General features: G+C 55.6%; 2 gene segments (V, D, J or C); both read right to left on the bottom strand.

The window, feature by feature from the left end:
- Positions 1-3,071: 3,071 nt before the first annotated feature.
- On the bottom strand, positions 3,072-7,277 carry LOC144255280 (immunoglobulin heavy constant gamma 1-like). The segment is given in 5 exon segments: positions 3,072-3,155; positions 5,012-5,142; positions 6,409-6,723; positions 6,835-7,164; positions 7,267-7,277. Coding segments are annotated over 4 exon segments (798 nt in total).
- Positions 7,278-38,136: 30,859 nt separating this feature from the next.
- Positions 38,137-42,856, bottom strand: LOC144255368 (immunoglobulin heavy constant gamma 1-like). The segment is given in 6 exon segments: positions 38,137-38,220; positions 40,077-40,207; positions 41,474-41,788; positions 41,900-42,229; positions 42,332-42,376; positions 42,671-42,856. Coding segments are annotated over 6 exon segments (999 nt in total).
- Between the last annotated feature and the right edge of the window lie 26,826 nt (positions 42,857-69,682).

Here is a 69,682-nt window from a genome sequence, read left to right as displayed (position 1 = left end):
AATGCCTGTCTTGGCCTCCAGGTCCCTGTGAGGCTCCCACGGCAGCAGTGGCCCTCAAGTGGGGTCAGCCCCACCCTGGGCAGGACGTGTCTCTTGCCCACTGAAGCAAAGACCCAAATAAACACTTTCTAACAGCTTGAGGCCTGGCCCCTAAATGCCCACCTAGGAAGCCAGGCCGCCCCTGCTCCTGCACCCACGGGGCGCTCGCTCCCGAAGCACGGGCTGGAAAGTCCCCCAGCTAGGTCTCTGTCTTCCAATGTCCAGCAGCATCTTCCAGGACCAGCGCGGTCCCCTCTGCAGCATATCCTGGGGAGGGAGGACAGAGCCTGATGTTGACACAGTGCTGTCCACAGACACAGCTGGCCTCCTATGGGAAGCTGAGTGGCCCCTGGCAATTATTTGCCTCCTGGACTCTACATAGCCCCTTCACCCTCCCCACTGCCTGTATGTCTCAGAGGGAAGTTGAGCTGGGCTGGCCGTGGTCTCTCCGTGTTCCACTGGGCTGCCCTCGCATGCCAGGCTGTGTTCCCTGGTCTCTGCAAACGCCCCCACCCTGTGCCACTGCCTGCTGCTCTTGGCACCTGGGCACCCTGGGGGCTGAGTGGCCTTAGAATGGGTAGCACCTGCCCTGGAGGAGGGTGTGTGGGACTTGGGACTTGGAGCTGATGCTGGGGACATCAGGGTGGGACGGCGCATTTGCAAGAGAGGAGGCAGGGTGGTTGTGGGCTGAGTTGTGCCTCCACACCCACATGGTGAGGTTGTGAACCAGGACCTCAGGATGAGCCACACTGGGATGGGCTCACCAGGGTGGGCCTGAGGCCCTAGGACTGTGTCTGCGGAAGAGGAGACCAGGACTCCCACAGGCACAGGGGACAGCCTGTGTGGACACAAGGAGAAGACCGTGAGTGCAAGCCAGGGAGAGAGGCCCAGGCCTGCCCTGCCTCTACGCAGGAGCCCTGGCCTCTTTGACACTGTGGATAGCGTCTGTTGCTGTAGTGTCCAGCCTTCGTCCGATCACTGCTTCCAGAGCTGACTGTGCAGCACGCACACCTCCTGCCTGGTGTGGCCAGCTGTGGAGACCCTGCTTGGCCACCTGCTTCTCAGGTCTCCCCGGAGTGACCTGGACAGGCACAGGCAGCATCCAGCTGGGAGGAGGGTGCCTCCATGGAGGAAAGGCCTTGGGAGGAGGGCTGGCGGGCAATCAGGGAGAGGCTGCAGGAGGGAGGGCCAGACAGGCCTGGCCTGGCCTTGTGGCCTCCCCTCCTGCATGATGGCGGTGCTGGTGGACACAGCAGAGCACAGAGGCACAGGGTGTATTAAGGATGTTTAATGTCACTCTGAAAAAACCTGAAAAGATATTATGGGGTTGCTGTAAACTAGAAGGAGAAAGCTACCAAAGCCAGAAGTGTGCAGGTCCTGGGCCACTGCCCTGAGCCCCCCTGGGAGGCCCCTCTGTTCTCTCCTATTAAAGCCAGAAGTGTGCAGGTCCTGGGCCACTGTCCTGTGCCCCCCCTGGGAGGCCCCTCTGTTCTCTCCCATTAAAGCCAGAAGTGTGCAGGTCCTGGGCCACTGTCCTGAGCCCCCCTGGGAGGCCCCTCTGTTCTCTCCTATTAAATCCAGAAGTGTGCAGGTCCTGGGCCACTGTCCTGAGTCCCCCTGGGAGGCCCCTCTGTTTTCTCCTATTAAATCCAGAAGTGTGCAGGTCCTGGGCCACTGCCCTGAGCCCCCTGGGAGGCCCCTCTGTTCTCCCCTATTAAATCCAGAAGTGTGCAGGTCCTAGGCCACTGTCCTGAGCCCCCCTGGGAGGCCCCTCTGTTCTCTCCTATTAAATCCAGAAGTGTGCAGGTCCTGGGCCACTGTCCTGAGTCCCCCTGGGAGGCCCCTCTGTTCTCCCCTATTAAATCCAGAAGTGTGCAGGTCCTGGGCCACTGTCCTGAGCCCCCTGGGGAGGCCTCTCTGCTCTTTGTTGTGTTTTCCTCTTTGGAAACTCTGACTTGGTGTTTGCTCCTGAGTAGTGATGGCACAAACAGATCCTGGGGGCCTCTGTCCGTCATCACTGTCCACCAGCCGTGGCTCCCCAGGCCCTGGGCTCTCTGGAGGGGCTTCTCTTCCAACTGCCGTCTGTGGCCTGGCTGTGTCCTGGCCTCCTGTGGCCCACTCTCTGCCTGGTGCTCTCAGCAGCCTCAGTCCATGCCTGGCCTGCCTGGGCACTGTCCAGCCGCTCTCCTAGACGGACACCTGGCTGATGCCCATCCTCTCAGGTGGTCTCTGCCCTAGCACTCGCCAGGCCTCCAGGAATGGCCACACGTGCCCAGGTCCTTCTGAGTGGTCTCCCTGGTGTGGAGCTGGGTCCCACTGTGGGAAGTGGCATCCTGGACCCACCCCTAGTTGCCCCCATGCAGAGAGGGTCCGAGGTGCTGTGCCTGTGGGTAGAACCCACCTCTGAAGTGGGTGGGCCAAGAGGAGGGGCCAGTGCACAGAGACCCCATCACACAGGAGGCTGCTTCCCAGGAGCCAGAGAGACTCGGGGTTTGCAGAATAACCCAAGATGGGGCTTGGCGCGGCACGGGCGGGAGTGAAGGCCATCTGAGTGACCACAGAAGCCTTCCCGAGGCTCCCCTGTTGGGGAGTGTTGGCCCAGAGCCTCCCAGCTCAGGTGAGAGGTCCCCACTCAGTGTTCTGAGGACTTCACCTTCTCTCTCAAGAACCCTGCAGTGGGGAGGCTGGAGTGGGCAGTGCGAAGTTGTCTCTGCCTGGTGGACATCAGCAAGCCGACCTCGGCCTCCTCCCGGCCCCTGAGGGCAGCGATGTCCTGGTGAGGTGTTATTGTCCCCTGCTGGCCCTGGCCAGTGTCTCGGGCCAGGGGTGGGCTGTGTCCAGGCTGCTGAGGTCTGGGGTAGAGCCTGCTCTCCAGAGGTCCTCAAAGGGCAGGAGCAGGGCTGCAGGGTCAGTGAGTCGCAGGGTCAGAGGGCGATGAGGTCCAAGGGCAGGCGTGGCTGGGGAGCCAGGCTGTTGGCCATGATGGATGTCCTCCAGGGTCTGGGAGGCCCTGGCCCCTTGCAGGAGGTGGCCTAGGCCCCCTGCCCGATCATGTTCCTGTAGTCAGGGGCGATGGTCGGCTTCAGCTCCACCACCGAGGAGAAGATCCAGTTCACCTGGAGAACAGCACAGGTGAGCCCACAGTCACCTGAGGGAGAGCTGGGGACAGTGAGGGGACAGGGTGGGGACATGGGGGACAAGGTGGAGACAATGAGGGACAAGATGGGGATAGTGGGGGATAAAGTGAGGACAGGGTGAGGATGGTGGGGGACAGGGTGGGAGAGTGTGGGGACAGGGTGGGGAGTATAGGGGACAGGGTGGGGACAATGGAGGACAGGATGGAGATGTGGGGGATGAGGTGGGGCACAGGGTGGGTACAGGGTGGGGACAGGGGTGGACTGTGGGGGAAATGTGGGGACTGTCTGTGGACATGGTTGGGACGGTGGGGGACAAGGTGGAAACAATGAGGGACAAGATGGGGATAGTGGGGGATAAGGTGAGGACAGGATGAGGATGGTGGGGGACAGGGTGGGAGAGTGTGGGGACAGCGTGGGGACTATAGGGGACAGGGTGGGGAAAATGGAGGACAGGATGGAGATGGTGGGGGACGAGGTGAGGTACAGGGTGTGGATGGTGGGGGACAGGGTTGGACAATGTGGAGACAGGGTGGGGACAGTGTGGGGACAGGGTGGGAAATATCGGGGACAGGGTAGGGACATAGGGGGACAGGGTGGGGATGGTGGGGGACAGGGTGAGCATGGTGGGGACAGGGTGGGACAGTGTGGACACAGGGTGGGGACAGTGTGGGGACAGGGTAGGAAATATAGGGGTCAGGGTGGGGACATAGGGGACAGAGTGAGGATGGTTTGGGACAGGGTAGGGACAGTGTGGGGACAGGTTGGGCTTAATGTCGGGAGAGTGTGGGGGTAGGTGGGGAGCAGGGTGGAGACACATTGGGAAAAGTGTGGTGGACAGCATGGAGCATTGTGGACACAGCATGGGACACATTGTGGGACAGCGTGGGGACAGCATGGGACACACCGTGGGACAGTGTGGAGATGGCATGGGGACAGCGTGGTGATAGCATGGGACACACCATGGGACAGTGTGGAGATGGCACAGGGACAAATGGGGACAGCATGGGACACACCATAGGAAACATCATTGGACAGTGTGGAGACAGCATGGTGACAGTGTGGGGTTGGCATGGGACAGATTGTGGGACATTAGGTATAGCATGGGACACATCACGGGACAGTGTGGAGATGGCATGGGACACATTGTGGGACATCAAGGGGACAGCATGGGATATACTGTGGAACACTGTGGAGATGGCATGTGAACAGCGTGGGGACAGCATGGGACACACCATGGGACAGTGTAGAGATGACATGGGACACACGAAGGACAATGTGGAGATGGCATGTGGATAGTGTGGGGATGGCACGGGACACATCGTGGCACAGTGTGGAGACGGCATGGGACACACGAAGGACAATGTGGAGATGGCATGTGGATAGTGTGGGGATGGCACGGGACACATCGTGGCACAGTGTGGAGACGGCATGGGACACATCACGGGACAGTGTGGGGATAGCATGGGACACATTGTGGGACAGTGTGGAGATGGCACAGGGACAGTGTGGGGACAGCATGGGACACAAACAGGACAGTGTGGAGATGGCATGGGACACATTGTGGGACATAATGGGGACAGCATGGGACACAATGTGGGACAGTGTGTAGATGGCATGGGACACATTGTGGGACATGATGGGGACAGTATGGGACACAACGTGGGACAGTGTAGAGATGGCATGGGAATAGTGTGGGGATGGCACAGGACACATCCTGTGACAGTGTGGGCATGGGGACAGTGAGGGACAGCATAGGAGACACTGCTGGACTGCGCGTGGGAAGTGTGGTGTCACGGGGGATGGCATGGGGACAGCACGGGGACAGTGTGGCCGACCTTGAAGAGAGTGACAGTGGCACTGTAGCACACGCTGAGCAGGAAGAGGCTGATGAAGATGGTGAGGGTCGTCCACAGCCCGTCCAGCTCCCCGTCCTGGGCCTCTGCACAGCTCTCATCCAGGCTGAGCTCTGGACAGGGAGGGGGTGGTCAGTGTGTGGCGCCAAGGTGGGACCTGGGAGCTGCCTCCCGGGGGCCAGGAGAAGGGCCGCTGGGCTGGGCCAGCAGTGCACGTACTGGGGCCAGGTTTCCCTGGTGGCCTTCTCTGGTGGGCCTCAGCCCCCGCTCCGCCCACTGGGGCCCGCTCCGCCCACTGGGGCCCAGCTCATCCAGACCCCCTGGCTGTGGACGGTGCCTGGACTTCATGGGAGCTCCTTGCTGGGAGCTCCAGGCGTCAGTGCTGGGGCTGGCCAGGCAGCACTGGGCCTGTGACCCTGCAGGGATGTCCCTGCAGCCTGTGTGGCCCCTGCTTATTCAGTGGTGACCAGGCCAGGGGCTGGAGAGATGGCAGAGCCTGTCCCTGGTGTGGCCCCAGCTACAGGGACAGTCTGCGCTGGGGAGGGAGCTGGATCTTGTGGTAAAGGGGTGTGTGCCTGTGTGGGGGTCAGTGTGGGTGTCGGGCCTGGGTGTGTCAGGGCTTGGGTGTAGGTGCCTCCTGAGAGGAGGCTGGGTACTGAGCTGGTCAGTGTGTGAGGCCGTGGGTGAGCCCATGTGCTTGTGAGTGTTCAGTGAGCGGACACTTGCTGGCTCTGGGTGTGCATGTTGCCCGTGTGAGGCCCCAGTGTGCATGAGTGTGGGCAGGTGCCATGTGGGTTGGTCCAAAGGGTCTGGGCTCTGTGTCTGTGTGGTTCTGGACAGTCCCTCCCTTGGGCCATTCAGGGCTGCCAGATGTGGGTGTTCCCAGGGGTGGGCAGAGCATGGAGGGCCTATCCCCACTCCCATGGCTAGTCAACCCCTGCATGGACACAGGGAGATCCTTGCACAGGGAATCAGGACACCAGGACAGTCTCTGACAGGGGGGCTGTGTCCTTTCCTGGGGGCTCCTGAGAGGTATCTCCCTGATCAGCCAGAGTTGCTGGGGCTGGGGAAGGTCTGGGAGAGGCTTAGCCTCTGGCCAAGCCTCGTGCCCTGCGGGGGCAAACCCCAGCCAGCTGGGTAGACACTGGCTCTGGGTCTGGCCATGTGGGACCCCTCCCTCTCTCTAGCCATGACAACTTGGGGCTCGGAGGCAGCCTGGCCGACAGCCCACAGCCCAGGCGTGCCAAGAGCTCTCTGCCTCAGAAAGAACCAGGATAGTCTCACAGGGTCCCAGGGCAGGCTGGGTGCTTTATTAACACGGGCAGGTGAGGGAAGGTGACAGTGTCCTCGTGGGGTGAGGACTCGCCAGGCTCATTTACCCGGGGACCGCGACAGGCTCTTCTGGGTGAAGTGGTTGTGCAGAGCCTCGTGCATCACTGAGCATGTGAATCGGGCTCCTCCCTGCCAACTGTTCCTGTCCACCCTGAGCTTGCTGTAGAGGAAGTAGGTCCCGTCGGAGTCCAGGACGGGCTCGGTGGTCTTGAAGTCCTGCTCTGGCTGCCCCTGTTTTTCCCACTCCACAGAGATGTCGGCAGGGAAGAAGCCTTGGATCAAGCAGGTCAGACTGACGGTGTTCTTGGTCAGCTCCTCCTGGGCCGGGGGCAAGACGTACACATCTGGCATCCGGGGTTGCCCTGTGGAACAGAGGTCAATACAGAGATCACTGACAGGGCAGTGGCGGGCCGAGCCAGGCTCCATGTGACCAGGCAGCCCCATGCCCTGCCCTGCCCGCTGCCCTCTCCCACCTTTGGCTTTGGAGATGGTCCTCTCAATGGGGGCGGGCAGGGCTTTGTTGTTGACCTTGCACTTGAACTTCTTGCCATTCAGCCAGTCCTGGTGCTTGATGGGGAGGACACTGACCACGCGGATTGTGCTGTTGTGCTGCCTCTCCTGTGGCTGCGTCTCAGCTGTTTTCACCTCCACGTTGTCTACATACCAGCTGAACTGGACCTCGGGGTCCTCCTGGCTCACATCTACCACCACGCATGTGACCTTGGGGGTCAGGGAGATCATGAGCGTGTCCTTGGGCTTTGGGGGGAAGATGAAGACGGATGGTCCCCCCAGGATTTCAGGAGCTAGTGTGGGAGAGATGGAGGACACGGGTCAGCACCTCTGCCTGAGACTCCTCTGGGCATCCATCCCACTCCTTCAGCTTAGGGTAAGGCCTGGTGACTTACGTGGACATGGTGCACATGTTGGTTTAATACCATTACAGGGAGCTGCAGGAGAGAAGGATGGGGTTACTGAGGTCTGGAGGAGGAAGGCACCCACAGAGACAGGGTGAGTATTGCCCTGGGCGCGCTCAGGTTAGGGCCAGGCTGCTCTTGGGTATGGCTCTTGGCAGGCCTATGACATGTACCCAGGAGCCAAGACGTGGGCATCCAGACTGTGCCTGCCCTGGGCCTGGTGGAGACAGAGCACGCTCCCTGAGCATGAGAGGCATGGCAGAGTTCTCCAGGTGGCACAGACCTGCCTGACTTCCAGGGGACCCCTCCCCGTGCAGGCTGTCCCCTTACCAATGGTCTTGTCCACCTTGGTGCTGCTGGCCGGGTGGGCTACATTGCAGGTGACGGTCTGGCTGGGCCAGGTGCTGGTGGGCACAGTCACCATGCTGGTGACAGAGTAGAGCCCTGACTGCAGGACAGCTGGGAAGGTGCGGACTCCACTGGACAGGGATCCTGAGTTCCATGTCACGGTCACCGGCTCAGGGAAGTAGCCCTTGATGAAGCATCCAAGGTTCACTGAGGAGCCAGATATGTCCCCAGAGCTGGGTGCCAGGGGGAAGACTGATGGGGACGTGGTCGAAGCTGCAAGAGAGAAGATACTGAGTGAGCTGTGCTGGACGCAGATAGACCCAGGCCCACAGAAGGTCTGCTGTCCTTGGCTCTCCCCAAGCATCAGGTAGGGTCTGCTGTCTGTATTTGTGGCCGTCAGGTACCCATGTGGCGGGCCCCACCTCCACACTTGACCCCCCACCTCAAGGATGCCCAGGCCAGGCCAGACCTCTCCTGATGGGCTTCCAGAAGGACACAGAGCCAACTGCGCAGTTAGCCCTGTGTGCCACCCCCTGCCCCTGTGGGAGAGGCTGCAGCGGATCCTTTAGCATCTGATGACCACTGGATCCATGTGGCCCTAGGGCCCCTAGCCCCTTCCTGGGCTCTGCCCGTGGTGGGTGCCATCTTGGGTCCTGCTGTGCCCACCAGCTCCCTGTCCCCATGTGCTTCCTGTGGGCATCTGGCCTGACTAGTGGCGTTGTTCTCAGGTCCCCTGTGCCCTCCACTGTTACCGAGGAGTCCTGCTCTGGGTAGGTTTGGCTACCTCTGCCTGGGCTCTGCTCCCTCACCTCGGCCCAGAGCCCAGGCCTTGGACCTAACCCTGCAGGGTCAGGTGTTTTGGAGTTGGCTCTGAAGCAACCCCATGCCCTCGGTCCTGGGCCCTGGGCCCTAGGCCCTGCCCTGAGACAGCCCCTGGGACCCTCCTGATTGGGTCCCCCTAGCCCTGAGCTCTGAGTCATCACTGGACCTGTCCCTCCCCAGGTCTTCCTACCCTGCTTCCTGAGGTTCACCATGGGCACTCTCCTTGGCCCTCTTGCCTGCCCCTCAGAGCCCCTCTGCAGCTCTGGCCTGGCCTCCACGGCACCTGTGAGCCCCGACCTCTCCTGAGCCTTCCTTCCCAGGCCCTTGGGACTGAGCCCAGGATCCCCAGCCCTCAGCACAAGGCCCTGGGCACACAGCCAGGGCTGCCATCTGCTCCTCTGGGAGCACCAGCCCCAGAGACCTCTCCACCAGGCCCTCCTGGGCCAGCACTGGTTCTCTCTGTAGCCCCATCTTGCCCCTTGCCAGGGACCCCAAGGAGTCTGAGCCCCTTTCTTCCCTTCCCTCCAGCTTGCTCCTGCCAATCCTCCTGTGCTGTGGGGTGAGAGGAATGTGGACAGCCCCGGAGACCAAGGATGGGTGATCTGGGGCCAGTGGGAGGGCAAGACCAGCAGGTTCCTTGATCTCCTTGGGCTGCCCAGGTCCGAGCACCCCACCTGCCCCATCTCTCCTGTGGCAGTTCTGTCTCTGGTGCCCAACGTCTGGGGGTCCTACTGCCCACTCTGCCCTCCATCTGTCCAGCTTGGCTCCTCTGCTGGCCTCCCCCACCCAGGACTGGTTTGCTTCCAGAGCCCGGAAGCACCCATCCTCTCTTGGGCGTACTCTTCCCAGCAGAGCCCTCCTGGATGAGCTGGACTCTGTGACCCCCCTTACCTCCCCCATTGCCCCAGTTCTGGAAGCTTCCCTGCTCCCCTTTGCTCTGCCTGGTCAGCTGTCCTGTAAGCACCAGGTTCTGGAGCTCAGTCTCTTCCCAGCAGTCAGCCGAAGGCTGCTTCCCTGAGCTCCTGTCCCCTTCTGGCTCCCTCCCACCTTGAACTCAGTACACCTCAGCCCTGCTCTCTGCTCTGGGCAGCCCTCTGCAGCCCCCGCCTCAGCCCTGCTCTCCGTGGCCCTGCCCACTCCTGGCCAGCTCAGAGCACAGCAGCCGTGGGCTTGAGCCCCTTCTAGCCTCCTGAGTTCAGTGGGGCTGCCTGCACAGCCCTGTGCTGTGTGCTCTGGATGCCCAGAGGCCTTGTGGCCACTCCTGGCCTTCTCTTGTTCACCTGCTGCCCCACTGGCCTGTGCAGGATGCTTTGCCCGTGGTGCTTTGCTTCTGCTCCCCTGTGCTGTCCTCTGCAAAAAAGGTCCCCGCCCTGGGCTCTGCAAACCCTCCCCAGCCCCTGTTAACCTGCATCTGCTCAGCTCCTGCAGGGACCCAGGGACCCTGTAGCTGGACCCTGCAGACTCTACCTCTGGGATTGCCCTGGTCGCCCAGCTGCTCCAGGACACTGTGGCTATTGTCTGTTCCCCTGAGTTCTGGGAATGTCAGCAGACAGAGTGGTCCCCGACCTGCCCCAGCTCACCTGTAACAGTTATGTTCTGGTTCCTGAGCTCCTGGGGCTTCCCGGGCCCCTCCAGCACCACCACCTGCCCCAGCTAAGCGGCAACTTCTCTGCCAAGTTACCCTGACCTCCAGGGGCTTCCCAGGCACCTCCAGCACCTCCACCTGTCCTAGCTAAGCTGTAACTGCTCTGCCAAGTTACCTTGACCTCCTGGGGCTTTCCTGGCACCTACAGCACCCCACCTGTCCAAGTAAGCTGTAACTGCTCTGCCAAGTTTCCCTTACCTCCTGGGGCTTCCCGGACACCTCCAGCACCCCACCTGCCCCAGCTAAGCGGCAACTGCTCTGCCAAGTTACCCTCAGCTCCTGGGCTTCCCGGGCCCCTCCAGCACCCCACCTGCCCCAGCTAAGCGGCAACTGCTCTGCCAAATTACCCTCAGCTCCTGGGGCTTCCTGGGCCCCTCCAGCACCCCCACCTTCCCCAGCTAAGCTGCAACTGCTCTGCCAAGTTACCCTCAGCTCCTGGGCTTCCCGGGCCCCTCCAGCACCCCACCTGCCCCAGCTAAGCGGCAACTGCTCTGCCAAATTACCCTCAGCTCCTGGGGCTTCCTGGGCCCCTCCAGCACCCCACCTGCCCCAGCTAAGCTGCAACTGCTCTGTCAAGTTACCCTCAGCTCCTGGGGCTTCCCGGGCCCCTCCAGCACCTCCACCTGCCCCAGCTAAGCTGCAACTGCTCTGTCAAGTTACCCTCAGCTCCTGGGGCTTCCCGGGCCCCTCCAGCACCTCCACCTGCCCCAGCTAAAGCTGCAACTGCTCTGTCAAGTTACCCGCAGCTCTGGGGCTTCCCGGGCCCCTCCAGCACCCCACTGCCCCAGCTAAGCTGCAACTGCTCTGCCAAGTTACCCTCAGCTCCTGGGGCTTCCTGGGCACCTATAGCACCCCACCTGCCCCAAATCACACGCAGCTATTCTGCCGCTTGTCCCCTGAGATCCTGGTCTTCCCTGGTACCTTTAGCAACTCTGCATCCCCTAGCTCACCTGTAACTGTTCCTGTCCAGGTCCCCTGAGCACTAGGGGCTTGCTGGGTACCTTCAGTACCCACACCTGCCTCTGCTACTTGGGAACTGCTCTGTCCAGGTCCCCTGAGCTCCTGGGGCTTCCCAGGCCACCTCCAGCACCTCCATCTGACCCAGCTCACCCACAGCTGCTCTGACCAGTCACCCAAAGCTCTAGGGCGTTCCTGGCTCCTCCTGCTTCTCCACCTGCCCCAGCTCACCTGTAACTGCTCTGCCCCAGGTCTTCTGAGCTCCTCAGGTTTCCAGGCACCTTGAGCACCCCCACATTCCCCAGCTTAACAGTAAGTGCTCTGTCCAAGTCCCCTGAGCTCCTGGGGCTCCCCAGTCACTTTAAGCACCCCAACCTGCCTCAGCTCACCTGAAACTGTTCTGTCCAGGTCCCTTGAGAGCCTGGGGCTTCCTCAGCCCTTGCAGCTCTATCAATGGCCAAGTTCACCAGTAGTTTCTCTGCCCCTGGCTCCCTGAGTTCCTGGGGCTTCCCAGACCCCTCAGCACTGTGCTTGCCCCAGCTCACTGTAACTGCTCTGCCAGGTCCCTGAGCTCCTGGGGCTTTCCTGGGCACCTCCAGCACCCCCACCTGCCCAGCTCACCTGTAAGTGCTCTTCCCAGGTCCCCTGAGCTCCTGGGGCTTCCCAGGCACCTCAGCACCCCACCTGCCCCAGCTCCACCTGTAACTGCTCTGCCCAGGTCCCTGAGCTCCTGGGGCTTCCAGGCACCTCCAGCACCCCCACCTCTCCAGCTCACCTGTAAGTGTTTTCCCCAGATTCCCGTGAGTTCCTGGGGCATCTCAGATTCTCAAGCACTCCCACCTGCCCAGGTCAACTGTAAGTGCTCTGCCAGGTCCCTGAGCTCTTGGGACTTCCCAGGCACCTTTAGCACCCCCAGCTACCCAGCTCCACCTGTAACTGCTCTGCTCAGGTCCCCTGGAGCTCCTGGGGATTCCCAGCACCTCATGTACCCCAACCTGCCCCAGCTCATCTGTAAGTGCTGTGCCCACGTCCCTGAGCTCCTGGGGCTTCCTGGGCACCTCCAGCACCCCTACCTGCCCAGCTCAACTGTAAGTGCTCTGCCCCGTCCCTGAGCTCCTGGGGCTTCCCAGCACCTCATGTACCCCAACCTCCCCTCTCACCTGTAAGTGCTCTGCCCAGTCCCCTGAGCTCCTGGGGCTTCCTGGGCACCTCCAGCACCCCTACCTGCCCAGCTCAACTGTAAGTGCTCTGCCCAGGTCCCCTGAGCTCCTGGGGCTTCCCAGGCACCTCCAGCACCCCACTTGCCCCAGCTCCACCTGTAAGTGCTCTGCCCAGGTCCCCTGAGCTCCTGGGGCTTCCCAGGCACCTCCAGCACCCCACCTCTCCAGCTCACCTGTAAGTGTTTTGCCCAGAATTCCGAGTTCCTGGGGCATCTCAGATTCTCAAGCACTCCCACCTGCCCAGGTCAACTGTAAGTGCTCTGCCCAGGTCCCCTGAGCTCCTGGGACTTCCCAGGCACCTTTAGCACCCCCAGCTACCCAGCTCCACCTGTAACTGCTCTGCCCAGGTCCCCTGAGCTCCTGGGGCTTCCCAGCACCTCATGTACCCCAACCTGCCCCAGCTCATCTGTAAGTGCTCTGCTCGCGTCCCCTGAGCTCCTGGGGCTTCCCAGCACCTCATGTACCCCAACCTGCCCCAGCTCACCTGTAAGTGCTCTGCCCACGTCCCCTGAGCTCCTGGGGCTTCCTGGGCACCTCCAGCACCCCTACCTGCCCAGCTCAACTGTAAGTGCTCTGCCCAGGTCCCCTGAGCTCCTGGGGCTTCCCAGGCACCTCCAGCACCCCACCTGCCCCAGCTCCACCTGTAACTGCTCTGCCCAGGTCACCTGAGCTCCTGGGGCTTCCTGGCATTTCCAGCACCCTCACCTGCCCCAGTTCACCTTCAGATGCTCTGTCCCTGGTGCCCTGTGCCCTGGGCTTCCCGAGCCTTCCAGCACTCCACTGCCCAGCTCTCCTGTAGCTGCTCTCCCTTGGTTCTCTGAGCCGCGGGACTGCCCAGGTCCCTCAGCATCCCTGCTTTCCCCAGCTCACCTGTGGCAGCTTGGACCCTGGTCCCAGGGGTGGCTCCTGGGTGGCTCACGACTCTCAGGCACCCCACCTGCCCAGCTCACGGGCACCTGCTCTGCCCAGGTCCCTGAGCCCAGAGCTGCCTCGTCTCACCCCACTCTCCTCTGAGAGGACTCCTCTGGGTCCTCCTCTGGCCTCACCCTCTTCCCAGGACTGGCCTTGCTCCCAGAGCCCCCAAGGCTCCCATCCTCTCTCCAGCCAGCTGTGTCCAGCAGAGCCCCCTGGTCCTGCCCTGCCCCTGGAGGAGGCCTGGCCCTGTGTCCCTGTGCTACAGGCTTCCTCTGCACCTGGCTCTGGAAGCTGCCCTGGCCCTGCCTCCTCGAGGTGCCCTTAGCTCTGCCTCATACCCACAGTCTCTAGGACAGGCCATGTTGTTCCTCTGACCCCCTCCTGCCCCATCCCCTCATGTCCGTGAGTAGGACGTGTGTCCAGCTCTGGTGGCCTGGCAGTGCCCTGCCCCAGGTTCCTGTCCCCTCACTGGTTGGCACTTTCTAAGGCAGACCCCTGGGTGCTGTGCGGGGCCCTCTGTGTGGGGCTGTGCTCTTGCTCCCTCCCACATCCCGTGGCCCGTGGGATGCTGGGTCCTGAAGGGCCACTGTGGCCCAGGCTCCATGTCCTCTCCTCCTGTGGCCTCCTCTCCTTTCCAACCCCACTCACCTTGTGGGGCCTTGAAGGTCTTTTGCCAGCCCGTCCTGCTCTGGCCCCTTACTGCCACCCACTCTATTCTGTCCTGTGCTCCCAGGTGTCACGGCTATTGTCCCCAGAGGTGCAACTTCCCACACCCCCCACAGAGACTAAGAACAGGACTGAAACTGGTGGCATGCAGACTTCCCTAAGTTCCCTTTTCTGGGTCAGAGGGTGAGGGGGTTCACCTGGCTGAGGCCAACTCGTGTGGGCATGTGGTGGTGGGGAGCAGTGCCTTGGGTCCCAGGGGAGAAGGGGGAGGCCCAATCCCACCTGCTGCTCTGTGCTCCCGCCAGGCAGCCGCGTGACGGTGGTACACTGGGGCCATCACCAGGTCTTGGTTGGCAGTCAGGGTGCATTTGGAAGCCTTGAGCCTGGCCTGTGCAGCCACACTGCTGACCTGGCTGGGGGAACCCGGGCGCTGGGCCAGTCACCAGAGAGCTCTTCTGCAGGCTGTGTGCTGTGCTGTCAGGGGCACACTCTCCCAGGGTGGCAGAGGGCTGGAGGAGGACCAGGCAGCTGCGTTTCCCTCCACAGCCACCTCCAAGTCCCTTCACTCCCAAGCCCGCATGCAGCCTCCTGGGCCTCTGCCCCAAGGCCAGCATGGCGCACAGATGTTGCCCTTCACCTGAGACACACGCAGGGGCACAGCGACTCCGTCCCCACATGCTCTGGACTCTTCCCACCTCAGCACCAGGAACTCTGGCCTCTTCGTGGTGGCTCGTCCGTCCCTCTGAGGATGTGTGTCCTCCTCTAGGTCCCTCCTGCCTGGGAGTGGCCTGGAGGTCTGTAGGACTGTGGCTCTGGGCTGAAGGGGCCTGTTGGATCCACACTGCTGGCCGGGACCTGCTGCACTAGCAGGACTGCAGCTGCCCTGTGAATCCTAAGGCTGGGCATAGGGAGCTTCAGAGTGTGGGACCCGGGCTCCGGCCTTGCTGGGAAGGGGAACGTGGGCACCTCTGGTCTCCGCTGCCTGTTTCCCTGGCTGGGTGCCCAGTGTGTGCACGTCAGGGGAGGGCTGAGGCAGAGCGGCAGGAGGACCCCAGTCACCTTCAGGGTGCAGGGGAGGGCTGAGGCAGAGCGGCAGGAGGACCCCAGTCACCTTCAGGGTGCAGGGGCGGGCTGAGGCAGAGCGGCAGGAAGACCCCAGTCACCTTCAGGGTGCAGGGGAGGGCTGAGGCAGAGCGGCAGGAGGACCCCAGTCACCTTCAGGGTGCAGGGGAGGGCTGGGCCAGGCCCCTCTGCAGGGTGGTCTCTGCCTCCCTCTCTTCCTAAAAACTGATGCCAATGGAGCCCAACACATAACTTCAGTGTCCTCTCAGCCATCCTCAAGTCATTGAAAGCCAGCACCAGTGCCCCCTGCTGCTGTGCCGCTCCCTGGCCCTGTCTAGGCTCCTTTGTGCGCCTCCCTCCCGTGCAGACCACTGCGCTCCTGTCGCAGCGCCACCCCAAGCTCCTGGGAGGTGTGTATGCTGGGGATAATGGGAGGAAGGCTGGCCTGGGTGCTGCTCAAGGGTGTGTAGAGGTCAGCTGAGCATCCTCTGGTCCTGGGCTTTGCTCCATTGGAAGGCTCCTGATTATGGCTTGTACCTCTTCGCAAGTCGGGGTTCTGTGAAGTTTTCTGTGTCCTCTCGATTCCGTTTTGGCAGACTGTATTGAGTAGTAATGTGTCCATTTCTTCCTGGTTTTCCAGTTTATTGGAATATAAACTTTCAAAATACTCCCTAAAGACCTGCTGGATTTCTGAGATGTCGTGGACTTCTCCTTTCTCATCTCCAATTTTATTAATTTGGATTTTCTCCCCATTTCGTTTGGTTATTTGGCTCTGGGCTCGTTGATTTAGTTTTTGTTTTCTTCCCAAGAACCAACTCTTTGTCTCCTCTATCCTTTGTATTGCTCCGTTGTTCTCAAGGTGATTGATTTCTGCTCTCATGTTACTTCCTGACTTCTGTTGGCTTGGGCTTTGGCTTGTTCCTTTCAAGGCCTTGAGGTGCATCCTTGGTTTGCTTTTTTGGGATCTTTCTGGATTTCTGATGTGGACACTAATGGCTATGAACTTTCCTCTTCCATGTGCCTTCACAGGGTCCCACAGGGTCTGGGACCAAATCAACTTCTCCCTTGATTTCTTCTGTCACTCATTCGTCATTCCAAAGAGTCTTGTTCAGCTGGGTTTGGTGGCACACACTTGTCATCCCAGTGGCTTGGGAGGCTGAGGCAGGAGGAGCACAAGTTCCTATGCAGCCTCAATAACTTCTCGAGGCTCTAAGCATCTTCACAAGACTCTGTCCAACACAAAACATTAAAGGGCTGGGGATGTGGCTCAGTGGTTGAGGTTCCCTGGGTTCAATCTCTGGTGTTACCAAAAGGGGCATTTTTAATCTCTGTGTGTTTATGTAGTCGGGTTTGTTGTGTGGATTTCTAAGTCATTCCATTAGGATCTGATAAGATTAGTTTTTTTTTCTACTTGCTAAGGGGTGCTCTGTGGCCTAAAATATGATCTCTTTTGGAGAAGTCCATGACCCACTGAGAAGAAAGTGTGTTCAGCTGTTGTTGGATGAAATATGCTACAGCTTCTGTCAGTTTCATTTGATTTATAATATTTTCCAGGTCCAAACAGTCTTTACTGAGTTTATGTCCAGATGACCTATCTAATGGGGAGAGAGGTGTGTTGAAGTCCCCTGGTATTATCATCCTGGGACCTATCTGGGGCTTCATTTGAGAAGTATAACTTTTATGTAAAAGTTGCACCCATATTTGGGGCACAAATATTTATTTATTTATTATTGGTTTGAGAGAGAGAGAGAGAGAGAGAGAGAGAGAGAGAGAGAGAGATTTTTTAAATATTCATTTTCTAGTTTTCGGTGGACACAACATCTTTGTATGTGGTGCTGAGGATAGAACCCGGGCCCCACGCTTGCCAGGCGAGCGGGCTACTGCTTGAGCCACATACCCAGCCCACAAATATTTATTATTGTTATATCTTCTTCTTGAATCGTTCCCTTTCCCAATACGAAGTGACCTTCTTAGTCTCTTATGGTTAACCCTGGGGTGAAATCTGCTCTGTCAGCCACGAGAGTAGCTATTCCTGCTTGTTTTGGGGCTCCTTTTCCTGGGTGTGTGGATTTCGACCCTTTCCCTTTTAGTCTGTGGCTGTCTTTGCCTGTAAGGTGCATCTCTTGCAAACAACATGTGTCTGGGTCTTGTTTTTTAGTCCATTCTGCCAGCTCTGTTTGGTGGGGACCATTTTCCTTCCATGTTACTAGAAAGATGTTTATTAACATTTGATGTATTTATCATGCTTAATTTGGTTCTGTTTCTCATTTGCTTAGCCACCTTCAAATGAGATTTGTTCTTTTGTGAACTCTGGGTTTGGTTTTTATTTTTCTGTGTGCAGTATTTCTTTGACTGAGTTCTGTCATGCCAGTCTAACAGTTCATGAATTCTTTTCAATTCTGGGAGGTTTAGTTTCATCTTCAATTTTGAGTGACAGCTTTGGTTTCCACAGCAGGCTTGGTTGGCAGGTACTTTATTGGGGGGCTTGGAGCATGCCATTCCAAGCCTCCTTGAGTGGAGGGTCTGTGCTGAGAGATCACAAGTGCTTCTGATTGGCTGGCCTGTAAAAGTGAGTTGGCTTTTTCTTTTCCCTTGAGGCCTTTAAAATTCTATCCTTGCTCTCTGTGTTAGGCCATTTAATCATATCTGGTGTGCAGAGGTTCTTCTTTGATCTTATATATTTTGTGTTCTTTTAAAAGATTTGTTAGTTGTAGGAGGGCGAAACACCTTTCTCTTGTGTACTTGTTTTTACGTGGGCTGAGATCAGACTCAGGGCCTCCCAGGTGCTAGGCAGGTGCTCTGCCATGAGCTGCAGCCAGCCCCTGTTTTGGGTTCTGAGTGCCTGCTGGATCTGGATGTGCATCTCCTGCTGAAGTTTGGGAAGGGTTTCTGTCATCATATCCCGAGGAGCTTATCCATTCCATTCGCCTGCGTCTCAGAGCCCCCTCAATTCCAATGATCCTTACACCCATCTCCCATGGTGTCCTGGAGTTCTTGTGTATTCTCACCATGGTTAAGTGTTTTTTTTTTCCTTTATGCTGTCTGAATGACTTGCAAGGCCACTGCGCATTGCCTCCTAGGTCCCCGGGAGGTCCCTGGAAGTTCCCCGGCTGGCCTCATGGCTCATGAGGTGGGTTGGGACGTACAACACTCTGTCCTCCGTCTTCTCCCTGGGGCTCAGGGGTTGGGGGTGGTATCTGAAGACCAGGGAATGTGGGGGAGGCAGGGTTCTCTCCCCAACCTGTGTGACCTGAGTGTCCTGGTCTGGATGGGAGGCGTCCTCCCAAAGCTCACGTCTGAGATGATGTGAGAAGGTTCAGAGGGGAAAGGATTGGGTGAGGAGAGCCTTAACCCAACCATGAATTCATCCATGACGGGATTATCCTGGGTGGCTGAAGGCGGTTGGGTGTGGCTGGAGAAGGTGGGCACTGGGGTGTGGGGTTTGGGTTTACGTAGTGTATCTGGGAGTGGAGGCTCCCTGCTTCCCGATGGCTACGTCCTGAGCTGCTCTCTCCAGCCACGTCCTCAGCCCTGAGGTTCTTCCTGACTCAGGCCCAGAGCAATGGATCCGGCCATGTATAGATGAGCCCTCGGAAACTGTGAGCCCCAGTGAACTTTCCCTCCTCTAGTTGTTCTTGCTGGTTCTTTTGGTCAGGGTGGTGAGAAGCTGACTGGAACAGGTGCTGTGGTCAGTTGACTTATCTGGGGTGGACATGTGGAAACCTGTGGGAGGTCACCACACCATGTGACCAGCATTTTTCTTCTCTGATTGGTTGAGGTCCTGTTGGTCACTTCCTGTGATCTGGCCACATCAAGTAGCCCTAGATGGTGGCCCCCATCTTGGAAGTCGTAAAAATGTTGCCAAATGTGTGATCATGTGAAGGTGAGGTGTCCTACAGCCCTGGGTCGAGTTACCTTTCCTGTCCTTGTTACCCACCCCTGTTGAGCTTTATGGATGGAAATTTCTAAAGATTCAGAGTCTCCCTAATAAAAGGCCACTCCAATTTCCAGGTAGATTGAGGAAACGTGGTATAGAAGGTTATTGCAGCATGAAATTTTCTGAGGGGTCACAGAGGAAGCAGACCATTTTATAACTAAGGACATTAAAGATTTATCATGGGAAGTTCCATATCTTCAGACAAAGAGATGTATTTAACAATTTTGGAAACTATAATTAACTGGAAGTCAAAGCAAGTGAGAAAGAGCCAGCTAGCACAGTTCCTAAGAACAGTTAGCGAGGTGTCCATGGTTTTGTGAGCATGATTCACCAGATGACGTTCTTGGGAGAGACTAGGAAGGAAACTGTATAAAGGTTGGCATTTTGCAGAACTGTCTAGAAGTACAACAGACAGTGTTCAGAAGGTCTGGAGTGCATTAGAAATGGGTCATTTTGATGATGTAGATCATGGTCAATGGCCCCCACAAGACCTTTTAAAAGGACTTCAGAGACAAGTTAAGAGCATAGAACAGGAAAACAGGCAGAGGCCGTTTTTTGAAAAAAATTTTCTCTTTCCATATTGGGCTGAGAGTGGAATCAAATTTCACTCAATCTGCCACCCAGCAGGCAGATTGCTTTGGGGAAGACCTAAGACCAAAAATTCAGTTTCAGTTGAATCCCACTGGATCAGTAATATAGAGGAGCACCGAGGGGTGTGTTCCACAGAGGAAACTAGTCCTGACCAGAGCTCTGTGAGGCAAATTCAAAATGGAGAAGAACAGAATGAGCAGGAGACAGACAAAGAGTCCCAGTCAGAGAGGACTCAGTTTGATGGCGAAGAGGAGATGGAGGAGAATTTTCCTAGGTTGTGTTTAGCTGGACTGGCACTGCCGTCTGACTTCAGCCATTTTGAGCTGGGAGAACGGGCTTTAATTGACACTCTGAATTGGCCATGGCTATGCTTACGCCGTTACAATGTGGACTCAGGAGGGCACAGGAATCGGGGGAAGGTATTACAGGTTTTCAGCTTTTTCCAGTTTTTTTTCGAGCAAAACCAGCATGTCTGTGCACATGCTATAATTCCTTTTAAAACCTTAGAAGAATTAAAAAATAAATGCTTGTGGTACTTATGGCCCTCATTCACCATTTGTAAGAGCTTACTCAACTTGGTTTGCCAAGAACCTCTTCTGCCCAGTGACTGGGTGTCCATGGCCAGAGCTTGTCTGATGGTGGTGATTATCTTCTCTGGTGGTCTCACTGGACAGATTTCTGTACCGAGCAGGCTGAGAGAAACGGGAGACAGATCTTGAGACCCCTTTGGAGATGTTGATGGGAACAACGTCAACAGATTTGAGAGCCAGATTTAGAGAGGCAGTTAAACTATGATTTGGTGATTTATGATCAGATTGCTTCATGTGCAAAGAAGGTATGGCAGCAAATCTCTTCCCAGGACCAGTCTAATCTAGCTTTGACTAAGATGCAACAGGGCTCAGAAGTGTTTTAGGGACAAATGAGGCCCTGGGGTGGTCCCCAGCACCACAAAAAATAAAAATAAAGCAGGAAATTTGTAAATTGAAGCCTGACATTTGCTTTTCTAAAAACATTTGCTGATTCTGGAGTGATCAGCTGAAGGGCTGACAGCAGATTCTACACTCTCACTGTCCAGGGAGAGAAACTGTGGAGGCTGGGACCCACCCTGCAGAGGCCCCAGGACTCGCCTGCATGTTGGGCTGGAAACCCTAAGACGTTAGCTGGAGAAGACGGTCAGTGGCCATCCCTCAACTGCAGCCCAGATGCTCGCTGCTGGGACCTGAGGACACCCCACGGTCTGCCATGGGGTTCAGGAACACTGTGACTACCACCAGGAACCTGCCAGAAGCACAGGAAATTGCCTCACGGGACTGTAGCTCGCTACACTCAGCCAGTCCTGAACACAAAGTCTGGCACCCAAGCCGAGAACAGGCGTGCCAAGACACAAAGCGGCACGTGGAGGAGCCGGCAGGAGCAGAGACACCTGGGCTGGGGCCCCAGCCATTGGAACCACATGACAGGAAGCAGCACGCCACCGCGCTCCAGGAGCAGAGCAGGAGCAGGAGCTGCTCCAGAAATCAAAGTGTGAAGCTGCAGGTCTCTTAGCTGGGAGTTCTGAGCTGCAGTACACACCTGCAGGAGTTAGGAACGCGACAGAGGGCTTCAGGGCCAGGGACAGCCCTGAAGGCGGGCCTAGACCCGCAAGCTGGGTTCCGAGGCGACACCGGAAGGAAGGGTAGAAGACCAAGGCCTGGCACTTGAGGGGCTGCAGTAACCAGGTGTGATGGGCACAGGAGCTCCGGGCACCACAGAGGGAGCCCTGAAGCAGCGGGAGAGAACAGCAAGAATTTTTAAACAGATGACCGCAGACGTCTTTCCAAAGTCAGGAGGATGCCACCCATGGTTCCAAGAGTGAAGGAAGAAAATCACGTCGCACAGCCACTGGGGACGAGGGGACAGGGCATCCTCAACGCAGTCCAGGAGGGAGGAACTTAGTGCCTTCAAAGGAGCAGCAGTAGGACCGACAACTGCACGGAGCACAGGAGTGAGCAGAGAGACCCAGGCTAAGCCAGAGGCCCAGAAGACACGCCAGGCCAGGGACCTGCTTCCTCAGTGAGGATGTGAGGACACACCCTCCCCTGTCCACCCTGGCCTCTGTTTCCCAGAGCTGTCCTAGCAAAGCTCCTAAGATCAGACACGGCTTCTCCCACGGAGAAGTCAGGGCGCAGCGGCTGCGAGCCTTCCAGGGCTGGGAGAGCCCTGCCTGGCTTCAGGCTCCTGGGCTGCCCCCTGGCTGGCCTCAGGCCCTCCTCCATCTCCATAGCCCTCTCTCTGTGTCTCTGTCCAAACTTCCTCTTGTCATGAGCCCCTGGTCACCCTGGATGAGGGCCACCTCCCCCAGTATGGCCTCATCTTCACCTCATTCCCTCTGCAAGGATCCGGTTTCCATATAAGGTCGCCTTCAAGGGCTCCTGGTGGGCCCAGATCTGGGGGTGACCCTCCTCCCCAACTGAACTTTCCCTCCTGGGCAATCTGGACCTGACTTCGCGTGCAGAGCAAGGTGGATGCCTGGCAGGTGGGCAGCAGGAGAGAGGCAGAGGCCAGAGCCCAACGCCAGCTCCACGCTGAGCTCAGTGCAGGCAGCTCCGGGGCCACCAGAGCAAGATCCACGTGCAGCTCTGCCTGCCCTCTCCTCAGACTGTGTGGCCTGAGCCTGTCTCCCACCCCCTCCTTCCTGGCCCCAGACTAGCTCCTGCTCCCCACTGACCTTCCTGGCCCTCTGAGCCCTGAGCACAGGGAAGCACAAAGTTCCCCTATCTGCTCTGCTCCTGGAATGTGCCTCCGAGCCCTTGGCCTTTCTCAGGACACGTCCTGCAGGGGCTAATGTCCTCAGGCCTCCGCTGGCTCTGGTCCCATGCAGCTCTCACCCGGGGCTTCATGCACTGCCCCCAGGGCCACCGTGCCAGGGTGCAGATGCACCTGTGTCCACCAGCCACGCACCTGCTCAGTGCACTGGGAGGCCTGGCTAGGGACTGCCAGAAGAGAGGGAAGGCACAAGTTCTGGTGGGAAGACAGAGCGGCCTCTGTCCTTGGGTAAGCCCACTTCTGTGTAAAGGATACAAAGAACTGGCAAAAATGTATATGAGAAAAAAAAAAACCCCAAATCTACAGAACTCTGATGAAAGACACCAAACACGGTCATGGGGAGGTGCCATGTTCACAACCAGGAAGGGTCAACACTGTGATGGCGTCAGTTTTTCCAACTCTAAGTATGAAAGTGGCAAAATCTCAGTCAGAATCACAGAGGCTGGTATTGTAGGCCTCGGCAGCTGGGCCACAGAGTTCACCTGGGGGGAGAAGAACTAGGTGGGGGAACACCATGCAGGAAGAGAGTGTTCATGTGGCCCTCCCAAGACCAGCTCCAAAGCTGCAGGACCATGAATCTGATACCTGCTGTGGGGAGGGTGGACGCATCAACAGCAAGACTCAAACGCAGGCCTGCCTAGGTATGGCCATGCTCTCCAACCAGAAGCTGGGTGCCTGCAGAGCATGCTCTGCTGAAGGGCTTGGAAGCGGTCACACCCACATGCACAGGGAGCACAGACCCAGCTGCAGGGGGGCCCTGGGAGTCTGAGGTAGCAAAGGGAACACAGACCCAGCTGCAGGGTGGCCCTGGGAGTCTTACACAGCACAGGGAACACAGACATAGCTGCAGGGTGGCCCTGGGAGTCTGACACAGCACAGGGAACGCAGACACAGCTGCAGGGTCCCGTAGGAGACTCACACAGTACAGGGAACACAGACCCAGCTGCAGGGAGGCCCTGGGAGACTCACTCAGCACAGGGAACACAGACCCAGCTGCAGGGAGGCCCTGGGAGACTCATTCAGCACAGGGAACACAGATTCAGCTGCAGGGAGGCCCTGGGAGACTCACGCAGCACAGGGAATGCAGACCCAGCTGCAGGGAGGCCCTGGGAGACTCACTCAGCACAGGGAACACAGACCCAGCTGCAGGGAGGCCCTGGGAGACTCACGCAGCACAGGGAATGCAGACCCAGCTGCAGGGAGGCCCTGGGAGACTCACTCAGCACAGGGAACACAGACCCAGCTGCAGGGAGGCCCTGGGAGACTCACTCAGCACAGGGAACACAGACCCAGCTGCAGGGAGGTGCTTGGAATTGCCCAAACTTGGAGGCCATGCTCCGGTGTGTTCCCTGGGAGGAACCAGATGCACACTCCTAATGAAGGAGGCTGTGTGGGGTGTTTGGGAGTGGGGAGTCATCTACTGAAGGCTCCTGACTGCACAGTGGCTGGAGAGCACTGCTGCCTAGACCTCTGGAACACCAGCAGGGCCAGGGCTCCACGGGGGCCGAGGAGTGGAAGGCGAGTCCCCGGGACACTCCTGCACAGCACTGCAGTGTGGACGCATGACCCTGCTCTCCAGGCTCTCTGACCTCGCTGTCCATCAGCCTGGCGGGACAGGGTGATGGACGCTGGCACCTCGTTAGAATTTCTGTATCCATAAGTCAGAGTTTCAGCCCATTGAAGAACTTGTCTGTTTTAAAGACTTTCCAGCCCCATTTTTCTGGCCTGTGCTCTTGTGGGACTCCAATACCATGCATTTTAGGAAGCTTCCTAGTGGATCACGGGCTCTGGAGTCTCTTCATTTCTCCCAGTGTTTTTCTCCCTGTTCTCTGATGACGGAATAGACTGCCTGTAGCTATGTCTTCAAATCTTCTGGCCTTCCCCATGCCTCTCCAGCCACTCTTAAGCTCAACAGGCTTTGATTCTCTAAATTTCTCTGCACTTTAATTTGTTTCTTGAGAATTTTCTGTTACAGATATTTTTGGTGGAGTTTCCCTATCTATTCACTCATTATGGTTATATTTTCTTTTTTAAATATTTATCTTTTAGTTGTAGTTGGACACAATACCTGAAAGAATTCCCCTGGCAAAGACACCTCACCAGGAGAATTCCAATTTTATTGCAAAAGGCTGTGTGCTTATATAGAGCTAAGGGGAGATGGCAGGGCTTTGATAAATGGCAGGCCCCCTGTTTATTGGCAAGTTCTTCCAGATATCAGCTCCGGAGCCCAGGAATTAGTTCTTATTGGGGCTAAGGTTCCCTGCCAGCGAGATTTGAAATTGGCGCCCGTGGGAGAGTTCACACAGGCGGGAACTTTTTGCGCCACTGCAGAAAAGGAGAAGGTAGGAAGAGGAGGTCCTTAGGTGCCATGTTGCGGTTTTCCTCTGGGATGTGGCTGCCGTTTATACTTTTCCCAACAATACCTTTATTCTGTATATTTATCTTTATGTGGAGTGGGGTGGAACCCAGGGCTCGCACATGCGAGGGGAGCACTCTCCGTTGAGCCCCGCCAGCCCCATATGACCATGTTTTCCATTCAGCCTTTGACCACGGTGTTCTTTAAAGTCCTGACTGAGGACTGGTCTGGTCTGCATCACTTGGAGACGGCTGTCCCAGAGCTGCTTTTCCTGGTGCATGAGGGTGGTGCTTCCTTTCCTTTGCATAGCTGCAGTGGTACTCAGTAGCGCCAGGCCTTGGGCCTTTCCATGGCAGCGTGTTGGGATGGTGACGGTCACTGCTTGGAGCTGTCCCTGGACTGGCCTGCACTGAGGGAGCTGCTGTCTCAGGGCTGGCAGCCTGGTGGGCTCAGTGTCCTGAGTGCCCAGGGGCAGCTGGAGGCCTGTGTAAAGCCCGTTGGTTCTTCTGCCCAGTCTCCTGAGCCACTTGGGTTTCTCATTGATCCATAGCGTTCTCCATCCATCCTGGCCCCGCTTCTCCAGCCACGTGCTGCCAGGAACATGGCGCAGGACAGACACCGATGGGATGGCTGGTGCCCCAGTGGGAAGAGGCCATGCCTGGCACAGCCCTGGGCTCTGTGGGGCAGGGTGCCCTTCCTGGTCCTGGAGCTGCTGTCCTTCTCTCTACGTATAGAGATTGACAGCAGTGTCCCTTCAGTCTGTACAGGTGATGACTGATGGATGATTGACAGCAGTGCCCCTTCTGTCTGTACAGGTGATGACTGATGGATGATTGACAGCAGTGCCCCTTCTGTCTGGACAGGTGATGACTGATGGATGGTTGACAGCAGTGCCCCTTCTGTCTGCACAGGTGACGACTAACAGATGATTGACAGCAGTGCCCCCTCTGTCTGGACAGGTGATGACTGATGATGATTGACAGCAGAGCCCCTTCTGTCTGGACAGGTGAGAACTGACAGATGACTGACAGCAGTGCCCCTTCTGTCTGCATAGGTTATGACTGATGGATGGTTGACAGCAGTGCCCCCTCTGTCTGGACAAGTGACAACTGATGGATGATTGGCAGCAGTGCCCCTTCTGTCTGCACAGGTGATGACTGACAGATGATTGACAGCAGTGCCGCTTCTGTCTGCACAGGTGATGACTGATGGATGATTGATAGCAGTGCCCTTCTGTCTGCACAGGTGATGACTGATGGATTGTTGACAGCAGTGCCCCTTCTGTCTGGAGAGGTGAGGACTGACAGATGATTGACAAGAGTGCCCCTTCTGTCTGGAGAGGTGACGATAGATGGAAGATTGACAGTAGCACTGCTGTCAATCATCCGTCAGTTGTCACCTTCTGTCTGTACAGACAAAGAGTGGCGGACAATTGATAGCACTGTCCTGTCTGCCTGGACAGGTGATGACCGATAGATGATTGACAGCAATGCCCCTTGTATCTGGACAGGTGATGACTGATGAATGATTGACTGCAGCAACCTCTCTGTCTGGATAGGTGATGTCTGATAGATGATTGATATCAGTGCCCTTTCTGTTTAGACAGGTGACGACTGATGAATGATTGACAGCAGTGCTACTTCTGTCTGCACAGGTGCTGATTGACAGATGATTGAGAGCACTGCCCTGTCTGTCTGGACAGGTGATGACTGAGAGATGATTGGCAGCAGTGTTTCTCTGTCTGGACAGGTGATGACTGATGGATGGTTGACAGCAGTGCTCCTTCTGTCTGGACAGATGATCAGTGATGGATGGTTGACAGCAGCACCCCTTTTGTCTGCACAGGTGATGGTTGACAGTAGTACCCCTTCTGTCTGGACAGGTGAGGATTGATGGCTGTCTGACAGCATTGCCCCTTCTGTCTCCACAGGTGACTACTGACGGATGATTGACAACAGTGCCCTTTCTGTCTGCACAGGTCACAACTGATGGATGATTGACAGCAGTGCCCCTTCTGTCTGCACAAGTGACAACTGATGGATGATTGATAGCAGTGCCCCTTCTGTCTGCACAGGTGACAACTGACAGATGATTGACAGAAGTGCCCCTTCTGTCTGCACAGGTGACAACTGATGGATGATTGACAGCAGTGCCCCTTCTGTCTGCACAGGTGACAACTGATGGATGATTGACAGCAGTGCCCCTTCTGTCTGGACAGGTGACAATTGATGGATGATTGACAGCAGTGCCCCTTCTGTCTGCACAGGTGACAACTGATGGATGATTGACAGCAGTGCCCCTTCTGTCTGCACAAGTGACAACTGATGGATGATTGATAGCAGTGCCCCTTCTGTCTGCACAGGTGACAACTGATGGATGATTGATAGCAGTGCCCCTTCTGTCTGCACAGGTGACAACTGATGGATGATTGACAGCAGTACCCCTTCTGTCTGGACAGGTGATGGTTAACAGCAGTACCCCTTCTGTCTGGACAGGTGAGGACTGATGGCTGTCTGACAGCATTGCCCCTTCTGTCTCCACAGGTGACTACTGACGGATGATTGACAACAGTGCCCCTTCTGTCTGCACAGGTGACAACTGATGGATGATTGATAGCAGTGCCCCTTCTGTCTGCACAGGTGACAACTGACAGATGATTGACAACAGTGCCCCTTCTGTCTGCACAGGTGACAACTGATGGATGATTGACAGCAGTGCCCCTTCTGTCTGCACAGGTGACAACTGATGGATGATTGACAGCAGTGCCCCTTCTGTCTGGACAGGTGACAATTGATGGATGATTGACAGCAGTGCCCCTTCTGTCTGCACAGGTGACAACTGATGGATGATTGACAGCAGTACCCCTTCTGTCTGGACAGGTGATCCTTAACAGTAGTACCCCTTCTGTCTGGACAGGTGAGGACTGATGGCTGTCTGACAGCATTGCCCCTTCTGTCTCCACAGGTGACTACTGACGGATGATTGACAACAGTGCCCCTTCTGTCTGCACAGGTCACAACTGATGGATGATTGACAGCAGTGCCCCTTCTGTCTGCACAAGTGACAACTGATGGATGATTGATAGCAGTGCCCCTTCTGTTTGCACAGGTGACAACTGACAGATGATTGACAACAGTGCCCCTTCTGTCTGCACAGGTGACAACTGATGGATGATTGACAGCAGTGCTCCTTCTGTCTGGACAGGTGATGACTGATGATGATTGACAACAGTGCCCCTTCTGTCTGCACAGGTGAAAACTGATGGATGATTGACAGCAGTACCCCTTCTGTCTGGACAGGTGATGGTTGACAGCAGTGTCCCTCCTGTCTGGACAGGTGGTGACTGACGGATGATTGACAGCAGTGCCCTTCTGTCTGCCAGGTCCCTGCTCGCTGCTCAGAGGAGCTCCTGCAGAGCCTCCCGGCCCCAGGCTGCCCTGGTCTCCAGGGGGCGCTGGGGGCAGGATGCAGGGTGGCCATCGTGTCCCTGTGTGGGACTCACATAGCTGTGTGTTGTGCAATGTTCCCTGTGCAGCTGGGTGATGTGCGCATGTGCCATGTGACGGGCCCTGTGTAGGTGGAAGTGTGTGTCCCCTGAAGGTCCCTGTGAGGGAGGGTGTATTTGTCCCCTGATGTTCCCTGTGTAGGTGGAAGTGTGTGTCCCCTGAAGGTCTGTGTTTGGGTGGGCATGTGTGTCCCTGGAATGTCCCTATGTGAGTGGGTGTGTGTGCTCATGAAAGTCCCTGTGTGAGTGGCATGTGTAACCCCTGAAGGTCCCTCTGTGGGTGGCATGTGTGTCCCCTGAAGGTCCCTGTGTGGGCAGGTGTCTGTCCCCTGAACGTTCCTATGTGTGTGTGTGTGTGTGTGTGTGTGTATGTGGGTGTTCCCTGGAAGTCACTGTGTGGGTGTGTGTGTCCCTGAATGTCAGTATGTAGGTGTGTGTGTCCCTGAATGTCACTGTGTGTGTGTCCCCTGAATGTCCTTGTATGGGTGGGCATATCCCTGAGTGATGTGTCCCCTTAATGTCTCTGTGTGTGTGAGAGTGTGTCCTCTGGAGGTCCCTGTGTGGGCAGGTGTCTGTCCCATGAATGTCCCTATGTGCGTGTGTGTCCGCTGAGTGTCACTGTGTGGCTGCGTGTGTGTCCACTGAAGATTCATGTGTGGGTGGCATGTGTGTGCCCTGAGTGTCACTCTTTGTGTGTGTGTGTGTAACCTGAATGTCCCAGTGTGGGTGGCATGTGTGCCCATGAGGGTCCTTGTGTTGTGTCTGTGTCCCCTGAAGGTCCCTGGGCAGGCAGGCGTGTGTGTGCCCTGATTGTCACTTTGTGGGTGGGCGTGTGTCCCATGAAAGTCCCTGTGTGGCAGGCATGTATGTCCCCTGATTGCCCTGTGTGTGTTTGTGTGTGTCCCCTGAAGGTCCCTGTGTGTCAGGCACATGTGTGCCCTGATTGTCATTGTGTGGGTGTGTGTCTGTCCCCTGAAGATCCCTGTGTGGCAGGTGTGTGTGTGCCCTGATTGTCACTGTGTGGGTGTGTGTGTGTCCCCTGAAGGTCTCTGTGTGGCAGGTGTGTGTGTGCCCTGATTGTCACTGTGTGGGTGTGTGTGTGTCCCCTGAAGGTCTCTGTGTGGCAGGTGTGTGTGTGCCCTGATTGTCACTGTGTGAGTGTGTTTGTGTGTTTCCTGAAAGTCCCTGTACGTCAGGTGTGTGTGTGCCCTGATTTCCCCTGTGTGTGTGTGTGTGTACCCTGAAGGTCCCTGTGTGTCAGGTGTGTGTGTGCCCTGATTGTCCCTGTGTGGGTGTGTGTGTGTCCCCTGAAGGTCCCTGTGCAGGCAGGTGTGTGTGTGTCCTGATTATCCCTGTGTGGGTGGGTGTGTGTCCCCTGAAGGTCCCTGTGCACGCAGGTGTGTGTGTGTGCCCTGATTGTCCCTGTGTGTATGTGTGTGTGTCCCCTGAAGGTCCCTGTGTGGCAGGTGTGTGTGTGCCCTGATTGTCCCTGTGTGTTTGTGTGTTTCCTGAAGGTCCCTGTGCAGGCAGGTGTGTGTGTGCCCTGATTGTCCCTGTGTGTGTGTGTGTGTCCCCTGAAGGTCCCTGTGCAGGCAGGTGTGTGTGTGCCCTGATTGTCCCTGTGTGGGTGTGTGTGTGTCCCCTGAAGGTCCCTGTGCAGGCAGGTGTGTGTGTGTCCTGATTGTCCCTGTGTGGGTGGGTGTGTATCCCCTGAAGGTCCCTGTGCAGGCAGGTGTGTGTGTGCCCTGATTGTCCCTGTGTGGGTGTGTGTGTGTCCCCTGAAGGTCCCTGTGCAGGCAGGTGTGTGTGTGCCCTGAGTGTCCCTGTGTGGGTGTGTGTCCCCTGAAGGTCCCTGTGCAGGCAGGCGTGTGTGTGTGCCCTGATTGTCCCTGTGTGGGTGTGTGTGTCCCCTGAAGGTCCCTGTGCAGGCAGGTGTGTGTGTGCCCTGATTGTCCCTGTGTGGGTGTGTGTGTGTCCCCTGAAGGTCCCTGTGTGGCAGGTGTGTGTGTGCCCTGATTGTCCCTGTGTGGGTGGGTGTGTGTCCCTTGAAGGTCCCTGTGCAGGCAGGTGTGTGTGTGCCCTGATTGTCCCTGTGCGTGTGTGTGTGTGTCCCCTGAAAGTCTTTGTGCAGGTAGGTGTGTGTGTGCCCTGATTGTCCCTGTGTGGGTGTGTGTGTGTCCCCTGAAGGTCCCTGTGTGGCAGGTGTGTGTGTGCCCTGATTGTCCCTGTGTGGGTGTGTGTGTGTCCCTTGAAGTTCCCTGTGTGGCAGGTGTGTGTGTGTCCTGATTGTCCCTGTGTGGGTGTGTGTGTGTCCCTTGAAGGTCCCTGTGCAGGCAGGTGTGTGTGTGCCCTGATTGTCCCTGTGTGGGTGTGTGTGTGTCCCCTGAAGGTCCCTGTGTGGCAGGTGTGTGTGTGCCCTGATTGTCCCTGTGTGGGTGTGTGTGTGTCCCCTGAAGGTCCCTGTGCAGGCAGGTGTGTTTGTGCCCTGATTGTCACTGTGTGGGTGTGTGTGTGTCCCCTGAAGGTCCCTGTGCAGGCAGGTGTGAGTGTGCCCTGATTGTCCCTGTGTGTGGGTGTGTGTGTGTCCCCTGAAGGTCCCTGTGCAGGCAGGTGTGTGTGTGCCCTGACTGTCCCTGTGTGGGTGTGTGTGTGTCCCCTGAAGGTCCCTGTGCAGGCAGGTGTGTGTGTGCCCTGATTGTCCCTTTGTGTGTGTGTGTGTGTGTCCCCTGAAGGTCCCTGTGCAGGCAGGTGTGTGTGTGCCCTGATTGTCACTGTGTGTGTGTGTGTGTGTCCCCTGAAGGTCCCTGTGTGGCAGATGTGTGTGTGTCCTGATTGTCCCTGTGTGTGTGGGTGTGTGTCCCCTGAAGGTCCCTGTGCAGGCAGGTGTGTGTGTGTCCTGATTGTCCCTGTGTGTGTGGGTGTGTATCCCCTGAAGGTCCCTGTGCAGGCAGGTGTGAGTGTGCCCTGATTGTCCCTGTGTGGGTGTGTGTGTGTCCCCTGAAGGTCCCTGTGCAGGCAGGTGTGTTTGTGTCCTGATTGTCCCTGTGTGGGTGTGTGTGTGTCCCCTGAAGGTCCCTGTGCAGGCAGGTGTGTGTGTGCCCTGATTGTCCCTGTGTGTGTGTGTGTGTGTCCCCTGAAGGCCCTGTGTGGCAGATGTGTGTGTGTCCTAATTGTCCCTGTGTGTGTGGGTGTGTGTCCCCTGAAGGCCCCTGTGCAGGCAGGTGTGTGTGTGCCCTGATTGTCCCTTTGTGTGTGTGTGTGTGTCCCCTGAAGGTCCCTGTGTGGCAGATGTGTGTGTGTCCTGATTGTCCCTGTGTGTGTGTGTGTGTGTGTGTCCCCTGAAGGTTCCTGTGCAGGCAGGTGTGTGTGTGCCCTGACTGTCCCTGTGTGGGTGTGTGTGTGTCCCCTGAAGGTCCCTGTGCAGGCAGGTGTGTGTGTGCCCTGATTGTCCCTGTGTGGGTGTGTGTGTGTCCCCTGAATGTCCCTGTGTGGCAGGTATGTGTGTGCCCTGATTGTCCCTTTGTTTGTGTGTGTGTGTCCCCTGAAGGTCCCTGTGTTCCAGATGTGTGTGTGTCCTGATTGTCCCTGTGTGTGTGTGTGTGTGTGTGTGTGTGTGTGTCCCCTGAAGGTTCCTGTGCAGGCAGGCGTGTGTGTGCCCTGATTGTCCCTGTGTGGGTGTGTGTGTGTCCCCTGAAGGTCCCTGTGCAGGCAGGTGTGTGTGTGCCCTGATTGTCCCTTTGTGTGTGTGTGTGTGTCCCCTGAAGGTCCCTGTGTGGCAGGTGTGTGTGTGTCCTGATTGTCACTGTGTGGGTGGGTGTGTGTCCCTGAAGGTCCCTATGCAGGCAGGTGTGTGTGTGCCCTGAATGTCCCTGTGTGGGTGTGTGTCTGTCCCCTGAAGGTCCCTGTGTGGCAGATGTGTGTGTGCCCTGATTGTCCCTGTGTGGGTGTGTGTCTGTCCCCTGAAGGTCCCTGTGCAGGCAGGTGTGTGTGTGCCCTGAATGTCCCTTTGTGTGTGTGTGTGTGTCCCCTGAAGGTCCCTGTGTGGCAGATGTGTGTGTGCCCTGATTGTCCCTGTGTGTGTGTGTGTGTGTGTGTCCCCTGAAGGTTCCTGTGCAGGCAGGTGTGTGTGTGCCCTGACTGTCCCTGTGTGGGTGTGTGTGTGTCCCCTGAAGGTCCCTGTGCAGGCCGGTGTGTGTGTGCCCTGATTGTCCCTGTGTGGGTGTGTGTGTGTCCCTGAATGTCCCTGTGTGGCAGGTATGTGTGTGCCCTGATTGTCCCTTTGTTTGTGTGTGTGTGTCCCCTGAAGGTCCCTGTGTGGCAGATGTGTGTGTGTCCTGATTGTCCCTGTGTGTGTGTGTGTGTGTGTCCCCTGAAGGTTCCTGTGCAGGCAGGCGTGTGTGTGCCCTGATTGTCCCTGTGTGGGTGTGTGTGTGTCCCCTGAAGGTCCCTGTGCAGGCAGGTGTGTGTGTGCCCTGATTGTCCCTTTGTGTGTGTGTGTGTGTTCCCTGAAGGTCCCTGTGTGGCAGGTGTGTGTGTGTCCTGATTGTCACTGTGTGGGTGGGTGTGTGTCCCTGAAGGTCCCTATGCAGGCAGGTGTGTGTGTGCCCTGAATGTCCCTGTGTGGGTGTGTGTCTGTCCCCTGAAGGTCCCTGTGTGGCAGATGTGTGTGTGCCCTGATTGTCCCTGTGTCGGTGTGTGTGTGTGTCCCCTGAAGGTCTCTGTGCAGGCAGGTGTGTGTGTGCCCTGAATGTCCCTGTGTGGGTATGTGTCTGTCCCCTGAAGGTCCCTGTGTGGCAGATGTGTGTGTGCCCTGATTGTCACTGTGTGGGTGGGTGTGTGTCCCCTGAAGGTCCCTGTGCAGGCAGGTGTGTGTGTGCCCTGAATGTCCCTGTGTGGGTGTGTGTCTGTCCCCTGAAGGTCCCTGTGTGGCAGATGTGTGTGTGCCCTGATTGTCACTGTGTGGGTGTGTGTGTGTCCCCTGAAGGTCCCTGTGCAGGCAGGTGTGTGTGTGCCCTGAATGTCCCTGTGTGGGTGTGTGTCTGTCCCTGACGGTCCCTGTGTGGCAGATGTGTGTGTGCCCTGATTGTCCCTGTGTGGGTGGGTGTGTGTGTCCCCTGAAGGTCCTTGTGCAGGCAGGTGTGTGTGTGCCCTGATTGTCCCTGTGTGTGTGGGTGTGTGTCCCCTGAAGGTCCCTGTGCAGGCAGGTGTGTGTGTGCCCTGATTGTCCCTGTGTGTGTGTGTGTGTCCCCTGAAGGTCCCTGTGTGGCAGGTGTGTGTGTGCCCTGATTGTCCCTGTGTGGGTGGGTGTGTGTCCCTGAAGGTCCCTATGCAGGCAGGTGTGTGTGTGCCCTGATTGTCATTGTGTAGGTGTGTGTGTGTCCCCTGAAGGTCTCTGCAGGCAGGTGTGTGTGTGCCCTGATTGTCATTGTGTGGGTGTGTGTGTGTCCCCTGAAGGTCTCTGCAGGCAGGTGTGTGTGTGCCCTGATTATCCCTGTGTCGGTGTGTGTGTGTCCCCTGAAGGACCCTGTGCAGGCAGGCGTGTGTGTGCCCTGATTATCCCTGTGTGGGTGGGTGTGTGTCCCCTGAAGGTCCCAGTGCAGGCAGGTGTGTGTGTGCCCTGATTGTCATTGTGTGGGTGTGTGTGTGTCCCCTGAAGTTCCCAGTGCAGGCAGGTGTGTTTGTGCCCTGATTGTCACTGTGTAGGTGTGTGTGTGTCCCCTGATGGTCTCTGCAGGCAGGCGTGTGTGTGCTCTGATTGTCCCTGTGTGGGTGGGTGTGTGTCCCTTGAAGGTCCCTGTGCAGGCAGGTGTGTGTGTGCCTTATTGTCCCTGTGTGTGTGTGTGTGTCCCCTGAAGGTCCCTGTGTGGCAGATGTGTGTGTGCCCTGATTGTCCCTGTGTGTGTGGGTGTGTGTCCCCTGAAGATCCCTGTGCAGGCAGGTGTGTGTGTGCCCTGACTGTCCCTGTGTGGGTGTGTGTGTGTCCCCTGAAGGTCCCTGTGCAGGCAGGTGTGTGTGTGCCCTGATTGTCCCTTTGTGTGTGTGTGTGTGTGTCCCCTGAAGGTCCTTGTGTGGCAGGTGTGTGTGTGCCCTGATTGTCCCTGTGTGGGTGGGTGTGTGTCCCTGAAGGTTCCTGTGCAGGCAGGTGTGTGTGTGCCCTGAATGTCCCTGTGTGGGTGTGTGTCTGTCCCCTGAAGGTCCCTGTGTGGCAGATGTGTGTGTGCCCTGATTGTCCCTGTGTGGGTGTGTGTCTGTCCCCTGAAGGTCCCTCTGTGGCAGGTGTGTGTGTGCCCTGATTGTCCCTGTGTGGGTGGGTGTGTGTCCCCTGAAGGTCCCTGTACAGGCAGGTGTGTGTGTGCCCTGATGTCACTGTGTGGGTGGGCGTGTGTCCCCTGAAGTTCCATATAGCTTAGGACATTGGCCAGGCTGCAGCCGAAGCTCTCGGCCACTGGTTGTGGTGCAGCCAGATGACCGTGTCAGGAATGGGGCTGAGGACTTTGGGAGGCCTCGTCTCTGCCCAGGAGCCATGGCCTGGTGGGAGGTGGGGTCTACGGGAAGCCACTTCTCCATCCCACTCAGTGGCTTGGCCAAGGAGTGACCCTGGCCTTCCATTCCTCAGCCTTGCTGGGCTGTCCACTCTCAGGACCGTGGCCTGCACGGTCTCACCTGACACAGGGAGGCCCCAAGGGCCCCAGCAGCAGAAGACAGAGGCCTGCTCCTTACCCAGGGTGCTGGGGAAGGTGCCTGCCTGCAAGGCCCTGAGGGCAGGAGCGTGCACTGAGCTGAGGGGTCCCCATCTTGCTGCCTTCAAGGGTAGTTTGGTCCTACCCACTCTGGCCTGAGTTTTATCTGCAGGTGTTGGAGGGCCCGGTGGCTCCAGGGTGCTCTCCCTTGGTTGGGACGGGCCCCTGCTCACACCCCAAGTTCTGCCCTCCTGCACCCGGCACCATGTCCTGAGGCCTGCACAGCTGTCCAGACACCCAGCCTGGCCCAGGTTCCCTGCCGCTCACTGCCAGTGGGCATTGGCAGCAAATCCAATGCCTGTCTTGGCCTCCAGGTCCCTGTGAGGCTCCCACGGCAGCAGTGGCCCTCAAGTGGGGTCAGCCCCACCCTGGGCAGGACGTGTCTCTTGCCCACTGAAGCAAAGACCCAAATAAACACTTTCTAACAGCTTGAGGCCTGGCCCCTAAATGCCCACCTAGGAAGCCAGGCCGCCCCTGCTCCTGCACCCACGGGGCGCTCGCTCCCGAAGCACGGGCTGGAAAGTCCCCCAGCTAGGTCTCTGTCTTCCAATGTCCAGCAGCATCTTCCAGGACCAGCGCGGTCCCCTCTGCAGCATATCCTGGGGAGGGAGGACAGAGCCTGATGTTGACACAGTGCTGTCCACAGACACAGCTGGCCTCCTATGGGAAGCTGAGTGGCCCCTGGCAATTATTTGCCTCCTGGACTCTACATAGCCCCTTCACCCTCCCCACTGCCTGTATGTCTCAGAGGGAAGTTGAGCTGGGCTGGCCGTGGTCTCTCCGTGTTCCACTGGGCTGCCCTCGCATGCCAGGCTGTGTTCCCTGGTCTCTGCAAACGCCCCCACCCTGTGCCACTGCCTGCTGCTCTTGGCACCTGGGCACCCTGGGGGCTGAGTGGCCTTAGAATGGGTAGCACCTGCCCTGGAGGAGGGTGTGTGGGACTTGGGACTTGGAGCTGATGCTGGGGACATCAGGGTGGGACGGCGCATTTGCAAGAGAGGAGGCAGGGTGGTTGTGGGCTGAGTTGTGCCTCCACACCCACATGGTGAGGTTGTGAACCAGGACCTCAGGATGAGCCACACTGGGATGGGCTCACCAGGGTGGGCCTGAGGCCCTAGGACTGTGTCTGCGGAAGAGGAGACCAGGACTCCCACAGGCACAGGGGACAGCCTGTGTGGACACAAGGAGAAGACCGTGAGTGCAAGCCAGGGAGAGAGGCCCAGGCCTGCCCTGCCTCTACGCAGGAGCCCTGGCCTCTTTGACACTGTGGATAGCGTCTGTTGCTGTAGTGTCCAGCCTTCGTCCGATCACTGCTTCCAGAGCTGACTGTGCAGCACGCACACCTCCTGCCTGGTGTGGCCAGCTGTGGAGACCCTGCTTGGCCACCTGCTTCTCAGGTCTCCCCGGAGTGACCTGGACAGGCACAGGCAGCATCCAGCTGGGAGGAGGGTGCCTCCATGGAGGAAAGGCCTTGGGAGGAGGGCTGGCGGGCAATCAGGGAGAGGCTGCAGGAGGGAGGGCCAGACAGGCCTGGCCTGGCCTTGTGGCCTCCCCTCCTGCATGATGGCGGTGCTGGTGGACACAGCAGAGCACAGAGGCACAGGGTGTATTAAGGATGTTTAATGTCACTCTGAAAAAACCTGAAAAGATATTATGGGGTTGCTGTAAACTAGAAGGAGAAAGCTACCAAAGCCAGAAGTGTGCAGGTCCTGGGCCACTGCCCTGAGCCCCCCTGGGAGGCCCCTCTGTTCTCTCCTATTAAAGCCAGAAGTGTGCAGGTCCTGGGCCACTGTCCTGTGCCCCCCCTGGGAGGCCCCTCTGTTCTCTCCCATTAAAGCCAGAAGTGTGCAGGTCCTGGGCCACTGTCCTGAGCCCCCCTGGGAGGCCCCTCTGTTCTCTCCTATTAAATCCAGAAGTGTGCAGGTCCTGGGCCACTGCCCTGAGCCCCCTGGGAGGCCCCTCTGTTCTCCCCTATTAAATCCAGAAGTGTGCAGGTCCTAGGCCACTGTCCTGAGCCCCCCTGGGAGGCCCCTCTGTTCTCTCCTATTAAATCCAGAAGTGTGCAGGTCCTGGGCCACTGTCCTGAGTCCCCCTGGGAGGCCCCTCTGTTCTCCCCTATTAAATCCAGAAGTGTGCAGGTCCTGGGCCACTGTCCTGAGCCCCCTGGGGAGGCCTCTCTGCTCTTTGTTGTGTTTTCCTCTTTGGAAACTCTGACTTGGTGTTTGCTCCTGAGTAGTGATGGCACAAACAGATCCTGGGGGCCTCTGTCCGTCATCACTGTCCACCAGCCGTGGCTCCCCAGGCCCTGGGCTCTCTGGAGGGGCTTCTCTTCCAACTGCCGTCTGTGGCCTGGCTGTGTCCTGGCCTCCTGTGGCCCACTCTCTGCCTGGTGCTCTCAGCAGCCTCAGTCCATGCCTGGCCTGCCTGGGCACTGTCCAGCCGCTCTCCTAGACGGACACCTGGCTGATGCCCATCCTCTCAGGTGGTCTCTGCCCTAGCACTCGCCAGGCCTCCAGGAATGGCCACACGTGCCCAGGTCCTTCTGAGTGGTCTCCCTGGTGTGGAGCTGGGTCCCACTGTGGGAAGTGGCATCCTGGACCCACCCCTAGTTGCCCCCATGCAGAGAGGGTCCGAGGTGCTGTGCCTGTGGGTAGAACCCACCTCTGAAGTGGGTGGGCCAAGAGGAGGGGCCAGTGCACAGAGACCCCATCACACAGGAGGCTGCTTCCCAGGAGCCAGAGAGACTCGGGGTTTGCAGAATAACCCAAGATGGGGCTTGGCGTGGCTCGGGAGGGAGTGAAGGCCATCTGAGTGACCACAGAAGCCTTCCCGAGGCTCCCCTGTTGGGGAGTGTTGGCCCAGAGCCTCCCAGCTCAGGTGAGAGGTCCCCACTCAGTGTTCTGAGGACTTCACCTTCTCTCTCAAGAACCCTGCAGTGGGGAGGCTGGAGTGGGCAGTGCGAAGTTGTCTCTGCCTGGTGGACATCAGCAAGCCGACCTCGGCCTCCTCCCGGCCCCTGAGGGCAGCGATGTCCTGGTGAGGTGTTATTGTCCCCTGCTGGCCCTGGCCAGTGTCTCGGGCCAGGGGTGGGCTGTGTCCAGGCTGCTGAGGTCTGGGGTAGAGCCTGCTCTCCAGAGGTCCTCAAAGGGCAGGAGCAGGGCTGCAGGGTCAGTGAGTCGCAGGGTCAGAGGGCGATGAGGTCCAAGGGCAGGCGTGGCTGGGGAGCCAGGCTGTTGGCCATGATGGATGTCCTCCAGGGTCTGGGAGGCCCTGGCCCCTTGCAGGAGGTGGCCTAGGCCCCCTGCCCGATCATGTTCCTGTAGTCAGGGGCGATGGTCGGCTTCAGCTCCACCACCGAGGAGAAGATCCAGTTCACCTGGAGAACAGCACAGGTGAGCCCACAGTCACCTGAGGGAGAGCTGGGGACAGTGAGGGGACAGGGTGGGGACATGGGGGACAAGGTGGAGACAATGAGGGACAAGATGGGGATAGTGGGGGATAAAGTGAGGACAGGGTGAGGATGGTGGGGGACAGGGTGGGAGAGTGTGGGGACAGGGTGGGGAGTATAGGGGACAGGGTGGGGACAATGGAGGACAGGATGGAGATGTGGGGGATGAGGTGGGGCACAGGGTGGGTACAGGGTGGGGACAGGGGTGGACTGTGGGGGAAATGTGGGGACTGTCTGTGGACATGGTTGGGACGGTGGGGGACAAGGTGGAAACAATGAGGGACAAGATGGGGATAGTGGGGGATAAGGTGAGGACAGGATGAGGATGGTGGGGGACAGGGTGGGAGAGTGTGGGGACAGCGTGGGGACTATAGGGGACAGGGTGGGGAAAATGGAGGACAGGATGGAGATGGTGGGGGACGAGGTGGGGTACAGGGTGTGGATGGTGGGGGACAGGGTTGGACAATGTGGAGACAGGGTGGGGACAGTGTGGGGACAGGGTGGGAAATATCGGGGACAGGGTAGGGACATAGGGGGACAGGGTGGGGATGGTGGGGGACAGGGTGAGCATGGTGGGGACAGGGTGGGACAGTGTGGACACAGGGTGGGGACAGTGTGGGGACAGGGTAGGAAATATAGGGGTCAGGGTGGGGACATAGGGGACAGAGTGAGGATGGTTTGGGACAGGGTAGGGACAGTGTGGGGACAGGTTGGGCTTAATGTCGGGAGAGTGTGGGGGTAGGTGGGGAGCAGGGTGGAGACACATTGGGAAAAGTGTGGTGGACAGCATGGAGCATTGTGGACACAGCATGGGACACATTGTGGGACAGCGTGGGGACAGCATGGGACACACCGTGGGACAGTGTGGAGATGGCATGGGGACAGCGTGGTGATAGCATGGGACACACCATGGGACAGTGTGGAGATGGCACAGGGACAAATGGGGACAGCATGGGACACACCATAGGAAACATCATTGGACAGTGTGGAGACAGCATGGTGACAGTGTGGGGTTGGCATGGGACAGATTGTGGGACATTAGGTATAGCATGGGACACATCACGGGACAGTGTGGAGATGGCATGGGACACATTGTGGGACATCAAGGGGACAGCATGGGATATACTGTGGAACACTGTGGAGATGGCATGTGAACAGCGTGGGGACAGCATGGGACACACCATGGGACAGTGTAGAGATGACATGGGACACACGAAGGACAATGTGGAGATGGCATGTGGATAGTGTGGGGATGGCACGGGACACATCGTGGCACAGTGTGGAGACGGCATGGGACACACGAAGGACAATGTGGAGATGGCATGTGGATAGTGTGGGGATGGCACGGGACACATCGTGGCACAGTGTGGAGACGGCATGGGACACATCACGGGACAGTGTGGGGATAGCATGGGACACATTGTGGGACAGTGTGGAGATGGCACAGGGACAGTGTGGGGACAGCATGGGACACAAACAGGACAGTGTGGAGATGGCATGGGACACATTGTGGGACATAATGGGGACAGCATGGGACACAATGTGGGACAGTGTGTAGATGGCATGGGACACATTGTGGGACATGATGGGGACAGTATGGGACACAACGTGGGACAGTGTAGAGATGGCATGGGAATAGTGTGGGGATGGCACAGGACACATCCTGTGACAGTGTGGGCATGGGGACAGTGAGGGACAGCATAGGAGACACTGCTGGACTGCGCGTGGGAAGTGTGGTGTCACGGGGGATGGCATGGGGACAGCACGGGGACAGTGTGGCCGACCTTGAAGAGAGTGACAGTGGCACTGTAGCACACGCTGAGCAGGAAGAGGCTGATGAAGATGGTGAGGGTCGTCCACAGCCCGTCCAGCTCCCCGTCCTGGGCCTCTGCACAGCTCTCATCCAGGCTGAGCTCTGGACAGGGAGGGGGTGGTCAGTGTGTGGCGCCAAGGTGGGACCTGGGAGCTGCCTCCCGGGGGCCAGGAGAAGGGCCGCTGGGCTGGGCCAGCAGTGCACGTACTGGGGCCAGGTTTCCCTGGTGGCCTTCTCTGGTGGGCCTCAGCCCCCGCTCCGCCCACTGGGGCCCGCTCCGCCCACTGGGGCCCAGCTCATCCAGACCCCCTGGCTGTGGACGGTGCCTGGACTTCATGGGAGCTCCTTGCTGGGAGCTCCAGGCGTCAGTGCTGGGGCTGGCCAGGCAGCACTGGGCCTGTGACCCTGCAGGGATGTCCCTGCAGCCTGTGTGGCCCCTGCTTATTCAGTGGTGACCAGGCCAGGGGCTGGAGAGATGGCAGAGCCTGTCCCTGGTGTGGCCCCAGCTACAGGGACAGTCTGCGCTGGGGAGGGAGCTGGATCTTGTGGTAAAGGGGTGTGTGCCTGTGTGGGGGTCAGTGTGGGTGTCGGGCCTGGGTGTGTCAGGGCTTGGGTGTAGGTGCCTCCTGAGAGGAGGCTGGGTACTGAGCTGGTCAGTGTGTGAGGCCGTGGGTGAGCCCATGTGCTTGTGAGTGTTCAGTGAGCGGACACTTGCTGGCTCTCGGTGTGCATGTTGCCCGTGTGAGGCCCCAGTGTGCATGAGTGTGGGCAGGTGCCATGTGGGTTGGTCCAAAGGGTCTGGGCTCTGTGTCTGTGTGGTTCTGGACAGTCCCTCCCTTAGGCCATTCAGGGCTGCCAGATGTGGGTGTTCCCAGGGGTGGGCAGAGCATGGAGGGCCTATCCCCACTCCCATGGCTAGTCAACCCCTGCATGGACACAGGGAGATCCTTGCACAGGGAATCAGGACACCAGGACAGTCTCTGACAGGGGGGCTGTGTCCTTTCCTGGGGGCTCCTGAGAGGTATCTCCCTGATCAGCCAGAGTTGCTGGGGCTGGGGAAGGTCTGGGAGAGGCTTAGCCTCTGGCCAAGCCTCGTGCCCTGCGGGGGCAAACCCCAGCCAGCTGGGTAGACACTGGCTCTGGGTCTGGCCATGTGGGACCCCTCCCTCTCTCTAGCCATGACAACTTGGGGCTCGGAGGCAGCCTGGCCGACAGCCCACAGCCCAGGCGTGCCAAGAGCTCTCTGCCTCAGAAAGAACCAGGATAGTCTCACAGGGTCCCAGGGCAGGCTGGGTGCTTTATTAACACGGGCAGGTGAGGGAAGGTGACAGTGTCCTCGTGGGGTGAGGACTCGCCAGGCTCATTTACCCGGGGACCGCGACAGGCTCTTCTGGGTGAAGTGGTTGTGCAGAGCCTCGTGCATCACTGAGCATGTGAATCGGGCTCCTCCCTGCCAACTGTTCCTGTCCACCCTGAGCTTGCTGTAGAGGAAGTAGGTCCCGTCGGAGTCCAGGACGGGCTCGGTGGTCTTGAAGTCCTGCTCTGGCTGCCCCTGTTTTTCCCACTCCACAGAGATGTCGGCAGGGAAGAAGCCTTGGATCAAGCAGGTCAGACTGACGGTGTTCTTGGTCAGCTCCTCCTGGGCCGGGGGCAAGACGTACACATCTGGCATCCGGGGTTGCCCTGTGGAACAGAGGTCAGCACAGAGATCACTGACAGGGCAGTGGCGGGCCGAGCCAGGCTCCATGTGACCAGGCAGCCCCATGCCCTGCCCTGCCCGCTGCCCTCTCCCACCTTTGGCTTTGGAGATGGTCCTCTCAATGGGGGCGGGCAGGGCTTTGTTGTTGACCTTGCACTTGAACTTCTTGCCATTCAGCCAGTCCTGGTGCTTGATGGGGAGGACACTGACCACGCGGATTGTGCTGTTGTGCTGCCTCTCCTGTGGCTGCGTCTCAGCTGTTTTCACCTCCACGTTGTCTACATACCAGCTGAACTGGACCTCGGGGTCCTCCTGGCTCACATCTACCACCACGCATGTGACCTTGGGGGTCAGGGAGATCATGAGCGTGTCCTTGGGCTTTGGGGGGAAGATGAAGACGGATGGTCCCCCCAGGATTTCAGGAGCTAGTGTGGGAGAGATGGAGGACACGGGTCAGCACCTCTGCCTGAGACTCCTCTGGGCATCCATCCCACTCCTTCAGCTTAGGGTAAGGCCTGGTGACTTACGTGGACATGGTGGACATGGGGTAGGTGGAGCACCACAGGGAGCTGCTGGAGAGAAGGATGGGGTTACTGAGGTCTGGAGGAGGAAGGCACCCACAGAGACAGGGTGAGTATTGCCCTGGGCGTGCTCAGGTTAGGGCCAGGCTGCTCTTGGGTATGGCTCTTGGCAGGCCTATGACATGTACCCAGGAGCCAAGACGTGGGCATCCAGACTGTGCCTGCCCTGGGCCTGGTGGAGACAGAGCACGCTCCCTGAGCATGAGAGGCATGGCAGAGTTCTCCAGGTGGCACAGACCTGCCTGACTTCCAGGGGACCCCTCCCCGTGCAGGCTGTCCCCTTACCAATGGTCTTGTCCACCTTGGTGCTGCTGGCCGGGTGGGCTACATTGCAGGTGACGGTCTGGCTGGGCCAGGTGCTGGTGGGCACAGTCACCATGCTGGTGACAGAGTAGAGCCCTGACTGCAGGACAGCTGGGAAGGTGCGGACTCCACTGGACAGGGATCCTGAGTTCCATGTCACGGTCACCGGCTCAGGGAAGTAGCCCTTGATGAAGCATCCAAGGTTCACTGAGGAGCCAGATATGTCCCCAGAGCTGGGTGCCAGGGGGAAGACTGATGGGGACGTGGTCGAAGCTGCAAGAGAGAAGATACTGAGTGAGCTGTGCTGGACGCAGATAGACCCAGGCCCACAGAAGGTCTGCTGTCCTTGGCTCTCCCCAAGCATCAGGTAGGGTCTGCTGTCTGTATTTGTGGCCGTCAGGTACCCATGTGGCGGGCCCCACCTCCACACTTGACCCCCCACCTCAAGGATGCCCAGGCCAGGCCAGACCTCTCCTGATGGGCTTCCAGAAGGACACAGAGCCAACTGCGCAGTTAGCCCTGTGTGCCACCCCCTGCCCCTGTGGGAGAGGCTGCAGCGGATCCTTTAGCATCTGATGACCACTGGATCCATGTGGCCCTAGGGCCCCTAGCCCCTTCCTGGGCTCTGCCCGTGGTGGGTGCCATCTTGGGTCCTGCTGTGCCCACCAGCTCCCTGTCCCCATGTGCTTCCTGTGGGCATCTGGCCTGACTAGTGGCGTTGTTCTCAGGTCCCCTGTGCCCTCCACTGTTACCGAGGAGTCCTGCTCTGGGTAGGTTTGGCTACCTCTGCCTGGGCTCTGCTCCCTCACCTCGGCCCAGAGCCCAGGCCTTGGACCTAACCCTGCAGGGTCAGGTGTTTTGGAGTTGGCTCTGAAGCAACCCCATGCCCTCGGTCCTGGGCCCTGGGCCCTAGGCCCTGCCCTGAGACAGCCCCTGGGACCCTCCTGATTGGGTCCCCCTAGCCCTGAGCTCTGAGTCATCACTGGACCTGTCCCTCCCCAGGTCTTCCTACCCTGCTTCCTGAGGTTCACCATGGGCACTCTCCTTGGCCCTCTTGCCTGCCCCTCAGAGCCCCTCTGCAGCTCTGGCCTGGCCTCCATGGCACCTGTGAGCCCCGACCTCTCCTGAGCCTTCCTTCCCAGGGCCCTTGGGACTCAGGCCAGGATCCCCAGCCCTCAGCACAAGGCCCTGGGCACACAGCCAGCGCTGCCATCTGCTCCTCTGGGAGCACCAGCCCCAGAGACCTCTCCACCACCAGGCCCTCCTGGGCCAGCACTGGTTCTCTCTGTAGCCCCATCTTGCCCCTTGCCAGGGACCCCAAGGAGCCCCAAGCCCCTTTCCTCCCTTCCCTCCAGCTTGCTCCTGCCAATCCTCCTGTGCTGTGGGGTGAGAGGAATGTGGACAGCCCCGGAGACCAAGGATGGGTGATCTGGGGCCAGTGGGAGGGCAAGACCAGCAGGTTCCTTGATCTCCTTGGGCTGCCCAGGTCCGAGCACCCCACCTGCCCCATCTCTCCTGTGGCAGTTCTGTCTCTGGTGCCCAACGTCTGGGGGTCCTACTGCCCACTCTGCCCTCCATCTGTCCAGCTTGGCTCCTCTGCTGGCCTCCCCCACCCAGGACTGGTTTGCTTCCAGAGCCCGGAAGCACCCATCCTCTCTTGGGCGTACTCTTCCCAGCAGAGCCCTCCTGGATGAGCTGGACTCTGTGACCCCCCTTACCTCCCCCATTGCCCCAGTTCTGGAAGCTTCCCTGCTCCCCTTTGCTCTGCCTGGTCAGCTGTCCTGTAAGCACCAGGTTCTGGAGCTCAGTCTCTTCCCAGCAGTCAGCCGAAGGCTGCTTCCCTGAGCTCCTGTCCCCTTCTGGCTCCCTCCCACCTTGAACTCAGCACACCTCAGCCCTGCTCTCTGCTCTGGGCAGCCCTCTGCAGCCCCCGCCTCAGCCCTGCTCTCCGTGGCCCTGCCCACTCCTGGCCAGCTCAGAGCACAGCAGCCGTGGGCTTGAGCCCCTTCTAGCCTCCTGAGTTCAGTGGGGCTGCCTGCACAGCCCTGTGCTGTGTGCTCTGGATGCCCAGAGGCCTTGTGGCCACTCCTGGCCTTCCCTTGTTCACCTGCTGCCCCACTGGCCTGTGCAGGATGCTTTGCCCGTGGTGCTTTGCTTCTGCTCCCCTGTGCTGTCCTCTGCAAAAAAGGTCCCCGCCCTGGGCTCTGCAAACCCTCCCCAGCCCCTGTTAACCTGCATCTGCTCAGCTCCTGCAGGGACCCAGGGACCCTGTAGCTGGACCCTGCAGACTCTACCTCTGGGATTGCCCTGGTCGCCCAGCTGCTCCAGGACACTGTGGCTATTGTCTGTTCCCCTGAGTTCTGGGAATGTCAGCAGACAGAGTGGTCCCCGACCTGCCCCAGCTCACCTGTAACAGTTATGTTCTGGTTCCTGAGCTCCTGGGGCTTCCCGGGCCCCTCCAGCACCACCACCTGCCCCAGCTAAGCGGCAACTTCTCTGCCAAGTTACCCTGACCTCCAGGGGCTTCCCAGGCACCTCCAGCACCTCCACCTGTCCTAGCTAAGCTGTAACTGCTCTGCCAAGTTACCTTGACCTCCTGGGGCTTTCCTGGCACCTACAGCACCCCACCTGTCCAAGTAAGCTGTAACTGCTCTGCCAAGTTTCCCTTACCTCCTGGGGCTTCCCGGACACCTCCAGCACCCCACCTGCCCCAGCTAAGCGGCAACTGCTCTGCCAAGTTACCCTCAGCTCCTGGGCTTCCCGGGCCCCTCCAGCACCCCACCTGCCCCAGCTAAGCGGCAACTGCTCTGCCAAATTACCCTCAGCTCCTGGGGCTTCCTGGGCCCCTCCAGCACCCCCACCTTCCCCAGCTAAGCTGCAACTGCTCTGCCAAGTTACCCTCAGCTCCTGGGCTTCCCGGGCCCCTCCAGCACCCCACCTGCCCCAGCTAAGCTGCAACTGCTCTGCCAAGTTACCCTGAGCTCCTGGGGCTTCCTGGGCCCCTCCAGCACCCCACCTGCCCCAGCTAAGCTGCAACTGCTCTGTCAAGTTACCCTCAGCTCCTGGGGCTTCCCGGGCCCCTCCAGCACCTCCACCTGCCCCAGCTAAGCTGCAACTGCTCTGTCAAGTTACCCTCAGCTCCTGGGGCTTCCCGGGCCCCTCCAGCACCTCCACCTGCCCCAGCTAAGCTGCAACTGCTCTGTCAAGTTACCCGCAGCTCCTGGGGCTTCCCGGGTCCCTCCAGCACCCCACCTGCCCCAGCCAAGCTGCAACTGCTCTGCCAAGTTACCCTCAGCTCCTGGGGCTTCCTGGGCCCCTCCAGCACCTCCACCTGCCCCAGCTAAGCTGCTACTGCTCTGCCAAGTTACCCTGAGCTCCTGGGGCTTCCTGGGCCCCTCCAGCACCTCCACCTGCCCCAGCCAAGCTGCAACTGCTCTGCCAAGTTACCCTGAGCTCCTGGGGCTTCCCGGGCACCTACAGCACCCCACCTGCCCCAGCTAAGCTGCAACTGCTCTGCCAAGTTACCCTCAGCTCCTGGGGCTTCCCGGGCCCCTCCAGCACCCCCACCTGCCCCAGCTAAGCTGCAACTGCTCTGCCAAGTTACCCTCAGCTCCTGGGGCTTCCTGGGCACCTATAGCACCCCACCTGCCCCAAATCACACGCAGCTATTCTGCCGCTTGTCCCCTGAGATCCTGGTTCTTCCCTGGTACCTTTAGCAACTCTGCATCCCCTAGCTCACCTGTAACTGTTCTGTCCAGGTCCCCTGAGCACTAGGGGCTTGCTGGGTACCTTCAGTACCCACACCTGCCTCTGCTACTTGGAACTGCTCTGTCCAGGTCCCCTGAGCTCCTGGGGCTTCCCAGGCACCTCCAGCACCTCCATCTGACCCAGCTCACCCACAGCTGCTCTGACCAGTCACCCAAAGCTCTAGGGCGTTCCTGGCTCCTCCTGCTTCTCCACCTGCCCCAGCTCACCTGTAACTGCTCTGCCCAGGTCTTCTGAGCTCCTCAGGTTTTCCAGGCACCTTGAGCACCCCCACATTCCCCAGCTTAACAGTAAGTGCTCTGTCCAAGTCCCCTGAGCTCCTGGGGCTCCCCAGTCACTTTAAGCACCCCAACCTGCCTCAGCTCACCTGAAACTGTTCTGTCCAGGTCCCTTGAGAGCCTGGGGCTTCCTCAGCCCTTGCAGCTCTATCAATGGCCAAGTTCACCAGTAGTTTCTCTGCCCCTGGCTCCCTGAGTTCCTGGGGCTTCCCAGACCCCTCAGCACTGTGCTTGCCCCAGCTCACTGTAACTGCTCTGCCCAGGTCCCTGAGCTCCTGGGGCTTTCCTGGGCACCTCCAGCACCCCCACCTGCCCAGCTCACCTGTAAGTGCTCTTCCCAGGTCCCCCGAGCTCCTGGGGCTTCCCAGGCACCTCCAGCACCCCACCAACCCAGCTCCACCTGTAACTGCTCTGCCCAGGTCCCCTGAGCTCCTGGGGCTTCCCAGGCACCTCCAGCACCCCACCTCTCCAGCTCACCTGTAAGTGTTTTGCCCAGATTCCCTGAGTTCCTGGGGCATCTCAGATTCTCAAGCACTCCCACCTGCCCAGGTCAACTGTAAGTGCTCTGCCCAGGTCCCCTGAGCTCTTGGGACTTCCCAGGCACCTTTAGCACCCCCAGCTACCCAGCTCCACCTGTAACTGCTCTGCTCAGGTCCCCTGAGCTCCTGGGGATTCCCAGCACCTCATGTACCCCAACCTGCCCCAGCTCATCTGTAAGTGCTGTGCCCACGTCCCCTGAGCTCCTGGGGCTTCCTGGGCACCTCCAGCACCCCTACCTGCCCAGCTCAACTGTAAGTGCTCTGCCCAGGTCCCCTGAGCTCCTGGGGCTTCCCAGCACCTCATGTACCCCAACCTGCCCCAGCTCACCTGTAAGTGCTCTGCCCACGTCCCCTGAGCTCCTGGGGCTTCCTGGGCACCTCCAGCACCCCTACCTGCCCAGCTCAACTGTAAGTGCTCTGCCCAGGTCCCCTGAGCTCCTGGGGCTTCCCAGGCACCTCCAGCACCCCACCAACCCAGCTCCACCTGTAACTGCTCTGCCCAGGTCCCCTGAGCTCCTGGGGCTTCCCAGGCACCTCCAGCACCCCACCTCTCCAGCTCACCTGTAAGTGTTTTGCCCAGATTCCCGAGTTCCTGGGGCATCTCAGATTCTCAAGCACTCCCACCTGCCCAGGTCAACTGTAAGTGCTCTGCCCAGGTCCCCTGAGCTCCTGGGACTTCCCAGGCACCTTTAGCACCCCCAGCTACCCAGCTCCACCTGTAACTGCTCTGCCCAGGTCCCCTGAGCTCCTGGGGCTTCCCAGCACCTCATGTACCCCAACCTGCCCCAGCTCATCTGTAAGTGCTCTGCTCGCGTCCCCTGAGCTCCTGGGGCTTCCCAGCACCTCATGTACCCCAACCTGCCCCAGCTCACCTGTAAGTGCTCTGCCCACGTCCCCTGAGCTCCTGGGGCTTCCTGGGCACCTCCAGCACCCCTACCTGCCCAGCTCAACTGTAAGTGCTCTGCCCAGGTCCCCTGAGCTCCTGGGGCTTCCCAGGCACCTCCAGCACCCCACCTGCCCCAGCTCCACCTGTAACTGCTCTGCCCAGGTCACCTGAGCTCCTGGGGCTTCCTGGCATTTCCAGCACCCTCACCTGCCCCAGTTCACCTTCAGATGCTCTGTCCCTGGTGCCCTGTGCCCTGGGCTTCCCGAGCCTTCCAGCACTCCACTGCCCAGCTCTCCTGTAGCTGCTCTCCCTTGGTTCTCTGAGCCACAGGACTGCCCAGGTCCCTCAGCATCCCTGCTTTCCCCAGCTCACCTGTGGCAGCTTGGACCCTGGTCCCAGGGGTGGCTCCTGGGTGGCTCACGACTCTCAGGCACCCCACCTGCCCAGCTCACGGGCACCTGCTCTGCCCAGGTCCCTGAGCCCAGAGCTGCCTCGTCTCACCCCACTCTCCTCTGAGAGGACTCCTCTGGGTCCTCCTCTGGCCTCACCCTCTTCCCAGGACTGGCCTTGCTCCCAGAGCCCCCAAGGCTCCCATCCTCTCTCCAGCCAGCTGTGTCCAGCAGAGCCCCCTGGTCCTGCCCTGCCCCTGGAGGAGGCCTGGCCCTGTGTCCCTGTGCTACAGGCTTCCTCTGCACCTGGCTCTGGAAGCTGCCCTGGCCCTGCCTCCTCGAGGTGCCCTTAGCTCTGCCTCATACCCACAGTCTCTAGGACAGGCCATGTTGTTCCTCTGACCCCCTCCTGCCCCATCCCCTCATGTCCGTGAGTAGGACGTGTGTCCAGCTCTGGTGGCCTGGCAGTGCCCTGCCCCAGGTTCCTGTCCCCTCACTGGTTGGCACTTTCTGAGGCAGACCCCTGGGTGCTGTGCGGGGCCCTCTGTGTGGGGCTGTGCTCTTGCTCCCTCCCACATCCCGTGGCCCATGGGATGCTGGGTCCTGAAGGGCCACTGTGGCCCAGGCTCCATGTCCTCTCCTCCTGTGGCCTCCTCTCCTTTCCAACCCCACTCACCTTGTGGGGCCTTGAAGGTCTTTTGCCAGCCCGTCCTGCTCTGGCCCCTTACTGCCACCCACTCTATTCTGTCCTGTGCTCCCAGGTGTCACGGCTATTGTCCCCAGAGGTGCAACTTCCCACACCCCCCACAGAGACTAAGAACAGGACTGAAACTGGTGGCATGCAGACTTCCCTAAGTTCCCTTTTCTGGGTCAGAGGGTGAGGGGGTTCACCTGGCTGAGGCCAACTCGTGTGGGCATGTGGTGGTGGGGAGCAGTGCCTTGGGTCCCAGGGGAGAAGGGGGAGGCCCAATCCCACCTGCTGCTCTGTGCTCCCGCCAGGCAGCCGCGTGACGGTGGTACACTGGGGCCATCACCAGGTCTTGGTTGGCAGTCAGGGTGCATTTGGAAGCCTTGAGCCTGGCCTGTGCAGCCACACTGCTGACCTGGCTGGGGGAACCCGGGCGCTGGGCCAGTCACCAGAGAGCTCTTCTGCAGGCTGTGTGCTGTGCTGTCAGGGGCACACTCTCCCAGGGTGGCAGAGGGCTGGAGGAGGACCAGGCAGCTGCGTTTCCCTCCACAGCCACCTCCAAGTCCCTTCACTCCCAAGCCCGCATGCAGCCTCCTGGGCCTCTGCCCCAAGGCCAGCATGGCGCACAGATGTTGCCCTTCACCTGAGACACACGCAGGGGCACAGCGACTCCGTCCCCACATGCTCTGGACTCTTCCCACCTCAGCACCAGGAACTCTGGCCTCTTCGTGGTGGCTCGTCCGTCCCTCTGAGGATGTGTGTCCTCCTCTAGGTCCCTCCTGCCTGGGAGTGGCCTGGAGGTCTGTAGGACTGTGGCTCTGGGCTGAAGGGGCCTGTTGGATCCACACTGCTGGCCGGGACCTGCTGCACTAGCAGGACTGCAGCTGCCCTGTGAATCCTAAGGCTGGGCATAGGGAGCTTCAGAGTGTGGGACCCGGGCTCCGGCCTTGCTGGGAAGGGGAACGTGGGCACCTCTGGTCTCCGCTGCCTGTTTCCCTGGCTGGGTGCCCAGTGTGTGCACGTCAGGGGAGGGCTGAGGCAGAGCGGCAGGAGGACCCCAGTCACCTTCAGGGTGAAGGGGAGGGCTGAGGCAGAGCGGCAGGAGGACCCCAGTCACCTTCAGGGTGCAGGGGCGGGCTGAGGCAGAGTGGCAGGAAGACCCCAGTCACCTTCAGGGTGCAGGGGAGGGCTGAGGCAGAGTGGCAGGAGGACCCCAGTCACCTTCAGGGTGCAGGGGAGGGCTGAGGCAGAGCGGCAGGAGGACCCCAGTCACCTTCAGGGTGCAGGGGAGGGCTGGGCCAGGCCCCTCTGCAGGGTGGTCTCTGCCTCCCTCTCTTCCTAAAAACTGATGCCAATGGAGCCCAACACATAACTTCAGTGTCCTCTCAGCCATCCTCAAGTCATTGAAAGCCAGCACCAGTGCCCCCTGCTGCTGTGCCGCTCCCTGGCCCTGTCTAGGCTCCTTTGTGCGCCTCCCTCCCGTGCAGACCACTGCACTCCTGTCACAGCGCCACCCCAAGCTCCTGGGAGGTGTGTATGCTGGGGATAATGGGAGGAAGGCTGGCCTGGGTGCTGCTCAAGGGTGTGTAGAGGTCAGCTGAGCATCCTCTGGTCCTGGGCTTTGCTCCATTGGAAGGCTCCTGATTATGGCTTGTACCTCTTCGCAAGTCGGGGTTCTGTGAAGTTTTCTGTGTCCTCTCGATTCCGTTTTGGCAGACTGTATTGACTAGTAATGTGTCCATTTCTTCCTGGTTTTCCAGTTTATTGGAATATAAACTTTCAAAATACTCCCTAAAGACCTGCTGGATTTCTGAGATGTCATGGTCTTCTCCTTTCTCATCTCCAATTTTATTAATTTGGTTTTTCTCCCCATTTCGTTTGGTTATTTGGCTCTGGGCTCGTTGATTTAGTTTTTGTTTTCTTCCCAAGAACCAACTCTTTGTCTCCTCTATCCTTTGTATTGCTCCGTTGTTCTCAAGGTGATTGATTTCTGCTCTCATGTTACTTCCTGACTTCTGTTGGCTTGGGCTTTGGCTTGTTCCTTTCAAGGCCTTGAGGTGCATCCTTGGTTTGCTTTTTTGGGATCTTTCTGGATTTCTGATGTGGACACTAATGGAACTCTTCCATGTGCCTTCACAGGGTCCCACAGGGTCTGGGACCAAATCAACTTCTCCCTTGATTTCTTCTGTCACTCATTCGTCATTCCAAAGAGTCTTGTTCAGCTGGGTTTGGTGGCACACACTTGTCATCCCAGTGGCTTGGGAGGCTGAGGCAGGAGGATCACAAGTTCCTATGCAGCCTCAGTAACTTCTCGAGGCTCTAAGCATCTTCACAAGACTCTGTCCAACACAAAACATTAAAGGGCTGGGGATGTGGCTCAGTGGTTGAGGTTCCCTGGGTTCAATCTCTGGTGTTACCAAAAGGGGCATTTTTAATCTCTGTGTGTTTATGTAGTCGGGTTTGTTGTGTGGATTTCTATTTCATTCCATTAGGATCTGGTAAGATCAGTTTTTTTTTGTAGTTGCTAAGAATTGCTCTGTGCCCTAAAATGTGATCTATTTTGGAGAAGTCCATCACCCACTGAGAAGAAAGTGTATTCAGCTGTTGTTGGATGAAATATGCTACAGTTGTCTGTAAGTTTCATTTGATTTATAATATTTTCCAGGTCCAAACAGTCTTTACTGAGTTTATGTTGGGTGACCTATCTAATGGGGAGAGAGGTGTGTTGAAGTCCCCTGGTATTATCATGCTGGGACCTATCTGGGGCTTCATTTGAGAAGTATAACTTTTATGTAAAAGTTGCACCCATATTTGGGGCACAATATTTATTATTGTTATATCTTCTTCTTGGATCGTTCTGTTTCCCAATATGAAGCGACCTTCTTAGTCTCTTCTGTTTAACCCTGTGGTGAAATCTGCTCTGTCAGCCACGAGAGTAGCTATTCCTGCTTGTTTTGGGGCTCCTTTTCCTGGGTGTGTCGATTTCGACCCTTTCCCTTTCAGCCTGTGGCTGTCTTTGCCTGTAAGGTGCATCTCTTGCAAACAACGTGTGTCTGGGTCTTATTTTTTAGTCCATTCTGCCAGCTCTGTTTGGTGGAGACCATTTTCCTTCCATGTTACTAGAAAGATGTTTATTAACATTTGATGTATTTATCATGCTTAATTTGGTTCTGTTTCTCATTTGCTTAACCACCTTCAAATGAGATTTGTTCTTTTGTGAACTCTGGGTTTGGTTTTTATTTTTCTGTGTGCAGTATTTCTTTGACTGAGTTCTGTCATGCCAGTCTAACAGTTCATGAATTCTTTTCAATTCTGGGAGGTTTAGTTTCATTTTCAATTTTGAGTGACAGCTTTGGTTTCCACAGCAGGCTTGGTTGGCAGGTACTTTATTGGGGGGCTTGGAGCACACCATTCCAAGCCTCCTTGAGTGGAGGGTCTGTGCTGAGAGATCACAAGTGCTTCTGATTGGCTGGCCTGTAAAAGTGAGTTGGCTTTTTCTTTTCCCTTGAGGCCTTTAAAATTCTATCCTTGCTCTCTGTGTTAGGCCATTTAATTATATCTGGCGTGCAGAGGTTCTTCTTTGATCTTATATATTTTGTGTTCTTTTAAAAGATTTGTTAGTTGTAGGAGGGCGAAACACCTTTCTCTTGTGTACTTGTTTTTACGTGGGCTGAGATCAGACTCAGGGCCTCCCAGGTGCTAGGCAGGTGCTCTGCCATGAGCTGCAGCCAGCCCCTGTTTTGGGTTCTGAGTGCCTGCTGGATCTGGATGTGCATCTCCTGCTGAAGTTTGGGAAGGTTTCTGTCATCATATCCCGAGGAGCTTATCCATTCCATTCGCCTGCGTCTCAGAGCCCCCTCAATTCCAATGATCCTTACACCCATCTCCCATGGTGTCCTGGAGTTCTTGTGTATTCTCACCATGGTTAAGTGTTTTTTTTCCTTTATGCTGTCTGAATGACTTGCAAGGCCACTGCGCATTGCCTCCTAGGTCCCCGGGAGGTCCCTGGAAGTTCCCCGGCTGGCCTCATGGCTCATGAGGTGGGTTGGGACGTACAACACTCTGTCCTCCGTCTTCTCCCTGGGGCTCAGAGGTTGGGGGTGGTATCTGAAGACCAGGGAATGTGGGGGGAGGCAGGGTTCTCTCCCCAACCTGTGTGACCTGAGTGTCCTGGTCTGGATGGGAGGCGTCCTCCCAAAGCTAACGTCTGAGATGATGTGAGAAGGTTCAGAGGGGAAAGGATTGGGTGAGGAGAGCCTTAACCCAACCATGAATTCATCCATGACGGGATTATCCTGGGTGGCTGAAGGCGGTTGGGTGTGGCTGGAGAAGGTGGGCACTGGGGTGTGGGGTTTGGGTTTACGTAGTGTATCTGGGAGTGGAGGCTCCCTGCTTCCCGATGGCTATGTCCTGAGCTGCTCTCTCCTGCCACGTCCTCAGCCCTGAGGTTCTTCCTGACTCAGGCCCAGAGCAATGGATCCGGCCATGTATAGATGAGCCCTCGGAAACTGTGAGCCCCAGTGAACTTTCCCTCCTCTAGTTGTTCTTGCTGGTTCTTTTGGTCAGGGTGGTGAGAAGCTGACTGGAACAGGTGCTGTGGTCAGTTGATTTATCTGGGGTGGACATGTGGAAACCTGTGGGAGGCCACCACACCATGTGACCAGCATTTTTCTTCTCTGATTGGTTGAGGTCCTGTTGGTCACTTCCTGTGATCTGGCCACATCAAGTGGCCCTAGATGGTGGCCCCCATCTTGGAAGTTGTAAAAATGTTGCCAAATGTGTGATCATGTGAAGGTGAGGTGTCCTACAGCCCTGGGTCGAGTTACCTTTCCTGTCCTTGTAACCCTGCCCCTGTTGAGCTTTATGGATGGAAATTTCTAAAGATTCAGAGTCTCCCTAATAAAAGGCCACTCCTGAAAGTTCTCTCTCTCTCTCTCTCTCTCTCTCTCTCTCTCTCTCTCTCTCTCTCTTTCTCTCTCTCTCTCTCTCTCTCTCTCTCTCTCTCCAGCATCTCAGTGACATTCCTCCTTCTCTCATTTGACAAGCTTGAGCCTGAGGGCAGGGGAGCTGTTCCTGGGCTTAAATTAAAGGTAAATTTTGTGTCTGTGTTTTATTTCCTGTCTTAGGAAATTCACTTGAGCAACCCTTAGTTTAGGTAACTGAACTTGTCGGGTGCAGTAATTGGTGCCCAATGTGGGGCTGTGATCGTAGGAGCAAATGTGACTCCATTTTGTTTTATGACTTCATCCTGTAAAACAACCATGCCAAGTCGAAGAGTCATGACTGGAGCAAGATGTTCTTTTCCTTTTGCTGTAGAAACCTTTAAGAACACGGAACTACCTAATGGGGTATTGTTTCTGTAACTGGGGTAACGGGATCTGTTTCTGTAACTGGGGTGACTGGGCTAACTGTGACTGGTCAGTCATCCCTCCGCTTGACTGCACTGTCCTGCTTCTGTAAGCTGGCTTGCTTGCATTGGATAGACCCCTCGAACATCCCTTTTGCGGTTTTCAGGCTTATAAGGAGTGCCCTTGCAATTGTTCGGGGTTGATCAGGGGAACAGCTTTATGTTCTGGTCAGCCGCCACTGGTGTGCTTCAATAAAGGCTTGATTTGATTATACGTGAGTGGTCTGGAAGTCAGTTTATGCAACCCTGGGACAGCTTTAACTATAACAGGGCTTCTCAAGCGGAATTTCCAGGTTGATTGAGGAAACGTGCTATAGAAATTTATTGCACTGTGAAATTTTCTGAGGGGTCACAGAGGAAGCAGACCATTTTATAATTAAGGACATTAAAGATTTATCATGGGAAGTTCCATATCTTCAGACAAAGAGATGTATTTAACAATTTTGGAAACTATAATTAACTGGAAGTCAAAGCAAGTGAGAAAGAGCCAGCTAGCACAGTTCCTAAGAACAGTTAGCGAGGTGTCCATGGTTTTGTGAGCATGATTCACCAGATGACGTTCTTGGGAGAGACTAGGAAGGAAACTGTATAAAGGCTGGCATTTTGCAGAACTGTCTAGAAGTACAACAGACAGTGTTCAGAAGGTCTGGAGTGCATTAGAAATGGGTCATTTTGATGATGTAGATCATGGTCAATGGCCCCCACAAGACCTTTTAAAAGGACTTCAGAGACAGGTTAAGAGCACAGGGCAGGAAAATTAGCCAGAGGCTGTTTTTTTGAAAAATTTTTCTCTTTCCATATTGGGCTGAGAGTGGAATCAAATTTCACTCAATCTGCCACCCAGCAGGCAGATTGCTTTGGGGAAGACTTAAAACTAAAAAATTCAGTTTCAGTTGAATCCCACTGGGTCAGTAATATAGAGGAGCACCGAGGAGTGTGTTCCATAGAGGAAACTAGTCCTGACCAGAGCTCTGTGAGGCAAATTCAAAATGGAGAAGAACAGAATGAGCAGGAGACAGACAAAGAGTCCCAGTCAGAGGGGACTCAGTTTGATGGCGAAGAGGAAATGGAGGAGAATTTTGCTAGGTTGTGTTTAGCTGGACTGGCACTGCTGTCTGAATTCAGCCATTTTGAGCTGGGAGAACGGGCTTTAATTGACACTCTGAATTGGCCATGGCTATGCTTATGCCATTACAATGTGGACTCAGGAGGGCACAGGAATCGGGGGAAGGTATTACAGGTTTTCAGCTTTTTCCAGTTTTTGAAAGGTTAACGAGCAAAACCAGCATGTCTAATTCCTTTTAAAACCTTAGAAGAATTAAAAAATGCTTGTGGTACTTATGGCCCTCATTCACCATTTGTAAGAGCTTGCTCAACTTGGTTTGCCAAGAACCTCTTCTGCCCAGTGACTGGGTGTCCATGGCCAGAGCTTGTCTGATGGCGGTGATTATCTTGTCCGGTGGTCTCACTGGATATATTTCTGTACCGAGCAGGCTGAGAGAAACAGGAGACAGATCTTGAGGCCCCTTTGGAGATGTTGATGGGAACGGGTGAGTTTGCAGATTTAGAGAGGTAGTTAAACTATGATTTGGTGGTTTATGATCAGATTACTTCATGTGCAAAGAAGGTATGGCAGCAAATCTCTTCCCAAGACCAGTCTAATTTAGCTTTGACTAAGATGCAACAGGGCTCAGCAGAACTGTTCTCTGACTTTGTAGCACGCTTGTACCAAGCAGCTAACAGGTCAGTTGTGGACTCAGGTGCCTGTGGGCTCATTGTTAAGAAGCTTGCATTTGAGAATGCAAATAAGGTCTGCCAGGACATCCTCCAACCGCATAGGAAAAAGGGGGCCATCTCAGACTTTGTTCGCCTTTGTGCAGACGTTGGTTTGACCAATTGCAAGGTTTTATGCTTGCCATGGCTTTAAAGCAGGTGCTTCAGCCCCAATCCCAGGGACGCCATTCTCTTGGGCCATGTTTTAACTGTGGGAAAAATGGCCACATGGTGTGAGACTGCGAGACCCAGCGGAACAGGGCAGAAACTTTTCCCAGCTCGCGCCAGCAGCATTACAGAGCAACAAGCTACGTGGCAAGGGAAGAAAGAAACCAGCATGTCGTCTGCTCAACTCCATTTTTGCCTTCACTTCCCCCTTTGTTGGCACCAAAACACAAGGGGAGGGTCTTTCCCCAGGCCCACCAAATAGATGGGGAGAAAGACTTAGAGTCACAGGCTCTGATGTCATCACAGCCAACCAAAGAGGACCACCATTTTACCAGCTGTTACCCCCCAGACAGTACTTTTACCACCAGCCATGGTAACTGATTTATCACCTGAAATGGGACCCCAGCGGATTCCTATCAGGATCCATGGGCCCTAACTACAGGCACTATAGGCTTAATTTTGGGACAAAATTATTTTAAAGAGGCAATCCAAGTAATATCGGGAGTTATTGATCCTTATTTTAGAGGTGAACTAACAGTCACTGTAAAATCAGAATAAGCCATTCAGCTTTCTACTAAAGACGTGCTCTCCCAATTAGTACTTTTCCCTGTAGCTCCACGGATAGTCCAATTAAAACCTTGGTTTCAGAGTTTCTGGACCTAGTGTACTGGGCCCAATTAGTCCAGCAGGGCCCCCCCCCCTACTGGAACTTAAAATTAATCATAATTTTTTTAAAGAGAGAGAGAGAGAGAGAGAGAGAGAGAGAGAGAGAATTTTTAATATTTATTTTTTAGTTTTTGGCTGACCCAACATCTTTGTATGTGTTGCTGAGGATTGAACCCGGGCCGCACGCATGCCAGGCGAGCCTGCTACCAGTTGAGCCACATCCCCAACCCAATCATAAAATTTTTTGAGAAAGTATAGATATAGGGCAGATAAATCTGTTTTATCACTCCAATATTGGCCCCAAACCTGGCCTTTACATACTGTGCCAGCCAATTTAGAAGGCATAAGGCAGATTTCTCAGCCTGCCCAAATGCCCAATATCTTCACTGGGAGGACTGAGATGGAAATATTGGAATTTTTAAGCCTTATGTTTTAGGCACTTTACCAGTAAATTTGTAGGGAAGAGATGTCCTAAGGAGCTTAGGATTATTATTAGTAACTCCAAATTCTATCAGGTCATTTGAGGAATTTAATCAAGGGTTTACTTCTAGGGATAGTGAAAGAAATTTACAGGATGAATACCTACTTATGACCCAGTCTCCTTGACAGAGATTAATTAATGCACCCAACCAAAATTTTTGTTTAGGGCTCTGACTTTTTCCACGGCCCAAAATACACCAGAAAAGATCACTTGGCTCACAGAAGAGCCAATTTGGGTTAGTCAGTGGCCCCTAAGAGGGGAAAAACTTAAAGTAGCTCATATGTTAGTTGAAGAACAGTTCCAAGCTGTCATTTAGGGCCTACACTCACCCTTGGAACACACTCATTTTTGTAATTAAGAAAAAATCTGGTAATTGGAGGTTATTACAGGATCTCAGGGCAATGAATCCTGCAATACAACCTATGGGAGCTCTACAATCTGGGCTCCCTTCCCCACAGCTATTCCTTTGAATTATAATTTGATATAATATATCTGTAAGATTGTGTTTTCTCTATACCTTTGCACCCAGATGACTGTAAAAAGGTTGCCTTTAGAGTCCTAGCCATTAACTTTAAAGAACCAGTCAAAAGATATTGCTGGAAGGTATTGTCTCAGGGGATGCATAATGGTCCAACCCTATGTCAGAATTTTGTAGCACAAGCTATCACACTTGTGAGGGAAAAATTCCCCAATGCATATATTATTCATTTTATGGAAGACATACTTTTAGCTCATGCTAATTCAGATGTACTTTTGAAAATCTTTGCCCAATTAGAGATTTAACTCACAGCAATGGGTTTGTGCATTGCACCTCAGAAGGTGCAAAAGATGTCTCCTTTTCAATACTTAGGTTGTGTAATAGAAGAACATACAACCCATCCTCAAAACTTACAAATGAGAGTCAAGGAGGTGCACACCCTTAATGATTTTCAAAAATTATTAGGAGATATTAATTGGCTGGGGCCATCTTTAAAGCCAACTTACTTCTGATTTAAGTCCTTTGTTCCAGATATTACAGGGAGATCCTTCTTCAACTTCTTGTCAGCTCAAGAATGCTCAACTTACTAGAATTAATCCACAAGAGCCTTTATATTTATTGATATTTCGGACTGCTCATGCTCCTACAGGGGTGATGTGGCAAACACTGGGAGTTATTGAGTGGATTCATTTAGCCCATTCTCCTCAAAAGTCATTAACTCCTTTTTATGATTTTGTTGCTCATTTAGTGATGAAAGGCAGAAAAAGAATTTTACAACTAATTGGATCAGAACCTAGTATTATAATCATTCCATTTTCTGCTCAACAGAATGATTGGCTCTTTCAGACTTCTGATTTATGGCAAGTAGCTTTTGCTGATTTTCCTGGTCAGATAGAAAGTCATTAACCTCATGATAAAATTATTCAATTTGCATTAATAATACCATTTATTTTTCCAAGGATTATACGTGCACAACCAATAAATGGTGCACTAACAGTATTCACTGATGGCTCAAGTTCAGGTAAAGCAGGTTTTTATAGAGGTGATACAAACCTCCGTATGCTTCTGCCCAATGAGCAGAACTACAAGCTCTCATTTGTGCTTTAAGCTATTTTACACATGAGCCTATTAGGTATTTATTCTGACAGCTTATATGCAGTTGAAGTCACAAAAATATTGAAGCTTCAGTTATTGGAGTCATCACAAGAGTTATTAAATTTGTTCCATACCCTACAGAGGATGGTTCAAATGTGAAAGCACCCATGTTTTATAGGCCACAAACGGGCTCACCCTAATCTTCCAGGGCCTCTAACAACAGGTAAAGATAAGATTGGTAAATTAGTTGCTGTTTGTCAGCAAATGTCTTTGTAAGACTGTGCACAAGCTTCACATTCTTTATATCATCAAAATGCTTCTATCTTATATCAAAAAAATTAACAAGCTCATCAAATGGTACATCACTGCCCACAGCATGTTACACATGCTCCATCTTTACCATCTGGGGTAAGTCCCCATGGATTACGACCAAATCAATTATGGCAAATGGATGTAACTCATATTCCTCAATTTGGTAAACAATGTTAATGTACATGTAATTGTAGATACTTCTTCTAGACTTATCTTTGCTACAGCCCCTGGAAAAGAAAATACTTAACATGTTATTTCTCATTGTTTAGCTGCCTTTGCAGTATTAGGATGTCCTTTGTGAATTAAAACTGATAACACACCAGCTTATGTAAGCTCTTCTTTCCAACAATTTTGCCAAGAGTCTCTGGTTGACCACAAAACAGGAATTCCTTATAACCCTCAAGATCAAGCCATTGTAGAACGAGCTCATTTATCTATTAAGACACAATTACAAAAACAAAAAGGGGGAGATAAGACTATGACTCCCCAAATAACCTCAATCATGCTCTGTTTGTTTTAAATTTTCTATTTAAATTGTGACTCAGAAGGTCACACTGCAGCTGAGTGACACATGTCTTCCACAGAAACAATAGCCCTTTAGTCTGAGTTTGGTGGAAGGACTTACAGACTGGTCAATGGAAAGGACCACATCCAGTGATTATGGGGGGCAGAGGTCATGCTTGTATTTTTCCAGAAGCTGCTTTTCATCCTATTTGGGTACCTGAATGTGCCATCAGGCATAGAGGACATAGAACTAAGATTCAAATGACTGAAGATGGACCCAGAGAAACCTTCCCTCAAAAGGAAGAAACCTTGGAAGAAGAGAAGAGTAGCCTGGAGAAACCGAATGAAGAAGCTGATCTTGTGGAGGGACCTAGGGGAATTAATGTCACCAGCCACATGGATGATTCGACTCCAAGGGAGAGCTAAACTCCAAGGATGATGCTCGCTGCAGTAAAGCCCCGCTGGGCTGTCAGGTAAGAGGGAATCAGGGAGAAACCTCCTGGACATGTTTCCCAGATCCACCTCTAGTACACCCAGCAGTGTGGACTGGAGAATCCATCCCAGTGTTTACAAATGACTCATTTTTGATGACCCTCATCTTACTCCCAACCATGTGACTGGATTTAATTATTATGCCTACAGTGCCCAACGACCTCTGTGTTGGTCCCACGATAAACATGCTGGCTGTCTAAAGTGTCATTTGTGGAAAAGACAGCAGTTGGTAGACCTAGACCAACTAATTGTACTGTTAATGGAGACTCAAAGCCTTATATCAGATCAGCTATTAAAATGGGGCTTTCTCATAACCAACCAGTCATCTCAGCAGAACGTCCATGAATACCTCGTTGTCCTAACTATTCTGCGATAGAAACTGGCACCTTTCCTAAGTGGGTAGGTTGTATAAATACCTTTCCAGCACAACATAAGGTGTCTAGAAATAGTGGGTATATTTTGGGTTGGTCTTCTAAAATTGATGAAAGGTAGTTATGCAAGGGTACTGCCATGACATCCTGACCTTCAGTGAAGGTGGCATTCAGAAAGATGTTTGGCACTTAATTGCTGCTTCAGAATTCTTACATTTTGCTGACAAACCTTTACCAGACTTTGTAGGCAAGAACTATACGGAAGGTTCTTGTTATGGCTTATGAGCCTGAGTTCAATCTCCTTACATTTTAATTACTGGAAATGTAAATGTTAAATGGAAAGATGATAGATATCTTGTAACGTGTAGTAAATGTAATTTAACTAATTGTATCACTAGATATCATAGAGGGAAATGAATGCTGATACTCCATCAGCCCTCTTTTGTCTTATTACAAGCTAATATTTCAGAGCCATAGTACGCTGATGCTGGCTTTCAAGTCTTACAACAAATACACGCCGAGCTAGCAAGACCTAAATGTGCTCTTGGGTTCATAATGGTGGGAGTTGTTGCCTTGGCTTCTTTTATTGCTTCAACAGTTACAGCTTTGGTGGCCATATCTCAAAATATTCAACATGAAAATTTTCTTAATAATTTGGCTCAGAATGCTTCCAAGGCTCTTCAAAATCAAATAAATATTGATGAAAGATTGAGACTAAGTTAAATGCCTTAGAGGCAACTGTCATAAATATTGGTAATGAACTTTTGGCTTTGAAGTTCAAGGAAAGGTTTAAATGTCACACTAGCTGTAAGTCTGTGTGTGTTACTGTGGCCAAATACAATGCTTCCCAATGGGATTGGGAGAAGAATAAAAACTGTTTGTTGGGTATTTGGCAAAATATCAATAACAGCTTGTATCTTTGGGAGCTCCATTATCATATTCAAGATATACAAAAAAGAAAGATTGATTTTTCGGATCCTACTTCCTTAGCTAATCAAATATTAAAAGAATTAAGTGGCTTTAACCCTGGAAACATTCTGAAACACTCTGCGTGGTATATTCTTGTATTGTTCTTTTGCTATTAATTCTCTTTTGTATTGTGATTGTAGGATGGCGAGTCTTCAAATCAAGGATTTGGGGACTCGAAAAATGACATATCAGCTGCTCTTTCAAAGAAAAAAGGGGGAACATGTGGGGGGCTGTCACATCATGTGACCAGCATTTTCCTTCTCTGATTGGTTGAGGCCCTCTTGGTCACTTCCTATGATCTGGCCACATCAAGTGGCCCTAGAAGGTGGCCCCATCGTGGAAGTCGTAAAAATGTCACAAAATGTGTGATCATGCGGAGACGTGCCTTCCTACAGCTCAGGGGTCAAGTTACATTACCTCTCCTTGTAACCCCGCCCCTCTTGACCTTTATTGGATGGAAATTTCTAAGGAATCAGAATCCCCTATTAAAAGACCACTCCTGAATAGGCTTGCTCTCTCTTGCCAGCCTCTTGTGACATTCCTCGCTCTCCCTTTTGGGGAGCCTGAGGCCGAGGGCAGGGAGCCGTTCCCGGGGCTTAAATGAAAGGTAAATTGTGTGCCTGTGTTTTATTTGATAACTTAGGAAATTCACTCCAGCGACCCTAGTTTAGCTGCCCATGCTGGTCGGGGCAATAGAAACCCAACTCTCAGCCTCCACGAGGAGGGGAGAGCTGATGACTTCAGGGAGAACCTCCTCCGATGAGCTCCTCGGGGGCGCCTGGCTCTGTTTCAGGTGCTGGAAGCCAACCAGCAAGGGGACCCTGACCTAGTCTTGCTCTCTGCATCCCAGTGTCTGCAGGATTCCCTGGAGCCCTGGTGTTTCAGGAGACTCTCCCCAGAGTCAACCCCATCTTATTCCAGGGTGTACCAGGGGTTAGAGTTGGGGTGTCTCCAGTAATCCTCATGCCACCAGCTGCTTCTTCTCTGTGGTAGTGGGGATGAGCTGAGGGGTGCTGTGCCACTGAGCTACAGTCCCAGTTCTGTTTGTTTTTACTTTGAGATGGGGTCTTGCTACGTTGCTGAGGCTGGCCTGCACCTTATGATCCTCCTGCCTCAGCCTCCTGAGTTGCTAGACTCAGGCGTGGCCCCTGCCCCTGGTTCCACCAGCGTGGTGACAGTTGTCTTCCTTGCCTTGGACGTCAGAGGCACTGGGTGCCTGCTGTCCTTGGTGTTCCCGCATACTGGCCAGGGAGTTGCTGATCCTTGGGTCACCACCCTTGTCCCTTGTGGTCCAGCTCTCTGGGGCCTGATCCACCACCGAGTTTTTCCAGGTGTCTCTGCAGTCCGAGTTTTTCTGCCTGTCAGGTGCTGTTGCCCTTCTGAGCTGGGGTGGTGCAGACAGGTCTCCCATCCCACACCCTGCTCCTGAGTATTGCTCCTGGCATGAGCTGGGGTGGTGCAGGCAGGTCTCCCCAGCCCACACCCTGCTCCCCTGGAGACCTCCTGAGTATTGCTCCTGGTGTGAGCTGGTGTGGTGCAGGCAGGTCTCCCCAGCCCACACCCTGCTCCCCTGGAGACCTCCTGAGTATTGCTCCTGGTGTGAGCTGGTGTGGTGCAGGCAGGTCTCCCCAGCCCTCACCCTGCTCCCCTGGAGACCTCCTGAGTATTGCTCCTGGTGTGAGCTGGTGTGGTGCAGGCAGGTCTCCCCAGCCCACACCCTGCTCCCCTGGAGACCTGAGTATTGCTCCTGGTGTGAGCTGAGGTGATGCAGGCCGGTCTCCCTAGCCCACACCCTGCTCCTCTGGAGACCTCCTGAGTGTTGATCCTGGTGTGAGCTGGGGTGGTACAGGCTGGTCTCCCCAGCCCTCACCCTGCTCCCCTGGAGACCTCCTGAGTATTGTTCCTGGTGTGAGCTGGTGTGGTGCAGGCTGGTCTCCCCAGCCCTCACCCTGCTCCCCTGGAGACCTCCTGAGTATTGCTCCTGGTGTGAGCTGGTGTGGTGCAGGCAGGTCTCCCCAGCCCTCACCCTGCTCCCCTGGAGACCTCCTGAGTATTGTTCCTGGTGTGAGCTGGTGTGGTGCAGGCAGGTCTCCCCAGCCCTCACCCTGCTCCCCTGGAGACCTCCTGAGTATTGTTCCTGGTGTGAGCTGGGGTGGTGCAGACAGGTCTCCCCAGCCCTCACCCTGCTCCCCTGGAGACTTCCTACGTTACATTCATCAGCCCCTCAATTAATGCTCCTGTCCTGGTCTGATGCAGGCCATCCCAGATGGGGCAGGACCTTGCTCTTTGTGGCCCCTCTGAGACCCAGGACCCTCTTAAGGGGGCAGAGGGGCAGCAGGGAAGGTTTTAGGGCTGGGCCAGGGAGTGGCTTGGGTTTACCCAGGGCACTGAGGTCATGTGCCCTAGAGCTCTCCATCAGATCTGGGTGGGATATGGCTTATGGGCCATGAAATAGGTAGGTCCTAGAGCCCATGCCCACCTCCCCTGACCTGCATGATGCACAGCTGTGACCGCTGTCAGGTAAGGGCTGTGATCACTCCCTCTGGGGCCAGATGAGCAGGACCTTCACGAAGCATATGGGACCCCTGAGATCCTGCTGGAGATTGCGTGGAGCTCCTGCCCAGGTGTGGGGCTGTTGCTGCGGCTCCAACATGCCTTCCAAAATTCTTGTTGAAGGGTAAGTGACATGGCACCAGTATTCAGAGGTGGGTCTGGGAGTGATGAGACCTTGCGAGCTCCAGGGATAGATGCTCCCTCGTTCCGGGAGCAGGCCTGTTATGACAGGGTAAGCTGGCCCTCTCTCCCACTGCCCTCTTCCCCCTCTGCCTTCCTCAATGGCAGGGTGCAGCAAGCAGGCCCTCACCAGGTGCTGCCCCTTTGATCTTGGATTTCTCAGCTTCTAGAACCTTAAAGAATACATTTCTATCTCTTATAAATGACCACCCTCAGATGTTTTGTGACAGTAGTACAAAAGACAGAGCCTGCTCTGCCCTGACATCTGAAGTGAGGACCCAGCAGCTTGGCAGCCACTACCCACTGAGCTAAATAAGCGGGGGCTTCCAGAAGCCATGCCTGTGGCATCTCTGGCAATATATATGCTCAGAAATTTAGTTGACTTAGCATCCGTGGCTTTCCCTAGCCAGACACAACAACCTTTCCTCGGCAGCTTTCCTAACTGCCTATTCCTTTGATTACTCATGGCCATGTCTTTATTTTTAAAAGCGAATAACTTATCTGTGGCAGCACCATGGATGGAAAGGCCTCACCACTGACTCAGACATTTGTCACCAACTTTGTCATTGAAAACCTTAGGGGTGCTGCCTGTTACCGTTGGCTGTCTAGAAGTGGGTCTCTTCAACACTCTGTGTATAGTGGGATTTTCTCCATAATTTACACATTCTTCACTTCCAAAGCTGCTATTTCCCCTCTGAGCCAACCTCCTCCTTCCAGTTCCCTGGTGAAGGAAGCTAGCAGCCAAATGAAATGGCTCATGTGTGGGTTTCAATGTCTTGGCCCAGAGCTGCAGGCTGAATGGGGCAGAAGACCAACCTTCAAGCTTCAGCAGGTTGGGCCCAGGCCTGACGAGGACCCACAGCCTCCCAGCCCCGGCTCCAGCTCCTGTGGCTTCCTCCCTCTCCTGAGCCAGTTCCTGCAGCCTCCCCTGGCCTCAAGGTACAGTATCAATATTGACAATGTGAAGTCTGATGACAACAAAGTGCTGGCAACTTGAGTCAACAAGGTATAAAAGTTCTATTCTTTGTGAGCTTCCAGGTGTGCAGACGTGGTGGGTGATTTGTGTGTTAATCCTCGAGGCCTGGGTACCCAGATCTTTGCTCTTCAGGTTTTTAGATGTGCTTGACTTTTAAGTCAGCCAACTGAGTAAAGCTGAGCATCCTCCATAGTTGATGCGGGCCTTTCCATCACTGAAGACCGTAGGAGAAGACAGGCTGAGGCCCCAGGGGGATCCCCATGTCTCTGGACTTCGGCTGGAGTATCAGCTGTTCCACTGGGTCAGACTACTGGCCTCCTGGGAGGGTTCAGACTTCCCAGACACTATGACACTGGTGATGATTTCTTAAGACCTCTCTACCTTTTCCATCTCCATCTCCCCTTCATCTTTATTACCACCTCCATCCCCATTTCCATCTCCCCCTCCCTCTCCATCTCCCCTCCATCCCCATCTTCATCTCCATCTCCATCTCCATCACCTATTCACCTCCATCCCCATCTCCCCTTAGACTTCCATCTCCCTCTCCCTCTCCCTCTCCCCTCCCCTCCATCTCCCCTTCATCCCCATCTCCATCACCTATTCACCTCCATCCCCATCTCCCCTTAGACTTCCATCTCCCTCTCCCTCTCCCTCTCCCCTCCCCTCCATCTCCCCTTCATCCCCATCTCCCCTTAGAATTCCATCTCCATCTCCCTCTCCATCTCCCCTCCCCCCTCCACTCCATCTTCCCTTCCATCTTCATCTCCCCCTCCCCTCCATCTCCCCTTCATCCCCATCTCCATCACCTATTCACCTCCATCCCCATCTTCCCTTAGAATTCCATCTCCATCTCCCTCTCCATCTCCCCTCCCCCCTCCTCTCCATCTTCCCTTCCATCTTCATCTCCCCCTCCCCTCCATCTCCCCTTCATCCCCATCTCCATCACCTATTCACCTCCATCCCCATCTTCCCTTAGACTTCCATCTCCATCTCCATCTTCCCCTCCCCTCCATCTCCCCTTCCATCTCCCCTCCCCCTTCCTTCTCCATCTCCCCCTCCCCTCCATCTCCCCTCCATCCCCAATTCATCTCCATGTCCATCTCCCCTTAGACTTCCATCTCCATCTCCCTCTCCATCTCCATCTCCTCTTACATCTCCATCTTCATCTTTATCTCCATCCCCATCTCCATCTCCCCCTCCCCCTCCATCTCCCCTCCATCCCCATCTCCATCACCTATTCATCTCCATCTCCATCTCCCCTTAGACTTCCATCTCCATCTCCCTCTCCATCTCCATCTCCTCTTACATCTCCATCTTCATCTTTATCTCCATCCCCATCTCCATCTCCATCTCCCCCTCCCCCTCCATCTCCCCTCCATCCCCATCTCCATCACCTATTCATCTCCATCTCCATCTCCCCTTAGACTTCCATCTCCATCTCCCTCTCCATCTCCATCTCCTCTTACATCTCCATCTTCATCTTTATCTCCATCCCCATCTCCATCTCCCCCTCCCCCTCCATCTCCCCTCCATCCCCATCTCCATCACCTATTCATCTCCATCTCCATCTCCCCTTAGACTTCCATCTCCATCTCCCTCTCCATCTCCATCTCCTCTTACATCTCCATCTTCATCTTTATCTCCATCCCCATCTCCATCTCCATCTCCCCCTCCCCCTCCATCTCCCCTCCATCCCCATCTCCATCACCTATTCATCTCCATCTCCATCTCCCCTTAGACTTCCATCTCCATCTCCCTTTCCATCTCCATCTCCTCTTACATCTCCATCTTCATCTTTATCTCCATCCCCATCTCCATCTCCATCTCCCCCTCCCCCTTCATCTCCCCTCCATCCCCATCTCCATCACCTATTCATCCCCATCTCCATCACCTATTCATCTCCATCTCCATCACCTAAACATCTCCATCTCCCCTCCATCCCCATCTCCACCACCTATTCATCCCCATCTCCATCTCCCCTTAGACTTCCTTCTCCATCTCCCATCCCCCTTTCTCTCCATCTTCCCTTCCATCTTCATCTTCCCCTTCCTCTCCATCTCCCCTCCATCTTCATTACCATCTCCATCCCCATCTCCATCTCCCCTCCCCCTCCATTTCCCCTTCATCTCCATCTTCCTCTCCATCTCCCCTCCCCCTTCCTCTCCATCTCCATCTCGCCCTCCATCCCCATCTCCATCTCCCCTTTCTCTCCATCTTCCCTCCATCTCTATCTTACCCACCATCCATCTCTTCTACATCTCCATTTTCATCATGATCTCTCCCTTCATATTTCCCTACATCTCCAATTTTCTACCCCTCCATCTCCCCTCCATCTTCATCTCCCCTCTATCTCAGCTCCATCTTCATCTCCCCTCCATCTCCATCAACTCTCCATTTCCTTTTTCATCTTCATGTCCATCTCCTTCTTTTTCTCCATTTCCATCCCTACCTCCCATTCATGTTCATCTCCATGTCTAGCTCCATCTCCATGTGTTGCTCCATCTCTGTCTCTATCTCCATCTATATTTCCATTTGGGTTCTGCTTATCTAGAGATTGACTACTACAGCAAGATTAGATACGAAACAATTGTTTTAGATAATCCATCACATCAATTGGCTGAGGAAGAAAAATCCTGTGTTTCTATCAATAAATGAAGAAAATATGTTTGATAAAATGCAACATGATTTATCATAAAACTCTCTGCAGACTTTGGATAGAGAATTATGTACTCAAACTGTTAGAGTCTCTTTCCAGAAGCCCTTGTTTTACAGTGGTTGGGAACCTCATGCCGTCTCCCCAAGGTCACGAGCAAGGCCCTCCATAGTGTTGCTCCCAGTGCTGCACTGGGGGGCCTGGCTAGGGACTGTGAGAAGAGAGGAAAGCACAAGTTCTGGTGGGAATACAGAGTGGCCTTTTTCCCTGGGTAAGCCCACTTCTGTGTGCGGGATACAAAGAGCTGGCAAAAATCTCCTAGGACTAATGCACATTCACCTATGTTGATGGATAAGAGTTTAACATTTAAAGTCAATGCATTTTATATACATTATCATGGAACATTTAGAATTTGGAATAGAAGAGTGTCATTTATATCAGCACCAAAACTTGAAAAACTTAATTATAAATTTAAACAGAAATGTGCACGATATGTATATATAACTATAGAACTCTGATGAAAGAAACCAAGAATGATCTCTGTGGGGAGGCACTCCATGTTCACAGACAGGAAGACTCAACCCTGTGATGGTCCCTGGGGTCTGCAGGGGCTGGGCCAGGCAGGTGTGCAGGCTGCAGGTGTGCAGAGCTCCACTCAACATTGCAGCCTCTGTGGGCTGAGAGTTGAGGTTCTGGACTTTCCTCAGGGACTCAGTTTTTGCTGTGGGTTCCAGGTTGCTCTGTGCCCCCCTGGGTCTTATCCAGTTTTTCTTCCTGACTTCCTTCCTGATGACCAGCAGCATCCCCAGGTGTTCCTCCAGTCATTGAGGCGAGAGCCCTCCACGGGCCTTGTAGATAGTTCCCTTCAAGCTCTCTGCTCGGTGATTTTCAACGGTGCCCCCCAAATCAAAATGGACAAAAGCAAGTCACACGTGTCCAATGTAGCCAATATATCAAGGCACAGAGTCAACATTTCCACACCAAAAGGGAGAAGTGGGGCACAGAAAGAAGGGCGCTCCAAAAAGCTTTTTGACTCACATGGTCAGGTTAGTCACGTTCATGACCCCACTCCTGGTACCAACTTCTGTTTTAGTCAGACTTTTCATTATTGTGACAAAAGGATTTGACCAGAAATTTTAAAGATAGAACGTTATTTGAGGGCTCCCAGTGTCCATAGACAGCTGGCTCCATTCCTCAAGGCTCCAGATGAGGCAGGACATGGTAGCAGAAGACGGTGGTGAAGGGAAACAACTCACATGATGGTCAGAAAACAGAGAAAGACTAAACTCCGCTCACCAAATACATACCCCAGAGGTGCACCCCCAGGGACCCACCTCCTTCATCCACTCACTATCATTCTACAATCACCAC

This window comes from Urocitellus parryii, chromosome 6 (assembly GCF_045843805.1).
Source record: "Urocitellus parryii isolate mUroPar1 chromosome 6, mUroPar1.hap1, whole genome shotgun sequence".
Classification (NCBI taxonomy): Eukaryota; Metazoa; Chordata; class Mammalia; order Rodentia; family Sciuridae; genus Urocitellus; species Urocitellus parryii.
Note: the sequence above shows the minus strand (reverse complement) of the source record. Positions and strands in the feature narration are given on the sequence as shown.